Here is a 69,504-nt window from a genome sequence, read left to right as displayed (position 1 = left end):
CAACAAATGATAAATGCACAAATGAATGCATGACGAATAAGTAAAAAAAATAGGCAATGCCAGATTTTTCATCAGAGAGGAAGGAGAAGGAAGAAAGAAATCTTCTCCAGAGTTATAAAGAGGAGATTTCTGCCCCTGCTCTTCAGGCTGAGGCTTTGGCGGTGCACCTACACGGGGAGGGGGAAGGGCCTGGGCAGCTGAGGGTGTGTTTGTGCTTCAGTGCGAGATGTTCACTGGGTCAGCATGTGCATGTCTGCGCCTGCCGGGCCAGCCCCGAGCAGTGCTGGGAGAGGAGACAGACTCTGACCTAAGGAGCTAGTGGAGGGCACTAGTTCTCAGACTCAAGCATGCATCAAAATAACCTAGAGGACTTTTAACAACACGGATTGCTGTGCCCACCCCCAGAGTTTCTGATTCAGTGACTCTGGGGTTGGCTCAAGAGTTTGCACTTCCAACAGGTTGCCAAGTGATGGCGCTGCTGCTGACCCGGGGTGGCAGGGATTTTCCACCCAGGCTGCACCCGGTGCCCAGGCTGCATCCTTGACCAATTGCACCAGAATCTCTGGAGAAGAGACCAGGCAGAAGAGCTTCTCAAATTTCATCTAAGGTGAAGGACCAGTATTCTTTTTTTATTATAATTATTTTCAATCAATTGTGGACCAATACTTATGAGAAATATAATAAAAATAGATTTCTAGAAAAAATGAGATAAACCATAAAGATCTACAAAATATAGGTTCACATTTTTCTTATTAGATTCAGCAAGCATAAAGTTACTCTGTCACTTGCCATAGAAGTTTCTACACATTTACTTCCCGTTTCTGTACTTATTGCAGACATGCAACCAAAATTTTACTAACAGCATCCATGGACACCCTATTTGAGTAGCCTGAGGCTAGACCCTCTGACTGTCAAAAATGACCATAGCCTAATCCTCCCTTCCCCCAGGGAGTAATCTCTTGCCCCTTTCTGTAAATCCACAGTCCTCAAATCTGGATGGGTGTAAAATCCTCTTTCTTATGTCTATGGGGTTTGTCTTTGTAAGGGCCAGAGCGGAGGGGATTTTCTGAAACATTTTAAAAACATTACCATGAGGAAAATCACTAGAAGGAGGCTTGCTGAGAGAAGTACTGTTTCCTTGCAGTTAGATTCCTAGCTGGGAAGTCTCCAATTCTGGGTTGTGGTTTTAAATCTACCACTAATTAACAAAGAGGCAACTAGTATTTCTCTGGGTCACTTTCCCTCCCTGGAACCTGGGCAGAAAGGCGTCTCCGATTTCTGCAGTCATCACCATGGTTCTAATGATCTAGAAATGCATACTGCCCATGGGCTCAGTCAACAATGGTTGGGACAGAACTCATGGTGAGAACATCTCAGAAAGAATCCCCTGGTTAACTAATCACATGGCTCAGAGGTCTGAGTATTAAACTGATGGCTGCTGTCCCTCCCTAGCAGTGAATCCTGGTGCCTCAGTGCCAAAGTGGCCAACTTGAGTTGTGATTTCTTTCTCCAAAGGCAGTCTGTTGATTCGTTAACCTTCAAATCTGTGATTAGGTCACAGCCATGGATAGAGAATGAACCTGGAGAAGCAGTGTGGCCTCCCCACTAGTGGGACTTGAGTCCCAGCTCTGAAAGATACTGTAGAAGCCTAAACAAGCCCTTCCCCTCTCTGGGCTTTAGTTTCCACCTCTGAAATGAGGAGTATTAAACTAGATGTTCTCTAAAGTAACTTACAAAGCTCTCTATTTTGCATACAGCATTAATTTGCCAACTATTGCTTGACTTTTATCACAATGCAAACATCTGTAAAAAAAAGTCAGTATCACTTCTGGTCCTGACCATCAGGAGCAGGGTGACCGGGGTGACCTCCTCCATTCCAGCCACACTCTCCCACTCAGCCTCGTGGCAGCAACTAGTCTTTTGGTTGGGGGTGTATGATGGGCCAGGCACTGATCCAGCCACTGGGCCTCGATTAATGTATGCTGTCCCCAGAAATCCGACAAGGTCAGTACCGTGACAGGTACTGTTATCAGCTCCACTTTAAAAAGGGAATTAGGACCCAGAGAAGGGAAGTCACTTGCCCAAGGTCACACAGCTAGAATGTGGCAGACAGAATTCTCACCAGGTGATCTGGCTTTAATCAATTTCAATTTTTAATCAATTTCTATGTGCATATGATGTACTACTATGTGCCTATGTACTACTATGTACCTACTATGTGCATACGATGTAAGACACTGTGCAGAATCAATATTTGGGGGCAACTGTGATGGTATTTATGCTCTGTTCAAAACTAATTTTCCCTTCTTCCTGAGAAGCTGGGGAACTGCAGGGCAACGTCAATTTCCTTTGTCGATATTCGATACACCTGCCAAAGAGAACATTAGCAGAGCGTGCAAGGAGACACAGTTCTCCACATAAATACCTCCTATTATTGCTGAATCAATGGCTCCGGCGCTCAGTTTGAGAGAACTATATTTCCTAAAGAAAGAAAAAGCTTTTGAGTGAAATTCCAATTCCCCTTTCACAAACAGCTTCCCAATAAAAGCAGCTGGAGGGGTGGGTGGTCGATGCTCAGATGGGCTCTGAAATTTAGCAGGAGAGCTGGGGGTGGAGGGAGGGTTAATGTTCTCATTTCACAGCATGCCCTGGGGAAATAAGAGTGCTATTTCTAAGGGGCTGCAGGCCTTGGGTGGCCCTTCCCACGGCAAGGCACCAGAGCATGGAGTTAAGAGCATGAACTCGGCTGGGTGCAGTGGCTCGCACCTGTAATCCTAGCACTCTGGGAGGCCGAGGCAGGAGGATCGCTCAGGAGTTTGAGACCAGCCTGAGCAATGAGTGAGACCCCATCTCTACTAAAACTATAAAAATTAGCCAGGCATGGTGGTGCATGCCCATAGTCCCAGCTACTTGGGAGGCTGAGGCAGGAGGATCGCCTGAGCCCAGGAGTTTGAGGTTGCTGTGAGCTAGACTGATGCCACGGCACTCTACTCAGGGCAACAGAATGAGAGTCTGTCTCAAAAAAAAAAAAACATGAACTCTCGACTCAGATACACCCAGTGGAAGGAGTTGGATACCTGCCCCTACCCCTAACTGGTAGTGGTGAGCGTTTACATGTCTCCTAGGAGATTCCCAGGGAAACTCAAGCCAAGCCCATACATGCGTTCAGACACACAGGCCTATGAGATAAACAGGCATGGTGCTGTGTCATGGTTAATGTCACTTGTCAACGTGGCAAGGCTATAGTGCGCCATCGTTTAGTCAAATACCCATCGAGACGTTGCTGTGAAGGTAGTTTTAAGATGTGATTAACATTTAAATCAGTAGACTTTGAATAAAGCAGCTTGCCCTCCACAATGTGGGCGGGCCTTGTCCAATCAGTTGAAGGCCTTAGAAGCAAAGACAGGTTTTCCCATAGAAGGAATTCAGCCTCGACGCTACCGCTACCGCATGGAAGCCTGCCTGCAATTCCTGCCTGTCTGGCGTGCCCTGCAGATTTCCAGCTCAAGACGGTAACATCAACTCACCTGAATTCCTAGCCTGCTGGCTTACCTTGTACATTTTGGACTTAACAGCCCCTGCAATCCTGTGAGCCAATTCCTTAAAATAAATCTATCTACAATCTACTTATAGATGTAGATACAGAAGTAGATACATATCCTACTGGTTCTGTTTCCCTGGAGAGCCCAGACTAACACAGTCCGGCAAAAGCAACATGGCAGGGCTGCTCTGAGACCCTTGAGAGGGAGTCACAGCAGGCCACAGCTCAGAAGCAAAGCATGGCCTGAATGTGCCATGGTGGCTATTATTTGGTCTGTCTCACCCCCACCTCTCTGGTGGCCTGTGGGCACACTTATCCATTGCAAGAGCTGTCCCATCAAACACACTCCGTAGCACTCTGCACCCGAGCAACCCTGCCATGGAGCCCCTAACAGAGGAAAGCCAGCCAGAAGGAGCCTCCTGTCCCTCCCTACCTCCTAGCAGGTGGCAAGGGCTTCAGTGGCCTGTAGAGTGGCAGTGAGCTGGCCCCGCCAGTCTCCGATCCCCCAGGCGGACCGACAGAGGCAAGGCCAGAGGCGGCAGATGGGGAGCAGCCAGCGAGGAGCAGCAGGGCTTTGACCCAGGGAAGGGGAGCTTCCACGGAGCAGGAGCGGCGGCACCCCTGCTCCGTGGCTGGGGGCTTGGGGAAGTCCACGTTCGGGTCTGTGCAAGCCACAGAGAAGAGACATGCACAGGACGAAGATGCCGTCCTCTGACTGGAGAGGGCCATGAGAACACAAGCTCCCCGGAAGCTCGCACCCGGGGAGGTCACTGAACCTCCCCTGAGAGGCAGGATAGCGTGCTCGCGGCAACTGGAGTTAAATCTCAAAGGACAGCTGTCACCACACGGTAAGAGACACACATCAGGGAGGCTGAAGAGAACGAAGCCCTCACGTGGCAAGAACACGCTTCCCTCACGTCCACGGGGCGTGGAGGGGGCACCACATCCTGCTGCCGGCCTTGCTTTGAGCCTCAACCAGTTGGATGTCTCCTTGCTTCTGCCTTACTTCTAGCCTGCCGCACTGTGGACGGCTTCGTGTATCCTGGCAAGGTGGGAGGCAGTGAACCGGTGCTAGCTGCAGCTGTCATACTTCTACGTCCCCTAATTTGTGTTTTTCAGGGCCTCGTCTTATCCCAGGAGCAGCCGAGGGCCATGGGGAAGAGGAGATCAGAGCAAGGAAGTGGATCCCACCCCTCGGCACTGATGGGCTGGCTTGAGCCCAGGGAGCAGAGCCGAGCTGCCCCCACAGTGGGCCGTGGGGATGATCAGAGTAGGGCAGGGCCAGACCCCGAGAATCCAACTCCTCCAGCCTCTTCCATGACCCAGGGTGACGTGAGCAGCTCAGCCACGGACCTGATTCTTATCCCCACTTGACAGATGAGAAGCTTGAGGCCCAGAGGGTGAAGCCCTTTTTTCCAAGGGTTCCCAGCTGATAAGTCGTGCAGCAGGACTGGAATCCTCCCTCCCAGTCCAGGCTCAGGGCCAAGTGAACCAGGCAGAGGACAAACCTCACAGGCCTCTGGCCCTACTCCCATACTTCCCCAGCCGCCAAGAAAGCGCTCTGAAGTCGCTGCGGCATCTGACTCTGGTTTCCTCTGGCTCACTCCTCTGTCCTCCCAAGGCCCAAGGGGAGGGCAGCTGTTCTGGACACAGGTGACTCCATTAGAAAAGGCCACCTCCCTGCCTTGCCAGTCTGACACTGCTGGCCCATAGCCTTGTCCCCACATTCAGCCAGGTGTGGCCCAAGCTGCCTAGCTCCTGGGCCTGACCTGTGCCCAGTGAAGGGCTCAGTTGGGCCCTGCCAGCCACACTGACCACTCACTGTTTACTGACCTGCTGTCTCAGGCTCCTGCCCTCTGGGAACCCCAAGCTTGAGGTCTCACTGGTCACCCTGCAACAGAGGCAGCCTGGCCCAGAGGAGGAGGAAGGGATATGTGTCCTTGGTTCACCTCATTCTGCAGGTAGAAAGGAGCAGAGGAGAGGGCTGGCCGAGCACCTAAGGAAGAAGCCTTCCAAGGGGTGGCCTTTCTGCAAGTACCAGGTGCCAGGCCTCACTTGGCCTTGGTTTCACCATCTGTAAAATGGGAATTGAGTGACTGTTGAGGTCCCTTCCAACTCTGATGTCCCTTCCAGCATCAGGCCCAGGACTCAGACTACCACCCCTTCTTCTCTGCAGAGCCTCCTGACTGGTCTCCCTGCCTCTGGGCATGTCCCAGCCAAGCCATTCTCCATGCTGTTCTTCCCGTTTCCCAGTCTGACCTTGTCACTCCACGACTAAAACCTCCACTGGCCACCTTACCCAGCCACATAACCCGGGGCCTGAGCTCTGCCCACTGCTCTGGCTCACCTAGTAGTCCCCCGATTAAGAACTGAATGTCTGTGTCCCCCCCAAATCCCAGTGTGATGATATTAGGCACTGTGGCCTTTGTGGGGGGAGTAGTCAGGAGGGCGGGATTAGTGCCCTTCTAGGAAGAAACAGGGGAGCTTGCTCTCTCTCCACAGCGTGAGGATACTAGGAGAAAACAGCCATCTGCAAACCAAGAAGTGGGTCCTCGTCAGACACAGGATCTGCTGCCACCTTGATCTTGGACTTCCCAACCTCTAGAACTATCTGTTGTTAAAGTTGCCCAGTCTCTGGTATTCTGTTTTAGCAGCCCACCCACCCATGATAGACCTCACCCACACCAACCCCCTGCAGGTCCCAGAGCCAGCCTTGCTCTCTCTCCCTTGCCTGCACACTTCCCCCTCGCCCCGGCTTCCCTGACCCCACTGGCTGCATGGGTGGGGTTGGGGATGCCCTGCTCACTCCCCCTTATTCCCCTTGCCTGTTCACTTGTTGTCCCCCCACCACACTGGGACAACCACTGTGTCTTCTCTCCCTGCACCCTGCACTTAACAGTTGCTCAATAAATACGATAATGTTAAATTCAAACTAAAGACAGTCTTTTGCCTTCCAGCCCAGTGCACTTATAGAAAACAGTCCAGGAAAGTCAGGCTGGGTGAAAGAAGAATCCAGAGTCTTCCCACTGTGTGGTGGCAAGGGAGGGACCTCCAATCTCCCTGTCCCCAACCACAACACACCCTTTGCCCTGAGGCTCCTAAGGTCCTCCCTGTTGATCTGTTCACTAGACATTTAAGAACCTACTCTGTTCCAGGCACCCATGGTCATACCTTGCTTAGGGTCTTGCACATAGTAGGTCTTCAGTGTTTGCTGATTTTGAACTGGAAGATACAAAATAATAATGATGTTCGCTCACATTGCTTTGCAGTGATTGTCCACACACATTCTCACTTGATCCTCACAATGGCCATCCATGGTAGGTGCTATTTTTGTTTTGCAGGTAGGAGAACTGAGGGGAAAAGGGTAGAGGGAGCAAGATATTCATCATAGGGCCCACAGCAGCCACTGGGGCAGGGGTGGGGCAGGGGGGGACAGGGAGGGGTAGGGTGGGGCTGGGTAGAGGCAGAGGCAAGCCCCACAGGGCAGAGCCCAGAGGCCAGCACAGGCCACTCGTCCCCAAGGCCACTGAGGGTGGGCTTCAGTTCAACCATGGCACCTGTTCCTGGGAGGCGTCTGCACACGGGACATGGGGGACAGCTGTGAAACCACAGACATGACAACCAGAGCCAGGTCTGAGCACCACTCAGCGCGGGAGCCTGGACTATTCCAGAAAATATAATACAAGCCCCACAGCTGTTCTCAGGCACAGAGCTCAAGGCTCCTTCATGAGCAGGCAAATACTCTGCCAGAGCTGACTTAATCTCTATTAATCAAACATGACTTGCTTTTCTTTAGAGACCAGTGACAACAGAACTGATTATGGCTCATGCTCAGACCTGGCCTTCCTGAACAAGGATTTTGGAGGAAAGAGAGAGAGAGAAAGATCAAAGTAATACCCCGTGGCCACGGAGGAAAAGAAGAATAAAAAGAAATGAGCAAAATCAATGCCTATTCTTTCAACGATGCTGTAAAGTCATGTTCTAAAATTATATGGCAAAAGCAGAGTCTGCCATCTGAGGCGAAATTGGTGTGACCACTGCTAAAATAAGGAGATAGCCGCACGGACCTGGGGGACGTCACCTGGCCACAAGGTGTGTGTGTGGCAGGGGTGTTGTGAGAGAGGAGCTCACTCTGCATGACTAGAGATGCCGCAACTGCTGCGGTACTGGGTCCGAGCAGTGTCAGTCTCAGGCAGAGATAGATAGGGTCAGTGTGACAGCACTGCATAGGGGCAGGGGTCTGGCCGATGTCCCTTCTTCGTGCAGGCCTGCCTTCCCTTAGACTCCTCCCTGGACTGAGAGGACCGTCCAACCTCCTGCCTAGACTGCTGTACCAGCCCACTCTGCCTCCCTAACCGTGGACTTGCCACCTCCAACCCAAACTGCCCTGCTGCCCGAGCAAGTCTCCCAGAGACCCTCCTCTGCTCGGAGACACATGTGTCCCTAAGTCTCCACCCCTCCAAAGTCACCCTTTCCTTTCAGAGCCACATACAATGACCCAACCACCCCTGTTCCATTAGACTCCCAGAAAGTCTGGGCTCTCCCCAGCAGTGCTGGCTCCCAGACAAGGGGATGGGGTGTCTTACATTTTCCTGGGCACATTTTTACTCTGAATTCTATTCCTGTTCAATTCCTGATCCCTCTGTGTTGGTCAGAATTCCTTGCGTAGGGAGCAACAGAAACAGACTTTAAACTAGCTTGGGCATAAGAGTAGAATTACTGGAAAGCTCCCTTGCTAGAGGCAGAGGCAGGGCTGGCTTCAGGTCCACTGGAACCAGAGCCTCGAAGGCCACCAAGCTGTCTCTCCTCCTCTCTTCCTGGCACCCTTCGGCATGGAAGCTCGTGCCCTCGGTTCTGCTCTCTGTGAAGCAACAGCGGTTGGCCTCTCTGGTTCTCCACGAGAGAGAAAGACACTCTCTCTTTGGAGCAAAGTTTGAAAATGATTGAGTAATTTCAGATCAGCTGTCCATTCCTGTACCAACCCACTGTGGTCAGCAAAGCGAGGCCCTCTCATTTGTTCAGCCTGGTCAATTGTGGTGGGCTGATCCGCGGTGGGCTGATCCCCGGTGGCCAGCTGCTGACCAGAGCTGGTGGCCAGGGCAGAACACCCACTCCCAAGGGGGCGAAACCGGTTCCTGGGAGGCAAGACAATCTTACATATGACGATGGTCTGTGGCCCTCCAAAGAACCAAGTACAAAACAGATATATAATTTATCTGTGGTATTAAAATTTCCTGGTGGAAGGGAGGACAATTAGGAAAACAAGTATCAAAGAAGGCTCCTGGTGGCAGTGATGATGAATAACAAAGGTTGAGCAACACTGGAGTAGAGGACAGACCATTTCTCAGATGGACAGTACCATCCTGGGACAAAACCAAGGAATGTCCAGTCCAGCCTCCCTCCTCCTGCACACATGGGCACAGGGCCTCCTTCTCATCCCCAAACACCACTGACCCAGGCTGTTGTGTGGCGTAGACTTTTTCTTTTTCTTTTTTTTTTTTTTTTGAGACAGAGTCTCACTCTGTTGCCCTGGCTAGAGTGCTGTGGCATCTGCCTAGCTCACAGCAACCTCAAGCGATCCTCCTGCCTCAGCCTCTCGAGTAGCTGGGACTACAGGCATGCGCCACCATGCCCGGCTAATTTTTTCTATGTATTTTTAGTTGTCCAGCTAATCTCTTTCTATTTTTTTAGTAGAGACAGGGTCTCGCTCTTGCTCAGGCTGGTCTCGAACTCCTGAGCTCAAACGATCCTCCCACCTCGGCCTCCCAGAGAGCTAGGATTACAGGCGTGAGCCACTGCGCCCGGCCCTGTAGACTTTTTCTGAAGATACGGAATAGCAGAGAACGACATCCCATGGTTAACACGCATTGATCGATCGTTCACCACCGTAGGGAAGCTCTTCCAACCCGTCCCTCCTCAGACCCGGCCTATGCCCACAGTCCTTGTCCTCTCTTCTCACTCTTCCTCCTTTCTAGAGCCCAGATCCTAGCCCTCCTTCAAGCTCAATGTGGTGATTTCCAGGGCTTCACTTTACAAAGCAAGTTAGGCCCTTATCGGAACCTGAGCATGCCAGCACCCTGATCTCAGACTGCCAGCCTCCAGCAATGAGAAATAAATGTCTGCTGTTTGAGCCACGCAGTGTGTGAAGTTCTGCTATAGCAGTCCAAGCCAACTGAGACAGGCACCAAGAAGGCCCTGCCCAGGGAAGAACCTGGGCTGAGCACCACAGTGCCACTGCTATACACATCCTCCTAGAGCCGTAGAGAACCCAGCTTCCTCCCAGCCCGTCTGCACCTGGCCAGGTCCCAGCCCAGCCGTCCTGCACTTGCCCAGCTCCTTGCCTCTCCTCCACCTGGAGTAAACACACGTCTCCCTCCTCTGTCTGTTTAAATCCCTCAAGATGCTCCTGGGGCACCTTCTGCAGGAAGTTCCCCTCCTCTCCTGTGCTAGGTCTCACCTCCCAACAGTCACCAGGCCTGGCTCTCATGGGTCCCCATCCCTCCCCTCCCCAGGCCCCTACAGCCTCTGGGGCTGGCCTCAGGGCACAGCCTCTGCTTGGTGCCTACCGTGGGCCTGGCCCATGGAGATGCTCCAGCTGCAGGGGTGCTAAAGAGAACTGTCCCAGCAACACTTTCAGAGTCTGCCCACCCCTCAAAGTCCTGCTGAGCTCATTCCCCCTACAAGGAGCCCTCCGTGGCCAAGCCTATCTGGCTGGGTCCAGGAAGCCATATCTTTCCCAGGACTTGCCATCTTCAGATGAATGGGGAAATCTGGTCAGTTCTTTCTCAGCTTTCCCCATAAACATTCCCCTGCAGAGACTACACACTCTGTAGAAAAGAGGAGAGAAGGAGAAGGAAAAACAAGGAGGGGAAGACAGGGGCACATCCACACTCATCCATGCAGAGCAGTTAGAGAATGGTCCACTCGGGACTTCAGTTCAGGCTTGGGAGATTTCCCTGGAGAGGGAGGTGGGAGCTGGAGCAGCCAGGAAGGCTGCCTGGAAGAAGGAGCTGGGGGCAGGGGCCCTGAAGGTCAGAAAAGTGTCCCAGGCAGGAAGACCAGGGGGAGCACAGAGTGTCTGCGTTTCTTGAATTCAGACTGAGTCCTCCAAGGCCTCCACACACCCTGTCTGCCCCTCCAGGAAAATCTCAAGGGTGCCCCAGTTAATCACATTCCTCAAATGCTTTCCCCTCAGATCCTAACAACAACCAAGCCGCAACTGCTGCTTAAGCTTGTCAACTCTGCACCAGTCCCACCTGTCAGAACAGTTCCTGAGGCTGCTCCTGTGGCTCCCTGACCTGGCCCCAGGTTGGGCCTGTCCCCCCAAGAGCAGTGGTGCTTGGCCCTGCCTGATGTCAGGGTCTCTGGGCTGTTTACTGAAATGTACAGACACCCTGGCCCCATCCCACTCTAGGTGACCAGAATCTCGGCGGGGGCCCTGGCAGCGCTGTATTTGTTGTCAGTTTTGAGGTTTGGGTGTTTTTTTGGCATTTTATTTGATATCATTTTGAATGTACAGGAAAGTTGGAAGAATGGTCCAAAGCCCATCCATATACCCTTTTCTCCATTTCCCAGCAATTTACATTTGCCCCGTTTGCTCTATTGTTCTATGTATCTGTCCGCGTGAGTGTATTTCTGAACCCTTTGAAAGTAAGAAGCATGGTGCCCCTTTAACCCTAAATGCGTGTTTTCTAAGAACAAGAACACCCTCACCTACCCACAGTCCAGTACCAAAATTGGTGAGTTTAGCACTGATACAGTGCTATTAGCTAACCGCATCCGCGATTGCATGAGTCCTGCTGGTTAAAAGCTCCCCAGATAAGAGTTGGGCAGTGCTCCTCCAGCGGAGACCCAGTAGCCTGACTCTGTGCTCAGGCAGGGACCACAGCCTGAAGCCCCCTCCTCCCTTTCGTTACTCCCCCTCCCCCACCTGGGGAGCCACAGCCCTGCAGGCCGGCAGATAGAAGGCATTAACCCCTTCGCTGCAGGCTGGAGACAGAGCTTGGCCCCTTGACTGGGGGCAGAGGCAGCTGCCCAGCACAGCTATAAATAACCAGGAGGCGGGGCTGTGGGGCGGCGCCACTGCCCTGGGGGAGGGAGGTGGGCGGAGAATACCCCCGGGCCTGGGGCCTCACCTAGGCCTCCCCTCCTGGACAGGAGGGGAGGGACAGGCGGGGCGGGGCCACTGTGCTGGACTGGGCACAAGCTCCTGTCCCTAGCCCCTAGCCGCTGCTGCCATGGGGGGTCCTTCGGGGCCCCCAGGCCTCCTCCACGTCGCACACCTCTGCATCTGCCTGCTCTGCTTCCTCCCGCTGCTGCTCCAAGTAAGTGCAGGCAGTGGGAGTTGGCAGGGTGGGGGCCCCTGGAGCTGGGAGCTCTTGCACTCACAGCTGCTAGTGGTGGAGGGTCTCGAAGCTTGGGGGCCCAGCTGGAACTGGGGACTCCTATGTCTGATGGTGGGGTGGAGATCTCATGCCTGGATGAGGGGGCAGGTGGAGGGTAGATGAAACTCAGGCTGCTGGGATGGGACAGGGAGGCCCCTGTGTATGAGCAGAGGCTCTGGGGACGTCCTGGTGTCCAGGACTTGCCCTCCTCAGGTCCCCAAGTTCCCTGTTTCCTGTCCATTCTCCCCTCCCCCAAGACCCCCCCTCCAACTCCCCTGTGGGACCCTTAACTCCTTTCCCCACCCACCCCAGCTCTGGCCCTTCCCCACCCAGGACACGCAAGAGCTGCCTCCCACCACTGCTGCTTGTCCCCACCCCCCAGCACCTGAAATCAGGCAGCCCCAGGACCCACTCAGCCGTGGGCGCAGAGCCCGCACTGGGAGAACCAACCTCTCCAAGTTGTCTCAGGACTCCGGGCTCCCCCTCGCACCCACACCCTCTGACCAGAGTCAGGGTCTGCAGATGGGAGGTGGGGTGAAGTGGGGAGCAGCGGTAAGAGGGTGCTGGAGAAGTGGGGGAGTGATCTACCTCCAACCCTCCCTCCATTTTACAGATGGGGAAACCAAGGCTCAGAGAGGGAGGACCACCTGTCCTAGCCCTCATAATAGAAGGGACAGAGCCATGCTGGGGGTCAGGAGGCCTATCTCTGTCCTGACTATGCCACAGACCAGCCTCATGGACCATTTTCCGGACCTTAACGTCTCCATGTGTGTAAGGAGGACTAATTCATTCAACAGATTTGCCCACAGAACAGATTGAAATCCCTGCTTTGGTGCTTAATGTGTGACTTTGTACAGGTTACTCAAATCTTCTGAGCCTCAGTTTCCTCATCAGTAAAACGAGGATGACATTCGTGCTTGTTGAATAGGGTTGTCATGAGAGCAGGTGAGGTCATACAAGCAAAGCACGCAGTGTGGTGCCTGGCAAGGCATGAGCACTGGAAAAAGCCAGGCACCACGGACAGAGCATGAAGACCCCAGGGGCCCTGCCCTGCTGGGGGGCCAGGTGGAGGAGGGGGTGGGAGGTGGGTACCATGCTGAGGTGTAGTCAGCGTCCCCATGGGCAGATGGCTCCTAGACCTGCGGGTCTTTCAAATGACATTGCAGACTGCATTTGGGGTGGGTGGAGGTCGTGGGGTGGGTTCACCATCCACCCCTGCCCCCCGACATCCTGGGCTTTGAACTCTCATTCCCAGGGTGCCTCCCAAGAGAGCCAGGTGTTGGGCAAGGGCTGCCCTTCAGCCCTTCCCTCTGGGGCCCGTGCTGCCAGCCACCCAAGCTAGCTGGAGGGAGGGTCCTTCTGGTTGCCGTTCCAGATCCCAGCCAGGCGGAGGGTCTGGGGGAGGTGCCCTGTGTTCCTCGGAGGCAACACTCAGAGCTCAGCTTCCCTCAGAGTCAGCCCAGGCCCTCCGCCTGCCTCTCCCCAGAATCCCAGACTGAGATGAGACTAGTTACTGCCCAAAGTCACTCAGCAGGTCCCCAGCTGGAGAGTCACTAACCCTTGGTCTTTCTGACCCCAAAGCCCAGCCTGCCTTGCGCTAGGCCTTCCTGGTAATGGGATTTATTTCTGGATCCTTGGCCAACAATCCTGAAACTACTACTCGCTGTGAAATGAGACTATGAGACCAGGCGCAGACAGTGGGGACGGAAGGCAGCCCTGGAGGGGCCTGGCTTCCAGCCCTCTCAGTTGTTCAACCAGTGTTTACTGGGGACCTTGGTGAGGACGCAGGCTGGGAACATCACCCCACCACAGCTCCTGCCCTAATGGAGTTTATAGCCCAGGAGACCTCGCAGGAAAGAAATGTGTGTATTTAAACTCTGTTCATTGGGACTCAGAAAAAATGTGTGCAGGTGTGAGAGCCTTTGACAGGACGGGGGGAGTGGTGGGAGGGGGGCGGGACAGCAGGGGCCGAGTTGGGGTGGTCCAGCCAGCAGGGGAAAGGCCCCGGGGCCCAGCCCTGAGCAGAGAGCAGTGGGAGGCAGCAGAGCTCTGGTACATCCCCCATGGGATCTGATTTTTATCCCCAGGGCTTGGGGAGCTCTCTATGCTGGGGAGGGGCCTGATCTGATTTGCAGTTGTGAAAGTTCCAGCTGGTGGATTTGGGTGGCAGGACACCTGGGCCAGTGCACACTGTGAGAGCCTGGGGGAGGCAACCAAGCCCTGACCCTGGTGCTCCGGGTCCGCTTGGAGGCCTTTGGGAAGCTGCTCGGGAGGCAGCACTGTAATCCTACCGTTGTCCTGTGTGGCGGCAGCACCGTGCTGAGCGCCTTACTCAGATGCTGGGAAGGTGGGGACATTTATGTATAGACAGGAAGCAGAGGTTCAGGGAGGCTAAGCAGTGCTACTTGCCTCCCACTCTGTGATGACCTCAGGAGTCCACCAGCCCCTCTAGGCTGGGTCCAGCTCCTTAGAACTTTGGGCAGCAAGATACCCTCCCCCAGGGGCTCAGGGGCTCAGGACCTCCTGTCCCAGGTCCTGGTTTCTGGTGGTGCCATCTGCCCCAGAAGGCTCAGCAAAGAGAGGAGGGAACACAGAGAAGTCCCTGGCCATCCCTGCCCAGCACCCACCATAGACCGAGGCCACCCTGCCCCCAACACACACACACATACACACACACACACACACTCACACACACAAGTCTGCAGGCCGGTGGGGCCAGGGGCTCAAGGGCCATTTGCCAGAAGCTAATGCATCTAGTGACTTTTCCAAAAAATTCACTTCCCTTCTGAGTGTGTTCTAGCCTAACCAACTAATTGAGTCCCTCCCTTTTTGCCATTTTGTTGATGTTTAAGTATTTTTTTAAAAAAACCAATCTGTTTGAGGGCACTATCTACTTAATTTTGTATTCCTCGTCTCAAATTTGCAGCACTTCGTGAATTACAGGACTATTCTGTGTCCTCTTAGCTGTCATTTTCTGCTTTATTTCATTTTAACAATTTTAAGGATTCCTCGGCCAATTTATATAAAGTCACTTTACTCAAAATTCTAATTTTTTAAGATGACATTTCAAATCCACAGGGGCAGAGGATAGATTATTCAATAAGCTTATTTTGTATATCTTGCTTGAGAGCTACGCAGGGTTTATGGTGTGTACTGACACGCCTCACCTGTTGTAAGATTCGCACCCGCCTGTGAGTTAAGACCATCCTCTCTACAGATGAGGAAGCTGACGTGAGGTCCTGTGCCCACAAGGTCACACAGGGCCTGGGTTCCAACCAGGCAGCCTGACTCCAGATTCTCTTCCCTTAACAAAAAATTAATTTTAATGCTATTTAGTTTGAATGTCAAGCTATTTTTATAACATTCAGACAGATGTCAAAACAAATCAGAGGGGGTGACTTTTAGGCAAACTGGACATTAGATGAGTTGATAATTAAGGAGATAACTTTAGGCCAAGCAGCCTGTTGTAGGACCCCTGCTGGCCAGCTGCCCCCCCCTTTACTGGCCGAGAGCCCTCCCCTTTCCCCCCTCCTTCTTCTCCTCTCCTATCTGTGTTCAGGGCCCAGGGCTTGGCACAGGTAAGGGGAGAGGGACGAGGGGAGGGGAACCATAGGCTTTCAGAGATCAGAGAGAGCAAAGAATGCGGGGGAGCCTGGACATGTCCCCCATGGAGCTGGGGCTGAACTGGGACAGGAAGGAAGAGGCCTGGTGGGAGCAAAGACTCAAGGGTAGGGTCCTAGCTCCAGGTCCACCATCCCGTAAGTTAGAACTGAGCTTCTAAAGTCCCTGCTGCCAGGAAACCGGTCCAGCCACTCCAGGAAATACTACCTGCTTCCTACACGTGGCTTCCAATCCTTCACCCTCCCCCTCGCCCGCTCTTGGCCCTGTAGGGCCCAGACTCTGCCTCCTGCCCCCCTCTCTTCAGCCCACCTTCTTCCCCTTCCCCTCTTCCTTCCTCTCCTCACACCCTCCTCTCTTCCCTCCTCCCTGTTCTCTCTCTTGCTTTTCCTCCCCTCTTCTCTGTTCTCCATCTTCCCTTCCCCATTATCCCCCCTCTTTCCTCTCCCCTGTCCTCCTTACTCCCCTCCCTCTTCCTCCTCCTCTCCATTCCTCCTCTCTCTCCTCTGGCTTCTCCCCTTCTCCTCCCCTCCCCTCCCCTCTCCTCTTCCTCCTTCCCCTAAGTGCTCCCTGAGGGGCAGGGCCTGAGCTCAGCTTCCAGAGAACCACTGAATGGAAGTGCAGTGTGGGAGGCCCTCCCCTGCGCTGAGTCCTTCTCTGCCCTTGGGCAGCCGAGGGAGGGGCAGGAGGGAGCTCACCCCTATTCTCCTCAGGTCACTGGCAGCCTGGGCCCAGGACCTGTGGTCCCGTAAATCTCCCCGGCTTAGACAGAGGGCTAAATTTAGATGGAAGCTTTGTGGCCAGGCCTAGGAGGGAACACTAGGCTGGGCCAGACCCCCAGGCTCCAGGGAGGTGGCACCTTTGAGGCCTGTCTGGCCCCTGGGACACAGATCCTTCCTGGACAGGGCCCAAGCTGGAGGAAGAGCAGCTGGAGTCTTGGCTCCGACCTGCTGCCTCCTCCCCTAGCCAGGGCCTCTGCCCTGCCCTGCTTTAAGGTGAGGGCTTCCCATGCCAGGCACGCAGAGGCTGGAACCAGGGCCTGGGCCCTCACACAGGTGAAATTCAGAGAGAAAGAAAGATGACAAGCGGGAAAGGCCCACAACCTGAGCTCCCAGAATTGGGGCAGAGGGTCTAGCCCTACCTGGCTGTGGGGGCCATGGTCTCATTCATCCATGTATCCAGTCAGTCAGTCAGTCAACAAACATTCATTGAGCACCTGCTACGTGCCAGGCTCTGGACTAGGAATTGGGGACACAGATGTGGACCCTGGGTCCTCTCAGCCAGCGTTCTGTCCCTGGGACAGCCAAGAGCTCATCAGTGCAGAGGTGCAAGATGTCCCCGTCCGGAGAGAGAGTAATGACGAAAGGAAAACGGTTTCTTCTCTACACTCTCACACAGCTCTGACACCAAATTCCACACCAACCAATTCACCAGTTCTCCGGGGACACCAACTGGGTGTCCTCCAATTCAATTCAATTCTGACGCTATCTACCTGGAGTTGGCATCAGACTCCCCAGGTAAAGGCTTGGTCCCACAAGATTGCCCCACTCCGGGGCCGATCACAAGTCCTGGCCGACAGGCTATAAATCAGCGGTTCCCATGACCTGCTCTTCGGGTTTGCAAAACTCAGGAAAATGCTTTACTTAGGTTCACAGGTTTATTACAAAGGATGTGCCAAAGGATACAGATGCGCAGGCAGGTGAAGAGGTACATGGAGCACGGCATGGCGAGGGCTGTGGGGCTTCCACGCCCTCTCTGGGCGCCACCCTCCCAGCACGTCCAGGTGTTCACCAACCCGGAAGCCACCGAATCCCAAATCCCACCTTTGAGGGTGTTAATGGAGGCTCAGGCACAAGCAATTACTAACTCGGTCTCCAGCCCTCTCCCTTCCCTGCAGCTGTGGGGCGGCGCTGAGTCGCCAACTTTCTACTCCGGGCTTGGTCTGGCTGGTGCCCAGCCCCATCCCGGAGCCCACTAAGAGTCACCTCATTAGAACAAACTGTGCTCCTGTCACCCAGGAAATTACAAGGGTTTCAGCAGCTCTGTGTCGGGAACTGGGGACCAAGACCAAATATCTGTTACTGCATCACAGTAGGGACTGCAGGGGGCTCAGAGGCTGGAGAATCCAAGTTTCTCATCCCCGTGTTGCAAGGCCCTGTGCGGCCGGCTGGGTCTGCCTTCCACGACCAGCTCCCTGCCCCCTGGGGCAAGAGAGGGGCTTCCCGCTAGAGCGGCCCCCGAGCTCCACAGCCACCCTGTCCAGGGCCGGGGTCCACTCAGCACCATGGCCCACAGGCCTCCACTCCCTCACCAGGCCAGCTCTTCCTTTGTGCACCTGGCCAAGCCATCGCCTACCACACTGTCTGCATCATCAGCTGCCCCTGCCCCTTACCTGCTGTGTGGCCTCGGCAGGTGACTTCACTTCTCTGGGCCTCACTTGCCTCATCTATAAAATGGGGTTATTCGCAGCTCCCTCAGAAGCTCATGTGAGGATTAAATCAGCTGTTTTGTCTAAGGCACTTAGAGCCATGTCTAGCACATAGTAAGTGCTGTCTTCACATAAAGAGATGTCCCCTTCCCGCCTGTCTCCCTCCCCCCGTCTATTGGCACCCCCAAACCAGATGCTGCTGTTTCCCGCACAGGCCCTGGGCTCTCCTGCCTCTGAGGCTTTGCACACTCAGCCGCTGCCCCTGGGGCTGCTTTCTCCCCTTCCTGGCACCCACCCTGCTTACGGCCCAAGGCCTTCTGCACGTTTGGACTCAGCTCCAACGCCCGGTCCTGCAGGGAGCCTTCAGTCTCCTCAGCAGGCATGCCCCGAGCACTGCTGAGGGCTGAGCTCGGTGAGGGAGGTAGAGGCTGCGTCTTCAGGGGCCCTGTGTCCATGGCAGGGGTGCTGAGAGCCCAGGGAGGTCCGTACTGGAGAGATGGGGAGGGAGGGGCACAGGCCTTCCAGGAGCTTCTCTGGAGGGGAAGGGCTTGCGCTGGGCCTTAAGAGGCCCTGCAATGGGCCTTGAGCCCTCCCCCGTCTCTGAACTCTAATCAGTCCTCTCCTAAAGTCCTTGCCAAGAGCCACCATTTAGCATGTCTCGACATACAGCAATTTGTTTAATACACACAAAAAGCCTATAGGTTTGTACTACCTGCATTTTAAAGATGAGGAGACTAAGGCTCAGAAAAGGGAAGTAGCTGTGCCAAGGCCACGGCCAAGGGGCACCCACAGTGCTGAGCACAGGGACGCCGCACCGTGTGCTTTCTGAGAACAGCGACCTTTCCCCCTCCTCCCTGCCCACCCATCACCAGGGGCTCTGCCCAAAATAGGCACCTGCAGGGCATTTTGTGGGTTTGAACTGAATCAAATCCACCCAACAAACCCCTTGAAGAGAACAAATATCATTGGCTGTGCCAGCTTTTCAGGCCAGCACAGAAGTTATAGAAGGAGCGAAAATCTGATAGTTACTCCAGAAATCACATCGGAACTGCCCATCCCGAATTCTGCCCAGGCCGGAACAGCACGCTTGGGTGCTGAGCATGGCAGCCCTGTGTCCGGCCCCCCGCAACGTGCTTTGCTCAGCGTGAAGGCTCAGCCACAGCCTGAGACCACAGCCTCGGAGGCAAGGGTAGCCCCTTATTGCCTGAGCCCTGGCCCCGACCCTGCTCACTGTGGACTCAGAGCCAGATGTCAGACCCCCCACTGAGGTCAACCAGGAGATCACCTGAGTGATGAGGCTATGAATGTCACAGCCTGGGGGCTTTGAGAGAAGGAGCTGGCATCTGAGATGCAAAGTCTGTGTCTGCCTGAGGGTTCACCATGGACACCGCGTGCTTCTGGGTTGAGCATTGCCGCTACCCAGACCTCCAGAGCCTGGGATTCACTGGGGACTTGTCCCTTCCAGGGAGGGCATCATCAGCTGCTTCTCAAACAAGGGGTTGGGGGCTGTGAAGGGAATGGCAGGTCAGGCCTTAGAGCCCTCCTTCTCCCGAGACCCCAGAATGTTCCCTCCTCTCCCCAGCCCTCCTAACCCCGATACATGGCTCTCTGGGCCAGCAAGGCCTTCCTGATCCCGAAGAAGCCAGTGCTCAGAACACATGAACAGCAAGACCATGGTCCCCAGGGTTTGCCCTGCAGGCCAAGAGGCCAGGGCTCCCAGTGACAGCTCTGGAGGCCCTCACAGTCCCAAGACACACACACACACACATACAGCATGCACACACACACACACACACACAGCATGCACACACACAGCATGCACACACAGTACAATACACACCCTTGCTCCCATCTGTTTCCCTCTGCACCCAGCACTGTGGGCGAGAAGCTGGCAGAATGCAGGTGCGGTAAGTGCCTGTCAGTGATGTCGGTGCCCTGCCCTAGGCCCCTATCTGACCAAGTGGGGTCATTAATCAGAAGCTCCAGGCCAGCGTGGTGAGGCTGAGCGTGCAGCCTCCGGTCCCAGCACAGGAAATGGACTGAGGCTGATGTGGGGAACGTGATGTTTGAGGGCTGTTGGGCTCTGGCCCTCGGGGACATCCTGGGGCAAACATTGACCCAGCTGTCAGGGAGAGAACGTCTGACAGGCAGGAGAAAGAGGAGGGGCTGCCCATTAGTGCCTTCTGGAATCCCAGAATCAGGGACGTCAGGGTCGGGGGTGGAAGTTGCAAAAGTCACACACACATGTGTGTGCACTCACACGCACACTGGCCACAGAGCAGGAAAAGCTGTGGTCGTGGGAGGAATGGGGACAAGGGTTAGAATTTTAGAGCGCGTTGCTGTCGTGCAGCCTTGCACCCTGCGTCTTCCTGCCTCTCTGCCCTTGCTCACACTGTGCCCGCTACCTCCAGCGCCCTTCCTGGAGCCACCCTTGCCTGCTGGGCAAACTCCTACTCACCCTTCACAGCCCACATCAGCATGACCTCTTCCGCGATGCCACCCCAGCCCTCCTCAGTAGATCGTCCATGCTGTAAAGCTGGTCCCCCGTTCATTTCTCCTACCAGAAGATGGTCCCCTCAAGGGGGGACATGACCACATCTGCTTGATCCCTGCACACTGAGCGCCCATTCTGATGATTCTTCAGGAGATGTGGCCCTGGGTGGTTTTTACCTTTTAGATGGAACTGTCATTGTTGCAACAATCATGTCTGTCCCCTGGTGGGTGCCCAAACTGGCAGTGTAGTCCCTTCTCTTTTCCCTACTCATTCTCTGGTCGCCCCAAAGTGCCACCTCTTCCAGGAAGCCTTCCCTGTCCAGGTTAGGTGTCTTTCCCCTGTATCAATGTAGTGTCCTTGGTTTTAAGTGCCTGTTTACCTGTACGGCAGGGAAACAAAGTTAAATCATGCACTCTCCTCCCCTCCCTCTGCACTTTCTAAGTCTAGGGGGTCCCTGCCTGGCCTGGGACTAACCTGAGGACACCCATTGGGTCCCCTGCCAGGGCCTGACACACAGTAGGTGTCCTACACATATTTGTCAGGTGAATGAACAGCTGCTGGACCCGCACCCCCACCCCTTTGCTGACAGAAGCACACAGGCCCCATCACGGCGGCACATCCCCTCCTGAGGAGGAGCCGGCCAAGGCTCCTTGAGGGCCAAGAGGTGGACAGAGCAGGCTCCGGCCTCGGAGGCGATGCTGCACCGGCCCACTGCTGAGGCCTCTCCTGGGTCTAGGCCAGGCTGCTGTTGCTCCATCTGGCCGTGAGCATGACACTCCTTGCTCCCCCCCTCTGTACAAAGAGGAGTAAGGAATGAATGGCAGGTGGGCAGACAGGTGCTGTCAATGGCTACCCTGGGCCTGACCTCTGACCCTCATCCCCTGCTGTCCCCTAGGCTGCCGGGCCGAGCCAGGCGCCCAAAGACCAGCCCCTGTGGGCACTGCTGGAGCAGTACTGCCACGCAGTCACGACCCTCGCCAACCTCTCAGGTAGGAACACACCCACCACCACCCTGCGGCAGACGCAGGAGAGGACAGTGGGCCCCAGGGCCAGGGTCAGGCGAAGGAAGAGGCTCCCCTGGGCCAGCCCAAGCTCAGTGGGGTGGTGGATGGAGCACTGGCTTCCCGTCCTGCCTTGGTTTCTGCCTTGCTGGGGGTCCTTGGGCAGTCCCCCTCTCCATTCAAGGCTCAGGCTGGCCCCTGATGATGAAGGGCTTGGCTGGGAGTCCGCCTCCCACTCCCAGCTCCCTGCATCGCTACTCTAAGGAAGTCAGGAGTCCAAGGCGGGGGCAACCCCTCTGCTTTCAAACTTGGGGAGACCAGCAGAAGCTGTAAATCGGTCTCCTGTTGCCGTGGCTACAGGTGTCACCTCCTGAGAAGGACCTGCAAAGCAGTAGCCCAGCCCTGACCGTCAGTTTCCCAGCAGCTGATTCACGGGGTCAGAGGCAGCCGTGCAGAGCTGGCCAGAGCTCTGGACTCTCAGGGACTCCAGAGAGAGGTCTCCAGGGCCCCACCCAGTGGCCTGGCCTCCCCAGGTCCGCATCCACCTGGGGCGTGGCAGGTGAGGAGTGGGGAGAGGAACCCTCGCTGGGGCCTGGGGCCGCTGCCAGGGTACCAGGAGGTAAGGCGCTAGCATCCAGCGGCCCCTGAGCCAGGCACTGGAGAGAAAGCCTCTGCCACCCCTTGTGGAGGGGCGGGCCAAAGCTCAGGTGCTGGGGTCACAGAGACCCAGTCTGGATCCCAGCTCCTCCACCTAGCAGCGGTGTGACCCTGGACGAGTCACCTAACCCATCGGTGTTAGTTTCCTGGGGCTGCTATAACTGAGTACCATAGACTGTGTGGCTTAAACCACAGAAATTCATTTTCTCACCATCCTGGAGGCTTTAAGTCCAAGATCCAGGTGTCGGCAGGATTGGTTCCTTCTGAGGCCCTTCTCCTGGGCTGGCAGATGGCCGTCTTCTCTCTGGGTGTGTCCTAATCTCCTCTTCTTAGAAAGACACTTATTGGCTCAGGACCCACTAATCCAATTACCTTAATTTTGCTTTCATCGCCTCTTCAGAGACCCCAAACCCAAACGAGGCCACACTCTGAGATATTGGGGGTTAGGACTTCAATGCATGAATTGTAGGGGGACACAATTCAGCCCATAACACCATCCGACACAGTTTCCTCATCTGTTAAAAATGAGTCTACGTCTACCTGGAAGGCAACTGTGAAGCTTTGAATAAGAGACCGCAGGGACCCCCAGCACAGACCTGCCCCCCCCTAGACTGTCTGCCCTCAGCAGCAACCCTGGCTCATCAGCAGACCCCCTGCCTCCTCCCTGCCCTCCTCTCCCCTGCCCTCTAGCAGCCGGCACAGACCCTTCCTGTTTCTTGGCAGATGGCACTCCCTCCCCCGCCTCTGGGTCTAGTGGACAGGTCTCACCTTCTCCCAACGCAACTTCTAATAGCATGCATCTGTTTACAAAAGGGATCCGTATGATTTATATAAAATTTTGGATAAAAATTTTTTAAAGCAAAGAAGACAATAGTGCTTATTCTCCTACAACCCAGGAATTTTTACAATATCTTATATCATCCAGGATTTTATGGATCCATTGAGCCTCATGGTTGGTTGGTTTTTTATTTTGTCATTTTTATTTTTTTACCAAACTGGGATGATACTGTGTCCACAGTTTTGTAACCTGCTTTCTTCTGTTAAGACCCAATGTGAACATTTCCTCGTGTCATTAAATACTCATCCGCTGCTTAGCAGCCACATGGGGACGCATCATCCTTCATTAACCAGGCCCCCGAGGTGGACGCAGAGGCTGTTAGGAAGCCCCTTGGCCTTCAGAAATTGTTTCTCAAGTCCCCACGTGGCAGTGTCCCCTTTTCAGTGTCCCCTGATTGAGAAAGTGCATAATGACTAACATAAAATTCAAAACCAAGTAAAACTAAACACTAATTGTTTAGATATTTATACCTGTGGAAAAACTGAAAAAAAATAAGAGCAAGATAATGACAAATGCAATATTCAAGGGAATATTGTCTCTGGGGAAGGAGTATAGAAATAAATACGTAAGTGATTGGTAACGATCTAGTTTCCGATTGAGTAGTAAATTACATGTACTACTACATACAAACTTCTGTAAAAGAAAAGACTAAAATGCAACAAAGTTAGGCCGTGCATGAGCTAATGATGACAAAGGGTTATGAATCAAAGACGATGATCAATTCAGTTGTGGGCTCCTGAGGTCCAAATAAAGGAAAAACACACGCAATCGTGAGAGCGATTATGACTTCAGGCAGGCTTTAAATAGATTATTTCTATCTTATTGATCACAGAGCCTCTACATATATTTGAGAAATAACAGGGCGTACATTGTGAGGCATACCATTTATTCTGTCCTTAGACAATATGAGGATCTGAATGGGAGATCCCCTTGAAATAACTCTGCAGTCCAACACACACACACACACACACACACACACACACACACACACACACCAGGGCTGGGCAAGTGGCTAGAGAGCCTTGGCCCAGGAGACAGGGACCTGGCTTTCCCCAGCCCTGCTGCCAGGGCATTTGTTCTCTCAGAGTGACTTGCTGAGTCCAAGCCTGGAGCATTCCAATGGGTGCTGGGGACAGGTTAGTGAACAGGACTGGCCCTGTCCCCGGGGAGTCACAGGCTGGTAGAGAAGACAAGGGAAAATCCAGCAACCTTGGTGTGACGTAGGCCAGCCCCCAGCAGGTGGGGCACCAAGGAGGAGCAGCGCAGCTGCGGGTATGAAGGGCGAGTGTGGCGCTGCTCAGGCAGTCCCTGCAGCGGGAACAGCACGTGCAGGTGGCAGATGTGGAGGTGGAGCATGGGGCCAGGAGTGACGAGCTGTTCTGGAGGGCCTCTCAAATGAAGCAGGAGAGGGAGGACAGGGCATGGATGATCATGAAGAGCCTTCTTCGCAATGCAAAAGAGCTGGGCTCCTTTCTGAGGCCAATGGGGGGGCCACTCTTATAAGGAAGAGTGATATGATCATAATTGTAAAATGTCGTTGTCCCCACCATGAGGAGGAGACCAGAACCCCAGTTGGGCTGCTACGGAGATGAGGATGGCCTGGGAGAGGTGCGAGAGGGAAGTTGCTTTTCCTTCCCTGGCATCCTACTGCCCATCTGCAACGTGAGGGTGTGGAATTGCATGGCCACTGAAGGCCCTTTCCAGCCCTACCGCCTAGTCCCATGGTTCGACATGAGGACACCAGGCCACCTCTTGTGTCCTGAGTTGGAGTAGGGTAGGCTGGGGAGGGGATGTCTGGCCGGGGGCCCTGTCTCTGGTGCCACAGGGTAAGTGTGGGTCACCTTCGGGCCCCTCCTGAGCCCACATGCCCTCAGCAGCCCCACTGTAACTCCCCGGAAACCCCACCACTATCCCAGTTCTGCCTGAATAGACCTCTTGACTACGTAGTCTAACCAAGGGCAGCCCCTTAGAGATGCAAAGACACACTCTGTCCCCTTAAGTCCTGTTTTCCAGCTGACACTTGAGTGGTAGGGGACGAATGAGAGAGAGAATGCGTGTGATATGGTGAAGATGCGGGACTGGGGCTCTGTGTGATTCTGTTGTGCCCGCGTGCCCATTTGATGCCACGTGCAAGAGCTTGTCTGAGCTGGCCTGGAACCATCCACTGCCACCACAGCCAAAATTGGAGGTGGGCATGGGGTGGGATTCTGGGCACTAGAGGCCCCTGCCTCGCCCCGTGCTGCTCATGACACACAGGGGTCTTCTGCAGCACCTGTCACACTTCCCTGAACTTATTTCCCACCCTGTCCCCACCAGCCTAGGGATGCACTGACTGTCCCAAATACTTCTCCCCTAATTCCTGGCCTCAGTCCGGGACAGGGCTGGCCTGCAGCCCCGGGGACCCCCCTCCCTCCCAGGGGTCTCCCATCTACCTCTGTCTCTTTAGTTAGCAAAAAGGCCCATCTTGTTTATTTGTAGTTGGATTTAACTTAATTGAGGAAAGTTTTGGTGCTTCTCAATTTCTTCCTCATTTACCTTTTTGCAAACATTAAAGTGAGCGATAAAATCAATTTGTTCCAAAACTGCTACCTTTTCCAGTTTTCCCTCCATCATGTCTAGAATAACAGACAACTGTGCCTATAAGAAGACCCATGAAGAAATGGCCACGCATCCTAGAAACCAGGGGACCTTGGGTCTGTGCATCTGTACTCAGGCCCCAGCTGACCACTCAGGATACAGAATGGCCTTTGGGCTCTGCCACCAAAATGGTCACTTCCCAGAGAAACCTCTGTTACATGTTCTCCCAGCTAAAAGCAATCCAGGCCTCCCAGGTCAGCCCTCTGCTCTGCAGAGCTCTGGATGTGAGATGAGAAGTCCTTGGCATCCGGTCACTAGGCGCTCACCATCTTCTGTGAGAGCTGCGTCCCCTAGGCCTCCAGTCCCCAACCTCCAGGCCATGGACTGGAACCCGTGGGTGGCCTGTTAGGAAAGCAAGGCCGTGCATCACTGCCTGAGCTCCACTCCCCCACCCACCTCCCATTCCCCCTGCTTCCCCCCTCCACCTCCCATCTCCCCTTCCCACCCCTGCCCCCTCATCCATAGAAAAACTGTCTTCCGTGAAATCGGTCCTTGATGCCAAAAATGTTGGGGACCACTGCCCTAGGCAGTGACTCTGGCAATGAGAAAGGTCAATAACTTGGCTTGATTTCTCCCTTGCTCTATACTGTGATGAGGTGTGTGCAGGGCCCTCCTTGGTACGTGAAGGAGCCCCTTTCCCGGTGAAGACATGGGCTGACCCAGCCAGCCACAGTCTGGCCTGTGTGGGACCCTGCTGGGCAGCACTCTGCCTAGGGCTGGGGTTGGGACTCAAGCTATCCTCCCCTGCTCTGGCACTGGGTATTATAAAGACCAAGGGACCTCTGCCTCTGCAGCTGCCCAGAGCAGAGCCAGGGGCTCTCACTGCCCATTGAGGAGGCAGAGGGCAGACCTGGCTGGCTGCTCTGCACCGTGTACCTGCCAGTCAGCAGGCCCTGGAGAGATTCCAGAGCTCAGCCCTGGTCTTACTGCTCTCTCACTCTTGCGCTCGCTGTCTCACTCGCTTTGCCTGGGCAGTGACAGCAGCATTAATATGGAGGCTGTTGAGATTGGAGCACACAAAGGCAGCCTGGCCTGCCTCTTCGCTTCTCCCTGCTCAGGGCACGGTGTTAGTTCAGGGTGGTTTCAGCCTTCCCCGGCAGCTTTGGTTTCAGTGGAGGCTGGCAGGAGGGCGGGACTGGTTCCTGGGACTAGGTCCCAGCTCCCCCTGCCCTCTAAGGATAGAAATTCACAACATACACACAGGCATACGTCCTCCCCAGGCTTTGCATCCACAACTCAGAACCAGAGACTCTCGGAGCTGGGAGGGGCCTTGGAGGACATTCCATTGACAGAGAAAGCCCCAGAAGAGAGGGGTCACATGGCAGGGAGAGTACAGACAGAGGCAGGACCAGAACCCAGCCTGAGCTGGAGCATACTGTGCCCTGACCCCGAGTCCCCCACTCAGCAGGCACGGGCAGCAGCCCACCCTGGGCATTCTGAGGGTGCAGCCGCAACAAATGACCAAGTAGGCAGTCCTGAGGGGGCCTGAGCAAACTCCCCACAAAGGTTTTCAGCTCCTCCACACCTACTGTGGGGCCTGATTTTTTCCCCCTCTAATGGAGTGGAAACCAGCATCAGGTGGCCCTGCCCAAGCCTGGCAGAAGAGCGACACATTCTCATTTCTTACTTTATTCGTTCTGGTGCCCAGGGCACTAAGACCTGGGTGTTTAAAGCCTTGTAGATAATTTCAACCAGTTGCTCCCCAAAACTTCCCCCATTTCATTAAACGGCAATGCCATTCCCCCAGTCACCCAAGTGGGAGACCTGGTGTTAGCCCTACCTCCTGGCTCCGGCTCAAAGCCACCCACCACTCCCTCTCCAGCCCCCTCTCACCGGTCTGGTTTTCCCTCTGAAATCTCTCTTCATTCCAGCTCCCGGCCTGGTGCAGGTCTTCAGCCCATTCAGGCCACTTGATCTCCTTAGACTCCGCTGTGGCCTCCCCAATCCATTTCTTCCCAGAGGCTACAGGGGCTTTTCTAAGTGCGCACGTCTGCCGGTGAACTCTCGGTGCCCTGCCTCCCTCCAGTGTCCTCGCTCAGGGAGACCCAACTTTCGCTAGCAGCTGTCCCTCGGTTAGGGAGGCCGAAGTGGGTTCCTGGGGTCGGCCGGAGGGTGGGCGCGCTGTGCTGCCCCCTGCAGCCCGGGCGCCTGCGATCCTCGGATGGGGCAGGCACTCCGTCACCCCAGGCCCCCGCTCTCCAGCCCCGCCGCCCTCCTCTGGACCTCACGGTGGAAGAGAGTCGAGACCTGAGCAGGCGGGCTCTGGGCAGGGCTGGGGGTCGGGAGGATGGAGCCCGAGCCCCGCGCGGAGGGGCCGCCGGCCCCGCCCCCTGGCGGCGCCATTGGCGGCGGCGGAGCGGGTGGACCCGCAGCTCCGTGCGCTCCGCAGCTTGTCTCCGGGAAGGTCCCGACTTGGCAGCTCTGGGATCGGGCGCGGCGCCCGGAGGCTGCTCGGCAGGTCGGGGCTGGGCCGGCAGGAGCTAGAACCTCGCGCTGTCCCGGTCGCTCACTCTCGCAGCCACTCCCTCGCAGCCACGCCAGGCGCGCACTCCCCCTGCCTCTCCGCGCACGGCTCCGGGGCGCGATGGACGCGGCACTGCTCCACAGCCTGCTGGAGGCCAACTGCAGCCTGGCTCTGGCTGAAGAGCTGCTCCTGGACGGCTGGGGGCCGCCCCCGGACCCCGAGGGTAGGCGGCAGGCGAGCGGACGGAGCTGGCCCGGGCTCCTTCCCTTGCGCGCTCTGTGCGCCCGGATCCCGCGCTCCGAGCGTCCTGCGCACCTCGTCCCGCGGCGCCACACGCCCCCGGCGACCCCTCTGAGCCCCTCTCTGCTCTCTCCCGTCGCCAGGTCCCTATTCCTACTGCAACACGACCTTGGACCAGATCGGGACGTGCTGGCCCCAGAGCGCGGCCGGAGCCCTCGTGGAGAGGCCGTGCCCGGAGTACTTCAACGGCATCAAATACAACACGACCCGTGAGTGCCCCCCCTACCCCCCGCCCTCGTCAGCGGCTCTACGCCAGCCTCCCAGGAAGGCGGTTTAGAGAGCCGGGTGGGTTCCGGACCCAGCGTCAGAGACCTGCTGAGGGCCCGCGGCACCATCTTGCACTGCAGCTAAGGACCCCTTATAATGCTGGAGAAGTGCCTTCTGCCCCTACCCCCAATATAGCCTATAACCTCAGTAAGGCAGTGATTTGCCCACGATCCCCCTGCTCCTTGCTGTTCGAGCAAATACTGCCTCCTCTGAGGGTAAACCTCTCTCCCATAGTGTATGCTCTGGGTGCCTGAAGTTCCGTTAGGGCTTCTTCTCTTTGTTTAGACAATGCTTCCCCCACCCCAGCTCAGACAGATATGCTAAGTCCCCAACACACCCCCCCCCCCCGGGAGATCAGGCTCTTTACTGCTGCAGAGGAGAGGAGAGCAGGAAAGATGGGGTGAGCGCATATGTTGGGGCAGGGGCACGCAGAGCATAGACGCTGGGGAATCAGAGGGTATGAGGTGTTGTCTCTTCCCTAACCGGATGTCCTGGGGCTGGCCCGCTGGGCGGTGAGTCAGGGGCCCAGGTAATGAATGGAGTCTGACGCAGGACCACCTCCCACCTCCCAGGGAGAGCAGCCTGCACCTTCCTCCCTCCTGGCAAATCACAGACTGGCTTGGCACTCTCTAGGGAAAAGGGCAGTCTCCAGGGTAGGTTGTTCAGTATGGGTTCTCTGTGTGTGTGTGTGTGTGTGTGTGTGTGTGTGTAGGTGCCTATGTCTATGCCTTGTGGAAGGTCTTGCCTTCCTGTCTGTGCCTTGTGGGAGCCAGGTGTTTGGTCTGTGGGAGGCTGTGGGTGCAGCAATCGCTGGCCCACCCTGAACCCCCCTCACATCTCCAGCCCTAGCCCACCAGCAGGGCACCTTAAGAGAACCTGTATCTGAAGCCCCTCATCCTGGAAACATCCTAACAAGCCTTCTCTGTGTGTCTGTGTCTGAATGGTAGCCCCGCTACACCATCCCCACCCATACACACGCGCACGAGCGTGCCTGTCCAAGCTCTCAGAAACTGAGGCCTTGACGCTGGGAGATGGCTAGAAGGCAAGGCAGCGGTGCCTGCGTCTGATGTGAGTGGCGCTCCCCTGGCTGCACCAGCGGAGGGCTCTGGTGGGCCCAGGGAGCAGCCGTGCTCCACGGAGTCCAGCAGCAGAGGTGCCTCTAACGGAAGGGCTGGTGGAGATAGGACTGAGGAAGGTTTCTGCGTAGTCTGAGGGCACGCTTCCTCTCCACAATTAAAACGGCTCACAGGTGTCCCTGGAAGGGAGCGAAGTCCCCAGCCACAAGGTACGCAAGCAGAAGGAATGACTTCCCTATGCCTTCCTAGTCCTGACATTTTACAACTGTATTTTTAGGATTCTGTGAGCTGTGTAGGGTGGAGGCAATGGAGATCAGCGTGCCTGATTCAGATGGGACAGAGAATTAAGGGCCATCCAGAGTGAAGTGGGGTGATGGAGCACCCCAGCCCATGGCCCATGAGCCAGCCTGGACACCCCACCCCTGCCTGGGGCAGGGCCTGGGTCTCTTCTTCATAGTCCAGCTAAGCACAGTATTACTCAATTTATTGAACACCTACTGTGTGCCAGCCACTGCACTAGCACTGTCTCACAATTGCCACAGACAGAAAGAATAGTGATAAATGCCCTGCTGGGGGGAGCAAGAGGACTGTGGGAACAGGGGCACAGGGAAGACTTCCCAAAGGCAGCGGGGCCACACATGCCAGACCGCTCATATTCAGCAAGCAAATGAGAAGCTGAAAAAAGGTCAGGGCACCACTAAGGCTGGTAAATGTGATGCCAGTTAGCCCCTGGTATCTGATGAACACTTTTCTTCATTTGGACGGAAGTGCTGCTGCCTGCTCTGTAACTGCTGGGGACAGGGGAGCGTGTGGGGGCGGGGAGCACTGCCGTTAACCGGTACCTGGGGCTGAGGCCAGCCCAGGTGGGAAGAGCAGAGGCTGCTAATGGCCATGGAAATGTGAGATTTGAGCTTCATTTCCCTCCTCCCCTTTTTACCCAGTGCTGCTTCCGCCTTCTCTGTTTGCCTTTTCAAAGGGATCCTTCCTTCAGAGAGAAGGACATGGGGAAACCGACTACGTGAGAAGCCCAGGGGAAGAGGAGGAAGAGGAGGAAGAGTCTGGCTCCTCCTCCTGCCCCAATTTTGTTATGCTACAGAAAAATCCCCATTGAAACCGCATTCTTTAGAGGGCAGGAATTGCCCGGGTGGAAGTAGCAACTTGGGCATTAGTCTCTGTGATCTTTCAACTTAGGCAGTCACAGAGAATCTGCCACGAAACTGTCAAGTGTTGATCACTTTCCAGGTGCCAGCTACCACCGAGAGAGCTTTGCAGCCATGATGCCATGCAGCCACAATCTCGGTCGTCCCCACCCCCACACCCCCTGAGATACTGCTTTTATGTCCATATTGCAGACGAGAACACTGAGGCCCACACACATGGATATTGTTCAAGGTTCTGATCAGTTCTCATGCCCCAGTGCAGACAGGAGATTCCACAGCCCTCGCTCAAGCGTGGGGCAGTGCTGCCTCCACGAAAGACAGGGTTGGTGAGGAGAGCTTAGAGGGACAGAGAGAAGACTCGTGCCTCCAGCCTGGAGGATCAGGGAGGATGTAGCCTTCTGAGCTGGACTTCTGGGGACAGGCTGGATTTTAGCAGCTGAGTGTGTAATGAGTGGGGGGGGGGCGTTCCAGGCGGAGGGGAAAGAGAGCAGATGTGTGCAGACGGGCAGGGCTGTGTGCCTCGGGACAAGTGAGTGTTGTTTGGGGCACAGGGAGTGGGAAAAAGAAACAATGAAGCTGGGGGGGGAGGTCAGATGATGCAGGGTGTTAAGGAGGGGGCTTCACTGTGCTTCACCGCGGTGTGAGACTGTGAGCAGAGGAGCTCCGCTTTGGGGCACCCAGTCCCCTGGAGGGAGAGCAGCAGTGAGGAGGCTGCTGCACAGCCCGGGTGGAGGGAGGCTGGGAGCAAAGGAAGGCAGGGATGCAAGTGTCCTGTGCACCTTTGAACTTGACCCGACCTGACCCGGTGGAAGAGGAGCCAGGGAGGATATCAGGTGAACGGGACCCTGTGGAGCACAGTCGGGGAGGGGTTGGCTTTGAGGAACGGAAGGACACCTGCGTGCAGATGTCCAGGCGGGGTGTGGAGAAGCCCAGAAGAGCACTGTGGGTGGAGATGAGGCATTTAGGGGTCTCAGAATGTGGGTTAGCGAACAGCTACAGGGAGTGAGTTTGGGAGGCTGGGTCTGAGCTTTGATTCGTCTCACCCGGAGCTATTTCCAGATGCAGCAATGGCCAGGGGAAGGGAAGGAACTTGTGCACAGTCACACGTGCTAGTCCGTGGCAGAACCCAGTTAAGCACCCATGTGTCCCAGTATCCTTTAGTGTTCTCTACGCAACCCGTGCTGGCACCTCAGCGGCCAGGCTTCCGCGTGTTTGCACTGTTGTTTAAACTCGTTTAATCCTTACACCCACCCGACGACAGCGACACAGTATTATCCTCGTGTTACACATGGGGGATCTGAGGCACAAAGCAGTTAAGTGACTTGACTTGTAACAGAACAAGGACTCGACCTCAGGCTCTGCTGCCTCTCAGATGGCAACTCCGCTGGGTTCGGCAGAGAACAGCTCTGTTAGAAGGATATTCGGGAGCTTATGGGATCACCGAGTGGACTGGAGAGCCAGAATAGGGACCCCACCAAGAACGTGGGGCAGAGCTGGCCCAGTGAGGGAACCCCCACTCTTCCTGAGTGGCCCTGCCAATGCCACCAGCCCTGGCCACCAGATAGATGGGCCACAGCCTCGCTGCCACCACTGCCCTGGGGTCTTAAGTTCCCTGCAGTTGACCCTGGAGAGGCCTTCTCCCCATCCCCATTTTGTGGGCCCCCAGTTCACTACTTCCCTCGGGTAGGTGCATCAGGTGGGTGGGAAGCGTGGGGGGCACCAGGTCCATGCTCAGCTCTGGCTGCAAGGCAGCCTGGGAAGGCGAGGATCTGGCGTTTTGGTTCTAAGCGGGGAGGTGGCCTCTCCCTCCCCACAGGGTTCCCGAGCGCAAGTTCAAGTCCTGGGTGACCAGAAACAATCCTAAATGTCCATGCACAGTTTAATCTGGGGCAAATCTCATCCCTGCTGGTGGGGAGAAGGGAAGCGGATCAGCCTGCCAGCAGTTTGGCCAGAGGTGGGCACTTGTATTCCGCTTTTCTCCCACCACCCCCCATTCCACACACACTCCTCTGAGCCATCTCTGTGCGTGTCTTTCTCTGGCTCTCTCTTTGTCTCCCTGTGTCTTTTTCCTCTGTGTGTGGTTCTGTCTGTGGCTGGGGTATTTTCTCTCTGTCTTTCTGTGTGTATGTCTCTGTGTCTTTCTCATTTTCTCTCTCTGCTCCCCCACATCTTTCCTCTTGAACTCTCTCCCTCTGTCTCTCCCTCCTCCCTTCTCCATGGCCCCCTCTTCCTCCCTCCCTCTGTCCCCAAATCCTCTGTCTCCCTGCCCCTGTCCCTCCTTCTATCTTCCCTACTCTTGCACCTCTTCTTGCCTGTCCCTGTGGTCCTTTTGGCCACAAAGGAGGGTCCTGCTGCCTCCGTCCTCAACATGGTCCATTTCCCTCCTGCAGGGCTACTAAGCACCACGTGGCTCAGCCCCAGCCTCCACTAGCTGAGGCGCCCACCGTGTCCTGCTGGGGACAGCCAGCCCGTCTGCAGTGAGGCATCTGCCAGCACAGGGGAAGAAGGGATACCCCACGTAACCTGACTGTGAGGGGAGGAGTAGGGGTTCCCACCTCCCAGAACCCCATTCCAGAGACATGCTGAAGCATTGGTTGTGTTAAAATGGAAACACATAAGCTGGGTGGTCTCCAGCCAGAGGGGTCTCCCATGGGGTCTGCCTGCTTATGCAGGAATCCCCTCTTCAGCCCTAAATGGGCAGGGGTGAGAAGAAAGTTTGAGCCCTGCCCTCAGGGAGCCCTGGCTGCTTAGAGATCAGGCTCGCACAGTCAACAGTTAGAGATGGGGAAGGGGGCTTGGAGGGCACTGGGGCATTCCTGGCAGGCTTTCTGGAGGGGCGGGGGAGGACCTTGAAGGTCTTGGAGCAGTGCAGGTGTCACGCTTGTTGAGGACACGCTCAGTGCAGGGGTTCGAGCCTCAGGGAGGAGCCCGGGTAGGCCCGGGTAGGCCCTGTCCTCTGGGTTGAGGACGTGGAAGCTGCGTATCTGGAAACTCAGGTCTGTATTCTCAGTCCGTGGTGGGACCTGATCCCACCCTGACTGTGTTCCGTTTTCCAAGGGCCAGAAGTTACCCTGGTGTGAGCTACTTCCCTGCCGGGAGAGAGGGAAGGTGGGATAGGTGCGGCCAATGCAGAAGGTTTGGCTAGAAGAAGGAAGGAAGAGAGAGCAGAAGCGGATGCCCTTCTGGCCACCCACACACCCGAGCTGCCCGGCTGCCGGCCCTCTGAGTCCAGCCCTCCACTCCCCTCCCCTGCTAAGTAAGGGTAGGAAGTGACTGGCCCAGAAAGAGAAAGACACCTGCCCAGGGGCCCACAGCGAGTGTGAGCCCTGACAGGCCTGCTGGCTCTGGGAGCTCCTGGCCCAGGCTCTAGCTTTCATCCACCTCTGCATGATGGGCCCTGGCGCCGGAGGACTGCAAAGTCGAGTCTGGCCTCCTGATCTCCCCTCCCTCCCTGCTGGTCTTGCTCAGGCTCCCCTCTTATTGGCATTGTGGCTGTGTCGCCCCTTCCCCCAGAAAGCATTGCGTAGCTTAGAGACAAGCTCCTCGGAGATGTGTAAGACCTGAGCCTGCCTTGCAGGGGCTGCTGCTCTAGAGGGGGATTGATTTCTAGAGCAGGGGAGACTTCGTAGAGAAAGTGATGTTGAACAGCACCTTGAAGAATTGGGCCAGCGATGTGTCCGTGGCAGGGAGGTGGGAGCAGAGTGGGGAGGAGGGCAGATGAAGGGCAGCAGAAGGCAGCCCACAGAGGCCCCGCACCCCAGCGCAGGGCGCTGGCCTCAGTTCTGCTGACTTTGGAGACATCGGCTGCTTGTCCATAGCCCGGTAGTGCGGGCAGAATACCCCGGAAGGATACCGCTTGCCTTTGAGGATGTACCATCTAAGTCTAGCCCAGGGCTGGCTGAGGACCTCCGCCTTGTCCTTCCCTCTCCTCCCTCCCGCTCGTTAAGTCAGAGGCCGCAGCGTCCTTCCATCCACTCCCCACCCACCAGCAACGGCTGCAGAGTCTGGAACCCTAAAGATCTACTGAAGGAGGAGCCCCAGCCCCAGTGACTTTCAGGGAGCTCCCCAAAGGGCTTCTTCTTGGCTGGGCCCCAAGTGCAATCACCTGGGCCCTGCTGCCCCCCACCTCCAACCAGGTGCTCCAGCACTGGGCAGGCGGCCCCCTTCACAGCCCTGCAGGGTGGGTGGGTGGCGGAAGGGAGGGTGGGAGGAGCCTGGCCCCCGATTCCGGTTCCGCAGGGCTGGATCCAAGTCCCAGCTTTGCCATGATTCGCTGAGTGACTGGCGGGCCCTCCTCACTCAAGTCATAGTTTTCTTATCCCTGTGAAGGGGACAGAGAATATACTGACCTTGTGGGGCCATGGCAGGCTGCTTGGGGCTCGCTGTGGGCAGCCAGGGTACTATCAGCAAGGGGGCAGGAGGGAAGGGGAGTAGGAGGGGGCCTGGAAGGAGGAGCAGGGATGTCCTTGGGTGGGGAGAGCCCTGCCCGCACCAGGATGGGGATGACTGTCCTCATTCTGGGGCGGTGTGGCCTTCTGTTGTCTCTGAGAGTCCCCCCCAGTGCTGTGGCCTTTGGATATTGTCTTGGAAGGGGGTAGTCTATCTATCTAGACTGAGAAAGTCCTGCCCCCAATGGCTTCTAGAGAGAGGCAGTCCCTTGGCCCCGCCAAGGGATGCTGCTGGTGTTGGCAGGAGGACACAGGATTCTGCCAGCCAGAGATGTCTTCGGCCATAGTTCACAGCAACTTTGGGTTGAGAGCCAGTTCCAATTCTGGCCATGCCACTGACTGCTTTTCTCATTTTGAGCAGGTTTCACCTATCTGTGCCTCAGTTTATCAGCACTAGGTGGGAGGGGTGACTTGATGAGTTCTGGTGGCCCCCTTCCCCTGACATGCCTCAGTTCCATGGCAGCCTCTGTTTCAGGGGTCCCCTGTCCACCTCATGCCCATCTCCCACCGCAAGCCGATGTCATGGTGACAGGCCCATTGAGCGCTGCTAAGGGATGGCTGGAAGGAGCGAGCCCCACACAACAGAGGCTGGGGCATGGGGCCGGTGCCTCCTCCCACTGCACCTCTCCCGGGGCGAGCAGTGATCCCACACAGTGAGCTGGGTTCCACCACACCCACGTGTGCTCTCCATTAAACTGCTCGTTGCCTCTATGACTCAGTTTCCCCACTGTCTCCTGCCACACCTACTCACAGATGGCAGAGCTTGATGAGTAAAAAGTCCCACTGAAGTGGGGAGCTGAAGGTTTCTGGAGGTCCAGCAGGACATCTGAGGCCCAGACAGCAGTGTCCACACAACACTGAAGAAAGGAAGAAAGGGAATATAAAATCCCTGGCCTGCATCCCAGATGTCACAGGCAGATGGCCCCAAGGAGGCCTTCTGCACCTGATGCCTGGGTTTGGCAATGGTAGATTCCCAATCTCTCAACCCAGCAGCCCTCCTAGGTCAGGCCGGGTCTGAGCTCGGGCGAACATCACCTGCTCCCCCTGCATCAGTGTTCTGGGATCAGACCAGGACGGAAATGTGCAAGGTGGGCCTGAGAGTCGGTCAGTCCTAATCAGCCTGCAGTAGCATCCCAGCAACGCAGGGGTGTTAACTCAGGGAGGTGCACCTCGTTTGGGAAATCCTGGGGGACTGTGCTGTTGGCACCACGCCTACACCCCTGATGCCCCCAGCACTGGCCTCACTTCCCCAGTGCTCTCCTAACTGGGGTTCGGAGGCAGTCTAGTCCAGGCAGTGGAGGCCAGACTGGGAGGTGAGATTAACTGGAGATTTTTCCCACAAGAGGTAAGAAGGTTGACTCAAAGTCAAGGTCAAAGATTTCCCAACAAAGCCCCAAGCCAGACAGGAAGAGGGTGGCTGGATCTGGGGCAGCTCAACTCCAGGCAGTAGGGGTGGGATGTCTGGCCCCTAAGGCATTTTCTTCTGGGTATCTGGACACTATGTGGCTAAGACACCGCAGATGTGACACAGCTGGCTACATCTGCTGAAACACAGGGTAGCAGAGAGAGCCTCTCCCTTCTAAGAACATTGACTCCACGATCTCCCATGAGGAAGCATGCCCCTGGGGAGAGCAACGTTGTTCTGCCTCTTCATTGTTGGGTGACCCTGGACATGTCACTCTCCCTCTTTGGGTTCCACCAGACAAAATACAAGAGAAGTTGCCTCCCCTCTCTGGAGATACCTGCTGACTCAGTGTCCTAAGGAGATGCTTGCTGACTCAGTGTCCAACTTGGAAACCATCAAGGCTTGCATGCCTGGAATCTGGAGGATGCCACCCACAGGTTTGCTGTTTGAGACTGACACATCGCTCCTCCATGTGGGGTTGGACTTCAGTGTTAGCAGCTCTGGCAGCAGGGTCAGGCTTCCTACAGGGTTTGCGTGTGGCCTAGATGGTCCCTGCATAGATGTGCAGCTGTTTTGTGTTTGCCATGCAGCTTGGTGGAGCATGGGCATCTGAGTGGCAGACTGTCCTTCTGGCCTGCTCTGAACCTCTCATCCTCAGTGAGTTCCCCAGTAACCTGTCCATCTTGAGGCCCCTGTGTGCTCTGCTCTGTGCAGTGCTTAAGAAAGGACCAGAGATGAGGGAGACCCAGCCTTTGCCCTAAAAGGCTCTCAGCCTTGTGCAGAAGAAGGTAAACTCTTGCTCCAGGGAGCCCCTGAGCTGGTTGGGAAAGCGTGACCCCTTTACAGGGGTCGGTGAGAAAACTATCCCAGCCCAGGATGAGCCAGGCAGACGTGAACAGCTGAACCCTTGGGGAGCTGGAGCAGTCATGGAAGCCACCTGGAGGACGTGGGGCTGAGGCTGGGCCTTGAGAGGAGCATGAATTAGCTCAGCCTCCTTGGGCTGGGCCCAGGGCTGTGGTCTGAATGCCCGGGACAGAAGGCTGGTTCTTAGGAGCTCTCCAAGGTCCCCCACCTGCAGAGACGGGGAGGGACGAGGAATGGTGGTGTTCTGCTGTCCACGGTGCTGAAAGTTCTGGTCCTGCGCAGTGACCTCATTCCTTCGGTAAATACTACTTCAGGCCCTCCCACCGCTCTGCCATCAGCTTCTCTCCATCGCCTCTTGTCATTTTCTGTCCAGATAGCCAACAACCACATTGCTGTGCCTCCAGCACATCCCACTCACTCTCTCCTCCATGCCCGACCTGCCTCTTGCACTCTTTCCCCCTAACTGCCACTGACAAAGGCCCCTCGTGGTCCCCGTCTCCCATGGTCCAGGTCTTCCCAGTTAGAATACCAGAGATGGAATTGCCAACCTAGGAAGTATTTGAAAGTGATATAGGGATGTTTGGGGTTGTCACAATGGCCTGGGTGTGCTAATGGCAGTTAGTAGATTGGGAATTCCCATGCAGCAAAGAATCGATCCACCTGAAATGCCAATAGTGTCACTGAGAACCAATTTACTTTTTCTGAGAGGTGAAACTGAGACCAAGAGGGAAGAGACTTAGCCATGGTCGCCTGGCCATCCAGAGACATAACTGCATCGAGAATTTAGGCTCCCATTTCCCAGCCAGGCTTCTGGACCACCCCAGGTCACGGCCTGAACCAGTCTGAAAGACAAAGAGCCCATTATAATGGGGGCTTTCAACAGGCCCGGGCCAGGCTGGACATCGGCGCTGGGCTTCCCGGACCACAGAGCTCTGCAAGAGAAGGCCCTGCTGCGCTGTTCAGATCCTAATGCCCCTGGAAGGCCACACCACACACCATCAGCATTGATCCTCGGCAAGGACTCCTATGTTGCTGTGGTAACAGGCACCCACCTCTCTGCGTCCAGCCCCGCAATTCCAGCCTGACCACCTGCCCTCAGACTTTCTGTGCCCGTCCTTCCAGGGCTCCCGGAGTGGGGGGCGGGATTCTTTCTTACTCTTTCCTATAAAAGGCTGTGCCTGAGGGCTCGGCACCCTCATTGGCGACAGCAGACGGCTCCCCTAAAGAGCAGGTTATGTCTGTCTTCCAGTCCTTTGGTGCTTGGTGTCTGTAGTCAGAACCTCATCCCCAGGCAGGGCTGCGTCCCCAGAAGGAAGCCCCCTCCCACCCCTACCTCGCATACCTCAGACCCTGCTCTCCAGGGTTCCGCAGACCTGAGTCAGCTCTGTTCAGCCCACGTGCACTGGATGGCTCGATCCTGAGGGGACGTCCGGTGACTGTAGTATGGTCTGTGCCTACTTGTCTGTCCCCTGGGAGCTCAAGTCCAGTAGCAATGAAAAGAAGGATTAGGTCCAAAGAGATGAATTTCATAGTGGATTGTGGCAAATGCTCTAAAATAGACTTTAGTTTTTCAAACTATGGATTGTGGCACAATAGTGGGTTATGAAGTCAATTCGGTGAGTCATGATTACCAGCATTTGTCTATGACATGAATCAAAGACATTAGAATAGAAAGAAAAATATTAAAGCTGTCGTCAAGATAAATTTTGCTTTTTGAAACTGGATGCGGTGGTGTGCGTATGCGTGTGTCCTGGATTATAATATAAAATGTATGTGTTTTGTAGTTCAAGGGCAATAAAGTGTGAAAGCTATGTTTGGAGAGATGGGAAGATATAGAGGAGGGAGGAAAAGAGAAGGTACTTTTTTTAGAGGTAAAAACCAAGGGATTGCTTCAGACCTAGGGTGCTGGAGAAGGCTTCGGGTAGAAGGAAGCGTTGAGTGGGGGCATAAAAGGCAGGTAGGAGTTTGTCTGTGAGCAGCGGGTGAGAATGAGGAGGGTGCTTCAGGGACGGATTTGCACGAAGGGGGCGTGTGCCAGGCCTGTTAGTGCAAAGGCAGCTGCCACACACGGTGCTGGAGACGGGTGAGGAAGGTCAGGCTGGGGCCTGGGTGTCGAGGGCCTTAGCTATCATGCCAAGAATGTTGGACTTTATTCTAGAGAGCACTAACAAGCCATTGATGGCTTCTGAGCAGGAATCAACATGGTCCAGGGGGCAAGAGAAGACACAGGGGGGCGAGAGAGGAGGCCGTCGTGCCAGGCAAGATGCCTAGAGAGGGTGGAGGGACGACGGGTGGGAGAGCAGTGGATTCCAGGAAAAGAAAAGAGGAGAGAGAATTCACAGAACTTTGGCCCTGAGGGGTGTCAATGTGAGGGACAGCAAAGGTTTCTAATAGGCAGGATGTCTATCCTGATCCCACTACCCTTCACAAGCCCACCTCACGACCAGTGCCACCGTGAAATGCCATGCTTGGGAAACGAGTATTCTGAGGCCCTGACCTCAGGGAGCCCCCACGCTGATCAGAGAGACCAGACACCTGCACCTCGACAACTCAGGGTTGGAGTGTGGGGGTCAGGACATCGGGCCTAGGGGTGCTCAGGAGAGAGAGCGAGCCATGGGATCAGAGCAATCAAGGAGGCCTTCCTGGAGGAAGGAGCCTAGCAATGAACTTCACCTATAAACACATGGCAGATGAACGACACCTGGCATCAGGGGCTGTGTCACCTCCCTCCCACAGACCTGTTTGGAGGGCCCTTAAACCCCCTTCAGGAAGGGATTGTTCATATTACAATAGGACTTCACCTTCCAAAATACCTTTACTCCTTTAGTTCAGTGACATCACCAACCCTCCTCACCTGTTGAGGGAGCCTGTCCCTTCCAGGAGTGGGAATGTTGGTAAGGAAAGATGATCCCATGCGTCAAATTCTCAGAGCCCACCGGGGGAGCAGGACGCCTGGGCAGGGGTAAGGAGGAGGCCTCCTCACACTGGGTGGGAGTCAGTGCCGGGCCAGGGTGGTCCCCTGTCTGACTCACATGGGGGAAGGAGGGTGCATGGGGGGAGGGCAGGGCCCTGCCAGAGGTGGGCCTCCAGGGACTGAGCTTGAAAAATCTACGAGCTCCAAGCACCAAATTAAAACCCGATTAAGCTAATAGAATCTCCCCCTTGTTTTCATTCTTCAGCAAGTGCTCGTTAATAATTCCGTTGCTTTTAACTCACTAGCTCCATGGAAGTAGATTTTTAAGTAACTTAATTATTTCTGAACTCACTGCTTCCAAAAACAAGCTAAGGTTTCCCCTCCAGAGCTGCGACTCTTTGCTCTGGTGAGCTATTTATTATAATTAGCCTTATGTTTTATATCTAACATAAGCCAAAAAGAAAAGTCCACAAACAACTGCCCGTTAGCCAGAGAACAGAACCCCGGTATGCATCCCCCCCAAACAGTGGGCCATTCGGAGTTCGTAATCCAGTAGGGGGAGGTCAGATCCTCACTAAGGACTAAGGCAGAGCAGAGGCAGCCGAGAGCTTTGGGTCTTCTCGGGGGGCCAGGGCTTCCTCCTGGCCGGAGGCTAAGCGGGGGGTCTGGAGGGGGTGGCTCGGGAGCTAGACCTCGACGGTCAGCGCTAAGATGAGAGAACGGCAGGTGTGAGCATTTTTCAACCTTTCACGCGTTCCCCTTTGAGAAAACCTGCATTTTTGTGCTTCCAACATTGATGCTCTGCAATGTGTTTTCACACATCACATTCCAACTCTAATACGGAGGGTGGTTCTTGAACACTGAGAGACATCACCTGGTGGGCTCCCAGGCAGCGGCACCTCCAGGGCAGCAGCACAGCCCTTGAGTCCAATTTCCCTCGTTGCTGTTTACCACGACCTGAGGCCTAAAGGTTAAGACCTTCTGGGTTTGAATCGTCCACTTGTCATCTTTGCATTTTTGGCAAGTAGCTTAATCGCTGTGTGCCTCAGTTTCCTCCTCTGTGAAATGGGTTGATGTTAGCACCTACTTCACAGGGTTGTTACGTGGATTGAATGGGCGAGCGTATTTAAAGCAGTTAGCAGAGGACCTGGTATGTAGTAAACACATGCTATATAAATGGTAGCTATTATTGAAGCGGAAGTGTGATATTGGTGAAAAGAAGTATGGATCTCATAAATAGAAAATGATTGAGATAAGGACGGGAATTATTTGGCATGCTGAAAGCAGTGAATATTCAGCCACGACCTAGTGCTCGTCGTTCGATTCAGTTTTGAAACAAAGGAACAAAATAAAAGAAAGTGTACGAAATGTTGTTAGTCGAAGATTGTATCTAAAATGGGTTTTAGTATGCCTTTTAGCTATGGCGTGAGATAAACCTTCTGTCCTATTTTCACATAAATGACTTTCACATAAACTTTCAGACACACATTGTGTTTCCTGGCCCAGGGTAGCTGAGGAATATGGACCTTCATTCCATGAGCACCAGGGAGCCAAGGAGGGTTCTTGAGGAGGGGAGTGACTTGACTCTTGGCGATTGGCGTCTTTTGTAGGGACCGCCTACCGAGAATGCTTGGAGAATGGGACGTGGGCCTCAAGGATCAACTACTCACAGTGTGAGCCCATTCTGGATGACAAGGTAAGTGGCCCCCTCCCACCTGACCCCAGTCCTCATACAGGTGTTAGGACTCACATTGAACACAGAGGATCCCAAGGTGGCAGAAACAGTCTTTGTGTCACCCAACCACTCCTTTTTGTATCTCCTGCCCTTGCCCTCAGTATCGTGCCCTGTGCTCAGTGACACAGTGGTGGGGCTGGAGAAGGCTGTGTGACCGCACGCCTTCCTCCTCTCCTGGGCCTCAGTTTCCCCATCTGGCATTCTGATTCTGTGACTCCATGTGAAAACCCATGCAGCCCACAAGGGCAGTGCCCCCGGGGAGCTGGGTCCTGCTCAGACCTCCCATCCCTACCCGGGCTCTTGCTCTGAACTGGATTCTGTGCCGCCAACGTGCCAGCCTCTTCTCTTTAAAGCTACGCCTCATTCCTGACCCAAAATGATGCATCCCAGCCCCCTCCCCCTCATCATTTACCCAACACAGTCCTCAGTGGGGCTGGAACTTTTCCCCAAATGAAGTTCAAATCCAGAGGGAAAAACATTTGGTTGTTCTGAGAAAGTGATTCTGTCAAACGTGCGCCAAAGGGGTTGTGCAGTGAGGCCCCGAGAGGGCAGGCAGGACGGGGCAGAAGGTTTGGAGAGAAAGAGGCTCCCTCCAGCCCTCTGTCCTCACACCTCCCTTCTTACAGCACCCCAGCAGCAGAGAACCAAAGTGGGGGGTGAGGGGGACGGCCCTCCCTGGCAGGAAGGAATATTTTATCACTGACTTTGTTTAGAGTCACCAGCTCGTGGTGATAATAAATAGTAGACTGACTTTGGTTTGAATAGTATCCTAAATCCTCTACAGAACGCACCCCTCACTACTGTACCCAGGCAGACCGATCTCCATGCATCCCTCAGGCCTCCCATAGCTTGCTGCTTCTGAGGCAGGAGGACAAGTTGTCCCCATTGCACAGACCTCAAAACTGAGGCCCAGAAATATAAATCAGCTCACCCTCAGTCGCTTAGCCAGCTGGGGTCTGAGCTGAACTCTGTGGCCTTGTAGAGCCTAGAATTTTTAAGAGTTTGCACCCATACCTCTCCAAAAGCCTCCCCCCAAATGCATGTTGGTGCGGGTGTGGTGGTACGCACCTGTAATTCCAGCTACTTGGGAGGCTGAGGCAGGAGGATCGCTTGAGGCCATGCAGTGAGCTATGATCGCGCCTGTGAGTGGCCACTGCACTCCAGCCTGGGCAACAGAGTGAGGCCTCACCTCTTAAAATAAAATAAAAAGCATGTTGGGAGGCCTGACCACAGCCATTTACAATAACAAGAGCTGCCCAAGGTAATAGGAGCGAGCTCTAAGAGCCACTTCTGTCCCCGAGGCCAGGACACACAGGGTGGCCATGGGTGGAGTGCCCAGGCCCACCCCACGTGCCCATGCTCCACCCGCCGTCTGTGCGTCTTTCCCACAGAGGAAGTACGGCCTGCACTACCGCATCGCCCTCGTCATCAACTACCTGGGCCACTGTGTTTCCATGGCAGCCCTGGTGGCCGCCTTCCTGCTTTTCCTGGCCCTGCGGTGAGTCCACCCTCCCGCCCTGCTTTCCACTTGTCCCTCCTACCACGACGCCCCCCGCCCCCCACCCGACCTCTCGCAGACAGTCTCGCCTCCTCCCCAGGGCCCAGACTGCCGGCAGGCATGTGGGGTGCACAGCGGCACTGGACTCCGAGAGGCCAAGCGTGGCCACTCGGGTGGGGACTGGTGCAGCCCTGCCCTCACTCAAGCGGAGTCTCCCTGGCCTCAGGGGGAACCTAGCCCAGTTGGTCCCCAGCCCTGGCTGACCCCTGACCTGCGCCTCCCACAGGAGCATCCGCTGTCTCCGGAACGTGATTCACTGGAACCTCATCACCACCTTTATCCTGCGAAATGTCATGTGGTTCCTGCTGCAGCTCATCGACCACGAAGTGCACGAGAGCAATGAGGTCATCGCTGGGGAGACTCGGGGCGGGGCCTGGGGGGCTCTGGGGGCACCCACCTCTCTGCCCCACACTCAGGTGCAAAGCCAGGCCTGAGCTCACCTCCCCCCCAGGCACCGTCCCACCAGCGCAGGGGGCTGCCAAGCCAGGGGTTTGGGGGCTTCACAAACCTGCTCTAGACTTGAGCTTATCCTATTCCACTCGTCTGTGAATCCAGGCCCCCCAAAGACCCCTGTGAGAAAGGAGGCTGGAACTAACCTCTGTTGAGCTTCACCTCACTTAATCCCCGCAAGCGACCAGTGGATTATCTTCCCCGTAACATAGACAAGGACTCAGGCTCAGGAAGGCTGAGGGACCTGCCAAGGTCACATGCTGTGATGATGGCTCTACATCGTGGGCCATCCCACCGCCTGGTTTGACCCTTAACCTGGCCCCACACTGAGCCCTGCCGTGGCACCAAACACATTCAATCAAATTGGGGTGCCTTCCAGCCCCAATGGGCTTGTACTAATGAGACATCATTAAACGTGGAGAAAAAGCAGGGTGGGTAGGGAAGGGACCTTTAGCTTCCCCTCCGCAGGACTTTCTCAGAACAAAAAGATAGCATCGTGGGGCCGAGATGGGGCTGGGCCCTGGGACAATGCTGGGGAGCCACCAGCAGCTCAGCACGGAGGCTGATCGGATAGGCAGCGCTGTCGAAGCCAGCCGGAGAGGGGCTGGGCTGTCTGCAGAGGCAGAGAGCCCCGTCACAGAGCTCCCCTGACCCCTAGCTGGCTTGGATCTCAGCCCCTCTCTTCCCACATCCCAGCCTTGGCTCTGAGGGTGTCCTGGGGCTGAACCCTGGGAGAGATGACCAGGTGGGTCTGTTGAGAAGGGCAGTGGCCCACGGGGTGGCTCTGGGCAGGCTCTGCCCTACTTGCACCTCAGCCTTGCTCAGAGGGACAGGGACACATTCCCCTCTCCTGGGAAGGCAGCAGCAGCAGCAGCCACACCAGGGCACCCACACACATTCCCTGGGACCCGCCTTTGCCGTCCTTCATATCCTTAAAACACCCGTGAGGCTGCGTTAGTTACAATGAGGTTCCAAGCAGTTAGCGAGTCTCACTCCAGAGCCGGCAGTGGTCACGCCACGTCCCGAATTTCCCAAAGCCAGGGTCTGGAGGTACCTTCACGTACCTACCCTTGACTCGCTTCTCTCATTTCATTTCTTCTAAATGAAATTTCGTATTCCATCCCTAAATGGCAACCAGTCTGACTTGCTGTGGATTGAGAGTGACGAAAAAAAAATGACAATGAAAGCACGACGAGGTTATTCAATTCCAGCCTCTGCCTGCAGAAAGCTCAGAGCCAGACTCCCTCTTCCTTTTTTAAAAAGAGAAATTAGAAAGAGCTGGAAAGAAGTTAAAAGTGGATTGAGTGCCTCCTTCACTCAATCTGAAAGGGTGAAAGAGCATCTTGAATCTCAGGGTGAGATTCGATGGCATTTGGTGCCACATCCGGGCACCCCTTTGGGAAGCCCTGTTCTCAGGCCCTGCCCAGGGTGGGAACACCCTGCCCGGGCCCGCCCCTGACACCCCTGCCCCGCACAGGTGTGGTGCCGCTGCATCACCACCGTCTTCAACTACTTCATGGTGACCAACTTCTTTTGGATGTTCGTCGAGGGCTGCTACCTGCACACGGCCATCGTCATGACCTACTCCACCGAGCGCCTGCCCAGCTGGCTCTTCCTCCTCATCGGATGGTGTGAGGGTCCCAGGGGCAGCAGGGCCTAGTGTGGGGGGTGACAAGGTCATTTCCCTTCATCTTGGGTCTGAGGCCCAGAGCCCAGCCCTGCCCGTCACCCGCAGCACAGTCCCAAGGAGGCAGCCGCTTCCCTCCATGCTGGTGGGGAAGAAGCGGAGAATCCCTCCCCAAAACAGCCCCCTCTCCTGCCCGGACGACCAACCCAGAGACTTTTGTCTCTGGCTTCAAAAGAGAAACTAGCTGGCTCTACTTCCTAACACAGCACCTCAGGCACTTGCGCTGTCCCTGCTTAGAGAGAGGGCTGCAAGGGGAGGGGCTTGGAGGGCAGGGTCTAGGGACAGGGCACCTCTGGGGTCACGGGTGGCCTAGGGGGCCCCACCATGTGTTCTGCGAGAGGCCTGCCCATCTGTCCACCGCAGCCCACGTATGTCCTTGCAGGCATCCCCTGCCCCATCATCGTCGCCTGGGCCATCGGCAAACTCTACTATGAGAATGAACAGTAAGTGGGACAGGCCAGCCGCGGGGGCTCATGCGGGGGTGGGTAGGACAGGTCAGCCTGGGGCTCCAGCCAAGCGTGGGGCAGGAATAGTGGCCACGCCTGGGCAGGTTCACTTTCCTCTTGTCCTTAAATTGGGAAAAATTCCCCTGCACCCAGAGGTACTCGCGGGGTAGATCTCAAGGTGACTTCGCTTGTCGAATTCAGTTAGGAACATGGTCCCTTGAAGTGCGCAGTGCATGACCCCTGTGGTCTCTGGGAAGGCCTCCTCCTTGGAGTTGGATGTGGCAGGTCTGGCCTGGGGAACATGGAAGAGGCCAAGGTCTTGGGGCTCTCAGTCCGCACGGCATCCAAGTCCGTGTCCGTGAGCGTGCAACAGAGCCCGACGACGCAGAGCTTGTTTGTTCTGCATCCCAGTCTCTGCCCGGTGCAGCGTCCCCTGCTGGGGTCTTCCCTGCACCAGAGACTGTGGTATGCTGAGCCGTGGCCCCAAGGGCAGCAACTCTGGCTACGGGCCAGCCAAGGAGTGGCCAGAAGGTCAGGTGCCACCAGCTGAGAGAAGCGGGGACTGGGGAACACGGGTCTCTGTGTGCAGATCTCCAGGAGTCTCAGAAGCTGAGGGAGCAGGTGGGATTTGGGGAGTGGGGGCAAGAACTGGGGGAGTTCTGGGAACTCGGCATTAGGAAGAGGTCGTAAAGGGTAAAAGCTGCCCAAGAATAAGAGGGCTGTATCGGTAAGGTAGATAGTGAGCCTCCTGTCAGGAGTGGTGTTCAAGCAGAGACCAGAAAGCCTGGTGCTGAGAGGCAGCTGAGGAGACTCCCGTGTGAGGCAGGTGTGCACTGGACGACCTCTGCAGTCCCAGAAGACACTACGCTCCTTGAAGGTGACGGTGCCTCCTGATGTCCAGTGGTCCCTGGCCAGGCAGACTGGGTGCTGGCCCAGGCCTTCCCCTGACCCCAGAGCTGCTCCCCCAGCCCCTGGCAGCCAGCGAGGCCAGCTAGCCAGGTGGTGGCTGCTTGAGGCTGAGCTCAAAGACCTGGAAACCGGGCTGGGCGGGAGAAGGCTCCACCTCCACATCTGCTGCTCGAGCAGCTGTGAGCCTGGCACACAGAGCGGTGGGTTCCCAGCAATGTGGGAACAGGTGGCCCAGGGTGAGGGGGAGCCCAGCTCTCCCTTCGTTCCTTGCCTCCTGTTCACCCAGCCCTGTGCCCAGCAGCCTGTGACGGGGCAGGAGAGCGAGAAGGAAGAGGAGACCCAGGGCCTGCCCTCAGTCTGGCTGGGGCGATCAGACTCATCATGTAGAACAAAGGACAGCCCAGGGGTGGGCCAGGGTGGTGGCCGGGGCTGGGGCTGTCCACCGAGGCTTTCGGTCCTGGAGGTCGGGTCTCAGGAAGGGTCAAGCTGGAGGACCCTGGGCCCGAGTCTGGAGTGGTCCCCCGCTCCAGCTCAGCAGGCTCCCTACAGCCACCCCATCTTTGCAGGTGCTGGTTTGGCAAGGAGCCGGGCGACCTGATGGACTACATCTACCAGGTCCCCATCATCCTCGTGCTCCTGGTAGGTTCCCAGTGGGGACTGGGACGAGGCTGGGTGCCAGGAGACAGCAGAGGACCCACCTAGACAGAGAGGCTGGGAAAGATGTGGCGGGGGCAGCCCTCCTGACCCACTCTGTGTGCCAACCCCATACCCTGCACATGCTGCCCCGCTTGCCGGCAGCACCCAACTCTCCCTTGCTCATGCTCAGTTCCCTGGTGTAGCCCTGGCCACTCTGGACCTCGGGCTCTTCCTCTGGGTGGATCTGTAGTGCTGTCCCAGGTCTGGCATCCCCTTGCTAGGTACAGCACTTAGACAGCGGGGTGAGCAGGCAGCTGGTGGCAAGAGCAGAGTGTACGGGCTTCTGTTCCATCCAGACCTACATTCCCCTCTGCCCCGCGACCCTCCCTGGGGCAGCCCACCGCCCCCAGCCTGGAGCACCAACACCAGAATGAAGCGTGATGAGCAATTGTTCCTTGCCCAGCTCCCCGCCCTTTGCCAAATGTATTCGCGTCTAAGGTATAATTGCTGCCACGTCTTTAATCCACAACGAGCTTTAATTAAGACAGAGTTTAAGTAGAGGCTGCGTTCTGCAAAAAGAACCCATTATATATCATACGTTTTAAAAAAAACAACATACAAAAAAGCCCCATAAGAAATTGGCATTTACGTAAGACTTATTTCAGGCTCGGTAATTTCAGGCTTCTGTACGTACCAGTTTCCTTAAAGGGCCAAGGCTCCCTCTGGGAAGCTGGGAGAACTGTCCTCCTCTTGCACCCAGCAGGTGCCTAATGGGGTGCTCTTTTGTCTGCCTTGGAGACAATTGCTGTTTATTTTTTATTTCCTTACTCTCTCCTCTTTGGACTTCTGGCTTCATTCCGCCTGTCTTTGGAGCGGCCTTGCTGTGTGTGAACTGACGATGAGGAGGGTTTTCACTGGCTGCCTGAAACTGCCCCCTCAGGGCTTCCTTCCTTCAGAGGCAGGAGCCAGGCCTGGGCAGCAGTTAGTGGGGGGAAGGATTGTCCTTGGACTCGCAGCTACAGTGAGTCACTGACCCCTCAGAGTGAACGGGAGCCCTGTGAGATCCGTCCTCTCCCAGCCAGCTGCCATAGCCCGGCCACCCTGGAGGGATGGGCCCTTGGTGAGCCTAGGACACCCCCCAAGAAGGCTGGCCCACCCAGTGGTGGCTGGGAGTGCGCCCCGACTGTACGGATGGCGACAGGTGGTGAGGAAACGAGGAGGGGAGACAAGGCACGCGAGGGAGGGTCCGGTGCCAAGACCTGTCCCCTGCCCCACCGCCATCCCTTCCACACCCGCCTCTGCTCAAGAGCCCTGTGCTTGCCCTTCCTTTGGGCCCAGCTCTTTGCACCGACAAGGCTTCTAAACTCTCCAGAAGCTCCCTGTACGTGACTTCCAATCCTCACATCCCCAATGCCTGAAAGAAGGAGGGAGTTGCTCCCCATTTTCCAGACGAAGGGGCGGAGAGACATGAAATGGCTTGCCCAAGGTCACCGCTGCTAGCTGATGGAGCCAAGGCTCAGGGGCAGGTCTCCTTCCTGGTCCCCGCCACCAGCTGCGTTGGATACACGTCCCTGCCGCCCCTGCCCTCCCAGCCGTTCACAGTTACGTTTCTGCTGCTAAGAGACACTCACTTATTTCTGGTTCTGAGAAGTGGCTGAGTTTGCAGGAAGCCTGGCTTCTTGCTGGTTGTAGTCACTGTTGTTGTCATGGGAGAGGATGTGGCAGTCATTAGGCCAGACATGAGGCTCAGTGCTCTCCGGGAGTGTTTCAGCCTGTGCTGATCTTCCAAGGCAAGCCCTGTGGTTATCCCCCTTGGAGCGGGTGAGAAAGCAGAAGCTCACAGAGGTTAAGCAGCTTCCCTAAGACCACACAGATTCAAACTGAACAGCCAGAATCTGAGCCACAAGACCAGGACTCGGTGCCCATGATCCATTCGGGAGGTGGTCCTCATCTTCGGTTCTCAGCTCTTGCGCCATTTCCCCAGGTCTTTCTGACCCCTTAGGAGAGATGCAGTGTCACCCCCAACTAGGCTGTAAGCCCTCTGCAAGCAGAGGCTTGTGTCTGCCTGTCCACGTCCCCATCTCTGGTGCCTGGCTCAGAGCCGGGTGCACTGAATTGATTCACTGAATGAGAGAATGATTAAATGAAACCAGAGACCGGGCTGCACAAGGTTAGGGGCTCACTGAAGAGCTGGGGTGTTTTCTTGGGTTGGGGGAGGTGGAGCCCAAGAAAGGAGAGCTGGACAGCTCGGTGTGGGCAGGGTGGCCAGAAGGCTCCCTGGAGAGAGAGGAAGGTGTCTGTGGTGTTGAGAAGCAGGAGGGCTGGGACACAAGCTCAGGGGAAAGAATGACTTTCAGGGTGCGTAGAGCCAGGCTGAGACGGGTGGGGCAGCATCACTAAATGCTTGCCTAGTGTGAGGAGGGGGAAAGGCCTTGTCTCCCAGGTGCTCCACACTTGACCCTGTTCCTGCCCTTACCTCAGCAAGAGGAATAGGGCCCTATAGCCAAGAGGTGTTCAGCAACCACTTGTTGACTGGATGGCTAGATGGATGGTTGGATAGATAGTGAAAAGAGTGGGTGGACAATTGAATGAATTGGTTGGTGGGTAGGTGGGTTGATGGATAGTTGGATGGATGGATGGATGGATGGATGGATAGTGAAAAGAGTGGGTGGACAATTGAATGAATTGGTTGGTGGGTGGATGGATTGATGGATAGGTGGTTGGATGGATGAATAAAAGTGGGTGGATAATTGCATGAATTGGTTAGGGGGTTGACAGGTGCTGGGTAAATAATATTTAATGCAAGGAAATGTGGCAGAAATGAGAATATATTTTTATTCTAACAGTCTCTACTCTCAGAGAAGTCAGAAAGAAGGAGAAAAGGTCAAGTTCTATGTATTATTTATATGAAAAACTTAGGATTGACCTATGTGTTAAGGTGAACTGTGCCCCATGATCCAAGGGAATATGCCAGAAACGCGGGAGCTAGAAATGAGGTGAGCCTTAAGAGAGGGCAGTGGGTGGCAGGTCGTGGCAGCCCCACCGAAGGCTGCCCACCTCCAGCCCTTCCCTGGGCCCCAGGCCACACCACCGTGCGGTGAGAGCAGGCCATGGCTCAGGAGGGTCTGAGCCCTCCGTGAAAATCCTGTGATGTCTGCCTGTGTCCCCCCGACTCCCAGCCTAGGATTTAGAACTTAGGAGGGCCCAGCTCAAGCCTAAGAAGCAATGGATTTTCTAGATAGAGACTCGGAGGGGTGTGTGTGTATGTGCACACACATGTGAGCCCGCGGACACCCCTGGGCTAATGTGTGTCTCCGCCGGGCCCGTGAGCCCTTTCTTAGGAAGTAGTCCCGGTGTGCGAGGCCAGCACACTCCATTCCTGCCCGCTCACGCTGGAGGCGGTGGAGGAGAAACACAGGCGTGCCATGTCCCCAGATGCACACTCACTCGCACAAGTGCACAGAGGCACAGCACCCAGCCGCGGGCCCACGGGGACCCACACGCAGCAGGAAGCTGCTCAGGAGCCCACACAGGCGGGTTCCAGGGCCAGGCCTGGGAGGGGCGGCTCTGACGCTGGGGGAAGACCCCAAATGAAGATAAATGAGGCCCTTCCCCAGCTCAGAGCCAGTGCGGCAGCCCCATTTGTCTTCCCTGCCTCGGGGGTGTCTGCCACGGCTCTGGAGTTCCTGGGCACGGGCAGGGCCGTGGGAGATTAATCAGTAGTCGGGAACTGAGTTTATCAATCGCTCCGTCTGGCCTAGTCTGCCCCCTGCACAGGGCTGTCCTCGGGCAGAAGGACCTCAGGCTGACCTAGAGCCGGTGACAGTGCGAGGGCCTCAGAGAGACCCTCAGTCAACAAGTGGGCACCCTGCAGCAGACAGAGGAAGGGGCTCCCGTAGGGTCCCTGAGACAGGAAGAGGGCTGAGGACCTTCTGAGGACTGTGCCTCAGGAAGAGCAGCCCTTGTGCTCTCACCGTCTTTGGAGGCTGCTTTTCCCTCTGGCCTGGGTGGGAAGCAGGCCCTGGAGAAGTGAGGGTGTCTCCCCGTCCTGGCGAGGAGGAGCGGGGGCGGGAGGACAGTGGGAGGGGCGTGGGCATGGGGCGGGCTTTCAGGGCTCCAGGGCAGGCGGCTGCCTCGGCTCATCCCCACTCACAGCCGCTCCTTCTCCATCCTCCTCCTTCCCGCCAGATCAACTTTGTGTTTCTGTTCAACATCGTCAGGATACTAATGACAAAATTACGAGCATCCAGCACATCCGAGACGATCCAGTACAGGTGTGTGGATGGGTGCCTTGACCCCCGGCCAGGGAGAACTGAGCAGGCCATTTGGGCCATCCCCCTGCCTCTGCGCAGAGCTCTCTGCCCCAGTCCTCACCTTGCTGGCTCAAGTCCCCAGAAGAAACCCTGCCAAAGCACCTGCTGACGGTCCCACCCGAGTGAGGCTGCCTGCAGCGCGGGCTCAGACCTGTGTGGTCACCTCTTCCCCCAGGAAGGCGGTGAAGGCCACCCTGGTCCTCCTGCCCCTCCTGGGTGTCACCTACATGCTGTTCTTCGTCAATCCCGGGGAGGACGACCTGTCGCAGATCGTGTTCATCTACTTCAACTCCTTCCTGCAGTCATTCCAGGTGGGGCCCCCGCCTTCGTGAGCTGTCCCGACTTCACTAAGACGGCCGCGCGGGCATGGTGCACCCATGGCTCAGTGTCGTGCGCACGAGATGGAACCTGAGCCCGGCCCAGACACCGCTGAGCCGCCCTGGGCTTTGCCTGGCCCTGTCGCCCCCACCCCGATTGGGCCTGGGTCCCTCTGGCCTGCACCTACTGCTATCTTGGCCCCTGTTCTGAGGATTCAAGCAGCCCCGGCCCTGAGTGCCCTGGGCCAGGCCACACAGCGTTGAGGAGGCTGGGGTCCCAGTCCTAGGCCTGAGACCCCTTCCCCCTTGTGCGGACCTTGGAATATCTGGACCATGAGGGCTGGGGCCCCACCAGCTCTGAGTCAGAGCGTCCCCGCCATCCTGTCCCCAGCTCCAGCCCTCCAGGCACAGCAGCGCCCCAGGCAGGTCCCTGACGGCTCCCCCTTCCTTTCCAGGGTTTCTTTGTGTCTGTCTTCTACTGCTTCTTCAATGGAGAGGTATGAGCCGGGCCCTCAGACCCCACTCCAGGGTGGTTCCGGTCAAGCTCCCAGCCTTTCAGGAGTGCCAGGGTCCCTGGCTCTGCCCAGCTCTGCCCTGGAGGAGGGAGGGGGAAGGCCTGAGAAACACACCAGCTTAGGGGACCAGGAATCCTCCCTGCAGGGGCTGGAGCCAGTTTGGAAGGCCAATGGTGCAGGCCCGAGATAACATGCCAGCGCCCCACATGCACTTGGAGAGCTGGGTGAGCAGGGGAGCCCAGGCTGTAGGTCCTCATGGAAGGGAGAAGCCAAAACAGAGGTGGTGACAGGAGGAAGCTTCCAGAAAGACGTGAGGTGTGTGCCATGCAATCAGGTCTTTATAGACTCAGGGAACAGAAATGAGACCAGCATGTTCCCCCACCCACCACAGAAAAGACCACACGCCCAGGGTGGGCTCTGGGGAATGAGGCAGCCGGTGAAGCCTGGTTAGCTCGCAGCGCCCAGGATCCCTGCGCGGCCGTCTCAGGGGAGATGTGCACGCCAGCGAGGACATGGGGCAAGGAGCAGACACAGCCCCCAGGGCCTGGGAGCTCCCAAACACTCCAGAGGAGTGCGGATGCCCCCCGGGCCACCCTGCCTGCCTCTGCGCAGGGCAGTGTCGAGGCGTCTACACAAGCCTGGGTCCCTGTCAATGGAACCCCGCCCCAGATGCTAAGCCCATCAGTGGAGACTGACTCTGTGGCTGGAGATAGGAAGAGGAGGAGCCGCTAAAGCAAACCCACAACCTATGTTTATGGCATGTTTATTCTGTTCAAACCATGTGCTAGGCTAGGATGCAGGGGACAGCATCCATTTTCCAGAAAAATCTTTCGGTTACAGTACAAATGAGAATAAGGTGGCACCAGGCAGGATCAGGTTTAGAAGTGACGGAACTGTTAGCTTTCCCTCTCGGGCAGCGAGTGCTGAGGGGGGCAGGTGCACCTCTCAGAGGGCACAGAGGGGACAGGACGGTCTGTGGGGTGGGGGAGAGGGAAGCCGCCAGCCGTGTGAGTCGAAGGTGCCGATTCTGGTCCCAAGGTGCTAAATGTGAGGTGGCAGAGTGAGTGAGGGAAGGGACAATAACGTGTCCAAAGGACACTGGATAATTCAGGGGACAGTGGGAGCAAAGGAAGCCCAGGGCCAGCCTCCTCCAGGAGAGGGGTGAGGAAGGGGAGCCCCAGAGAGAGGCAGCAGGCCAGGGGAAAGGACCTCGGTTTTGGAGCCCGTCAGCTCCTTGGTGCAAGGGTAGAGGGCAGAGAACAGGAGAGGGGACGGTCCCAGAAGCCCAGGATTGGCCCCCACGGCCACTGAGCCTCTCCCTCCCGCAGGTCCGCTCAGCCATTAGGAAGAGGTGGCACCGCTGGCAGGACCATCACTCCCTCCGAGTCCCCGTGGCGCGGGCCATGTCCATCCCCACGTCGCCCACGCGCATCAGCTTCCATAGCATCAAGCAGACGGCCGCCATGTGACTCCTGGGCTGCCCGCCCCATCACTGCTTCCCATCCTCCCCCGCCCTCTGGGCTGTCCTTGCTGTGCAGGCTCTGGTGGCGCAGGGGCAGGGAGGGCAGCCGCCAGGGTTCCAGCCTGGCAGGGAAGAGGTGACATAGCAGCAAAAGGGGACTCTGTGGGACCAGGGCCAGCCAGGGCCACAGGCTCTGTGCGACAGGAGCAGGGGAGTCACAGGAGCCCCCGAGGAGAGCGAGTCGGATGTTTTCAGGCGTTGCCTATCCCAGCCCCTCTCACCAGAGCCTCCCATAGCCCATCCACAGATGAGGAAGCCGAGGCCCAGAGCTGGGAAGGGCAGACTGCCGGCAGCCGGGCGGGGCTTGGCCCTGCTCCCTGCCCTCTGCAGTGGGGTGGAGGCGCACCCACAGGCGCAAAGCCTGGCCTCCTCCCAGGACTCTCACCTAAGGAAGCCCCATGTGTACCCCAGCCCAACCAGGCTGTCCCTCCATCCCCTCCCCAGCCATCCTCCTGCCCCTGGGGGGCTCCGTGAAGGATGCTGGTTTCTGGGCCTGGCTGCCTCTCCTGGGAGACCTCTCTGCCTGGTCCTCTGATTGAGGCATGGGGAGGGGCGGGTAAGGAGGAAGACATGGTAGGTCAGGGCAGCCACATGCTTAGGCCCCAGAACTCATAGGGCAGGACAAAATGAACAGAAGCTTGGGGGGCCAGTGGGAGAAAGGAGTGAGGTAGGCACAGTAGAACCCACAGTACGTCTTTGGTGATTGGAACCAATGCCCCAGCGCCCCCTCCCCCTGACTGGCTTCAGCCTCCCCTCCAGAAACATCTCTGCTCTCTGTGAAATAAACCATACCTCTTGGAAGTGGCCTCCCCTCAGGTCAAGTCAGCTAGGCATTGGAAGGGTGGTGTGGGCCCAGGACCGTGGCTGGGTCTGCGGGCCACATCCTTCCTGCTTAGCAGAGACTCTGCCCTGGCCTGGGGCCTGTCCTCCCTCTCTGACCTGGTAGGGTTGGGTCTTTATGGTCAAAGTGCCTGCAGGCAGGTCTGTCCTTATCACTCCCCCCAGGCTAACATGTGACCCCAGCCGCCAGCCAAGGGCAGTTTAATTCCTCATAGAGGAGGTCACCCAGCGCCAGCGCCTGTCCCAAAGGCCAAGGTGCTGGAATCTGGTGGGAAGGGCAAACAAGCCCCTCAGTCTCCACGAGCAGCAACCAACAGGGCAGCTTCCGGGCGTGGGCTCCCTCCCTGTCCCCCAGGAGAGCAGCAGGAGGTGAGCTGGGGAGAAGCCAGCAAGATTCCAAGGGGGCTTTTGCTCTAGGTAACCCTCCAAAAATAAATTTTGAAAAATGATGTACCACATTTTTAAGTTGACATCTAATGTTTTTTTACTTAAGTTTTAAAAGATGCAAAGGATGTGATTTCTGGCATTTGGTAGATATTTACATTTTAAAACAAAACTGCCACAACACTTTAAACTATAACATGGAATCTAAACACAGCGATTTAACACCCACCCTCGCCTGTTTTAAAAACGTGACCCAGCTCTTCTTTGACAATTGGAAATTTTACATTGTTCCCTTTCTCTTCATTGTATCTTTATCCCATTGCCCCTGTATAATTTTATACTAATGCAGTATTTTTATGGTTGAAAATCTTTTATTGCTTGCCTATCATACTTCTCTGCCACAAAATATATTTACAAATTGAAATTAAAATATTTCATTTCCTGTGACTAGAAGTTCTAAGGATTTTTTTAAAGAGTCTTCTGGATTGAGTTATTACACCTATTTTTTATATAAAAATGTAATGAACAATTGATTAAAACATAGATACGGAACCTTTTTATAAGTAATTAACCGTTAAACCTGAAAAGGAAAATTTCTTGAAAACACATCTTAATGAAGTGGATAGGCATTTAATTGTTCATGAATCTGTGGATGAATATTTATTGCTAGAATGAATCAGGACTCAGCATCGATTCTTTTCCTTTTTTCATTGTTTATAGCTGCACGTGCTGAGAAGCCTTTTCGAATAAGTAAGTGGATGGTCCAGCAATGTCACTCAATTCTCTATACTCCTTCTGAGATGAATGACCCAAATTGCAGTGATCTGTCCTCAAAAATGATCTATCAGCTGGCCGTTTGATTAAGTCCTCTTTAAATCTGGCTGAAAAAAAAAATGAATTGAAAATTATCAGACTTGCAGTAGGCTTCGCTGCCCACGTCTTCAGCCCATCCCGTCTCTCCCCAGTGGCCGCAGCCAGAGCGCTGCGGGCTGCGTGCTTGCGCTGCTTCTCTTGTCAGGAGGGCGAGTGGGGGCCCCTGACTTTGTTTTCTCGAGAGGCAGGACGCAGGCGTGTCTTAGAAAGTCTTCCTGTGCATGGCAGTGGCGCAGTAATGGCCGCATCCACGAGCATCATGGGGGCTCGAACCGAGCAAGGAGCTGCAAATGGCTTGGCCCTGAGAGGCCCCTTGGAGAGCTGTCAGGAGAGACTGGTTGGGCGCTCATCAGAGCAGACACCACAGAGCCTTGGTGCCACCTCCCAGCCACTCATCGCTGCTTCTCAGATGCAGCCCTTGGTTCATTATCCCGCCTGTCCTCTGCTCCCTGGAGGGGCCCAGGGCCCGCCCAGGAGTGTTCGCTCAGTGGGCGGTATGACCTGCTCCAGCTCCGTTCCCAGGAGGCTCCTCCTTGGTCCCACCCTGGATCCCCTCACTCCCCTGCCGAGCTCTGGCCTTGAAATGCCACTGGAGCCATTAGGCCATCTCTCTGGGTCCCTACCCATTAACCTCATCAGGCACTTGTTCTTTGCCACCAAGCCAGTCCTCATTAGTGTCGGCCTCAGCGTTGACAGCCCTTCCCTGAGCTGGCCTTCCTGGAAAGTGGCCTCATTAGCAGACTGTCCTTCTCCGCAGCAGGCAAGTTCCAGCACCCAGACCCCATGGGCGCTCAGGCCCTCGTGTTGAACCCTGTCACCCGTCCTGATTTACAAAACTGAAGACGTGGGCCCACTGGAGGATCCCGCACACCGGCCTCCCGGGCCCACTCCCAAGGAGAGACCACGGCAGGGCCCTGCCCCCAGCACACCCCGAGCCCTGGGCCATCATCAGAGCGGGGCAAGAAAGTGCCTGCTGGGCTGCAGGCTGGTACACGACACACATGGCAGCAGGAGTGGCAGGTGATGGAGCGTCTGTGGGGCAGGAAGCGAAAGGTGAGGACGGCATTTCCCTCCCAGGGGCCACGTGCAGGTGCTGCCCGAGGGCCTGAAGCCCTGGCCCCGTGCAGGGTGGCTAGCCAGCAGTGGACCTGCGGTGCAGCTGAGGCAGTCGTAGAAGCCGCCAGAACACAGACTTCTGCAGAGATGGAGGCACACCCTGGGGCCACAGGGAGGAAGGCCCAGATGGACACGACAAGTGCGTGAACACAGAGAGACCCCTAGGAACACACAAGTAGACCCAGAGACGGAAACGCACACACATCCCTCCGTCATTCACTCCCCATTTACAGAACACCACGCTGCGCCAGGTGCGGAAATAACAGGAATATGACGGCGTTCTTGCTCCAAGAAACTCAAAATCTAGTTGAGAAATAAGGACCCTGAGACCAGCACGAGGTACACGCAGCACAGGATCTGCTGGGCCTGTCTCCGTTCATCTCTGCACGTCACGGAGGGGAGGAGCAGGTGGGCCCCGCTGCCTGCACCTGTCCTCAGGCCCCTGCTCTGTCCATCTCCAGCCCATGCCCATGGCGGCCCCAAGCCAGGCAAGGCTCTGGGCACAAGGACCTCAGCTGCCCTCCCCACTTCTTTCCTCCATCCCATCATCCAGGCCTGGGCCTCCTGCATGGCGGCAGAGGGAGAAGTGGGGAGAAGCCCGGCTGTGCGGCTCTTGCTTCCCTGGGCATCTTCCCAGGCCCATGGTGGGGGGGGGCACATGCAGGGAGGCAGCCAGGTGGGAAGGGGGCCAGGCTGTCCCAGGAGGGAAAAGGGCACACTCAGGAGAACAAGGCGTCCCCTGCACATGTCGTGGGGCCCGGGGACCAGGCCTGGTCTGTGAGACCTTTCCTGGAGTGACATTTCAGCCTCCGGGGCTGTGGGGAGTTTGGTGGTTAAGAGCTGTCCCTCAGTGGAACTGGAGGCCGGGGTGGCAGAGCGCATAGGAGCAGGGGTTCGTTCCCTCTAGCAGGGAGTCTGGCCAGGGGCCACTGTGAGAGCACACCTGGGCCCCTCATCAGGACCAACTGGGTGGTGCTGGAAGGTGCTGGAAGGCAGGTTTTGGGCGTCAGGCTAGGTGGGGTCCAGGAGTCTGCACCTCTAACAAGCCCCCGTGCCCAGGGACTCGGACTGCTGTGGCGAGGGAGCCGGCGAGCAAGCAGACACCCCTCGTCTCTTCTTCCCACACACACAGTGTGGAAAGTGTGCTGCGGGCAGTAACGGTGAGTGACTTGCCTTTCTGGAAACCTCTAAGGGAAGGCAGCTACAGCAGGAGAGGAGGAGACGCATTTAACACTTGTCAATTTACTCATCAGTGTGCCCAGTATGGTTTTGGGTGCTGCCCTGAAGCCACCACGAATTTTCCTGAGGGGGCTGCGCCACCCAGGCCCGAGAGGGAGAATCCATTCTCCGCCTCTGTACCCCGCCCCACCCCAGCCGAGCCCAGAGGCCAGCCCAGACTGAGCCCCCCACTCCACTTCAGACATACGACAGCAGATGGGCAGAGGAGAGCCCTCGCCACTTCCTGCGGCCCCCCCTGCAGGTGTCCCCAGATTACCCCACTCCAAGGGGCCCCAGGCTTCGATGGATCTCGACTTCCCGCTGGCAGGCGACGCAGCCTGTCCTTCACCAGTCCCTTAGCGTGGGACGACACGGTTTGGCCCAGCTAGTCCAGGCTTACCCCTGCTGTCCTGGTGTCATTAGTAGCATGCCTTTCGCTCTCAGAAGAGCCCTGGTTTGGATAATAAATTGTATGATCACCCTACTTAAACCCCGCATTTGTCTGACTACACAGTAGGGGCCACAAATGCCGCTTGAACAAAGGATGAAAGCCAGACCCGCAGAACATTCTCAGCATTAGCTACTGCACTTGGGAAAGAGAACCTGAAGGGACCTTCCGAGGCTAAGTCCCAAGTTCCATCTCAATATCTGCTTGCTGGACAAAGGAGTGAGCAGGGGCAGGTAGGAGCTCAAGATTATAGCTCTGGAAGAAAACTGTCCCTCGGCCTCTGCTGCGAATATAACAAAGTAATTAATTGTGCCTCTTAACTAGCTCTGCAGGGCACCGAGTAAGGCCCCGTCTGGCTCTCTGAGGTCCGACCATGATAAACAATACAGCATCGTGGATCCCCACAGAGGCCCAAAGACATCATTTCTCCTTCCAACCCCAGTTCCGGTCCCAGTGTTCCCTGCGGAAGGCCAGTGAGGGGCCCAGGAGCAATTACAGCTGCCTCCGTTCCCTACTCTTCCCAGCCTGCGCAGATACTGTGGCTTCAACTCGCAAGGAGAAGCCATATCCCACCTGCCGGTTCAGGGGTTTCCAAAGTGTGCTCTGTGGCGGCCGTGGCCCAGTTCCCAAGCAAATCACCACCCTCAGCCGTGATGTCTCCATCTCATCCCTCAGCTTGGAACAAATTCTGGGCCATCCCCCAGGCCCCCTTCATGGCAGACTTGAATGTGAAGGTCTTCCCATCTGAAGGAATGAGGTGTCGGCGCTGCGGGGTTCCCCATAAGGGAGCTCCATCGGGAGGAAGAGGCCCTCCCATGGCCTGCAGCCAGATCTGGATTCATTTGGGTAGCTGACCCCTCAGAAATGTCATAGATCTATTTCCCTAGAAAAATGCAAATTTGTATAAAATAACGCATGACATTTCTACAGAGATCCTTGAAGAAACCAGGGACCCAAGCTTACAAGCCCCTGACCCCAAGGGAAAATTACAACGCTTGAATTCAGCTAATTGCCTAATCTGGTGGTGCTCGGGCTTGGCTGTGTATTAGAAGCACCAGAGAACTTCAGACCTCACAGGCTTCTGAGCCCCAGCCCAGACCTGCTGAGACACGTCTCAGGAGGTGCGGACCCGCACTCTGAACAGGCTATAGGAGCGGTTCTCGAGGCCCTTCACTCGCCGTGTGCCCACCTCCCCTCTGCATGGGCGACTCCACCTTTCTGGCCCGGGCCAAGCCCTCCTCGGTGGCCACGCTCACTGTATGCAAGCTTAGGCCTCCACCGTCAGGTCCTGAGGGGCTCTCGGGCAGGGCCGTGCGTGGTCCTGGTCGGAATTATACACACCAGGAAGCTGGTGTCACTGTTCCCTTCAGGGGCCTCACCCAGCCCCAGAACTCTTGTCCCTAAAAGACTGTGAAGCCTTACAGTTTCTCTGCCTGGAACCTCTTCTCAGAGTCTACAGGTTTTATAAAGATTTTTAAATTCACTACTTTTATTTTAGCGATAATCTTAAAAAAGCTCACTAGTTACAAAACACCTTTTTCATAGTGTCAACTGAAAGATGATTATACAGTAAGTACACAACATTAGTTAAAGTTCCTCAGAAGGGGCGTTCCTGGTGCATTTCAGGGGCTTTGAGGTTGCTTCCTTCAAAAAGGGCACCACTGTACCAAGTGTGGAACCTGCTCGGTACCCAAGCGCTCAGTGGCTGCAGGCCTTCTGCTGAGTGGAGACCTGGGTTTCGAGCCAAGGGTCGAGTTGCACGTTAGTACGTATATCTGTTACAGGGTAGTCATTTAGAAACACGCCAATTTTCACATCAAAATACAGAATGTGGGAGCTGCCCTGCAGGAGAAGATTCATGCATTGAGTCATTCAATTATTTACTGAGCATCTACTAAGTGCGAGGCACTTCTCTAGGCAATGAGAACAAAACAGATTCAAATCTTTGTCCTGTGGAACTTACATTCTAATGAAGAGACTGAAAATGAAACAAAAATAAAATAGGTTACAAAGTGTTTAGTGCTAAAGAGGAAAAGAAAACAACGGAGACATGAGGTGTATGTGTCTGAAGGGGATGCAGCACCATGTTGAAAGTTTAGGTGACATGGCCAAGGAAGGCCTCATTGAGGTGACTTAGAACAAAGTCCTGAGAAGGTGACAGGTTGTGAAGAGCGGCCACACAGGTGGTGAGCAGTGGCCCAGTACTGGGCACAGAGTGCAGACGGCGCTGCTGGCCTGGACGTGGCATGAGAGAGGAAGAGGAGCAAACTGGCACCCAGGAGCTGTCACTGAGGGAACAGGTCAGTGGAGCGCATCAGTTTGCATGCTTGCTTCAGAGTTCCTTTCCAAAAAATGGAAAGTCTGGGCTCTATTTTTTTTAAATGTTGATAAAGATTTTTAAAAGTTTGTCAGTGGGTTTTTTCTTCCCTACAATTTCATTGTACTTAATCGCACTGTCAATTAATTTACACTCAGATGCAGAACAGTGAGTTTTGATGAGCCAAGAAAGGTTTTAATTAGCCCAAATTGTTTTAGTTAGCATAACTGCTAACTGCTAAGCGCTAATTGTTGGTGATTTGAGTTTCAAGACCTAACAAAAGCAGGCACAGACTGGCAAAAATTCTATGCCGGCTCGCTTCTACACTACGTCTTGCAGATTAAAAAAAGGAGGGCAGAGAGCTTTGGCTCCCAAAGAGAGAAGGGCTCTCTCTCTCTTCCCAGCCTCACAATCCTGAAACTACCATTAGGTTCACGCGCAGGCTGTGGCCTGGGACGGAGGCTTGGAGGGTTAGCGTAGCTAGCACGGCTAGATGTTAGAAGCCACAGGACGAGAAGCTGGCTTGCTTTGTCGCCAGCCCAGAGCTCACAGCACCTCTCCGCTCTTCAGCCCCACCACGCATCCGGCAAGAATGTGGCTCTGCAAGATTCCCCGGGGGAAATGGAAATCCCACCGCTCACTTCCCCACCCCACATCTGCTTCTCTAATGGTCTCGCTGGACAAGGTCTTACAAATTCATATTCTCAGAGGAAACCGCTTTTGGGAGAGGGCAGTGAGTCCAGTCTTTCACATGGCTATAAAGTTCACGAGGTGCAAAAGCAGTAGCAGTGGTTCTCCTAAGGGACTTAAAATCCTGACACCCAGGCCCTACCCTAGAGAAACTCCTTCCATTGGTTTGAGGTGGGGCCCACACACGAATATTTTCCGAAGTTCAAATGATTCTAATGTGCAGCCAGGGCTGAGAACCGCTGCACCAACATCTTTCACTGAGGCAACAGGTTTAAAAAGGTGTGTCCTTTAACATGCAAGGATAACCTGGCCAGCTGAGAGGGGAGCGTGTCACCAGCGCAAAGGGCTCTTAGGCTGGAGCGCAGGGCTGCAGGCTGCTCTTCTCAGGCAACCCTTGGTGACTCTCCCAAATCATATCCCAATTTCTGGAGGAGACACTGATTCTATCCACATGGTCTTAACACAATTATTACTTAGAGGCAGCCCAATAACCAGAAGTGAATTTTGAGGCACGACATAATTTTATTCACCCATTCACGTACTGAATCTTTTTTTTTTTTTTTTGAGACAGGGTCTTGGTATGTTACCCAGGCTGGTCTCAAACTTCTGGCCTCAAGCGATCCTCCTGCCTAGGCCTCCCAAAGTGCTGGAATTACAGGTGTCGGCCACCGTGCCCAGGCCACTTACTGAATGTTCAGCTAACTTTCACTTTGAGGTTGACCAAATGCCAAAACCTAAACACAGACTATCAGCAAAAATGCTAGTGCAAGGCTCTGTATATAAGCTATGCTCTCAAAGCCTCTATATCCTAGCCCCAGCACAAGAGACACAGATGACAGTTTTCCCTTGTGAAAGAAGGTTCAGTTAAGTGCCGCTATTCCCAGAGATAATTGGGATTTCTCTCTAGGGCATCCAGTCCTTTCAGGAATAGACTCCACTGACTAAGACAGTCACTGCCATTACCCTGAGATTACACTGATTAAGGGAACAGTAAATAAGGGTCTAGAATGAATCTATTTTAAGTGACTTATTGTTGAAGAAAATAATTTTGCCAAGCTCTTATCACAAAGAACTTGGGACATCTGACATCTCTAGTACCACTTCATGAAAATAGTAAGATCATTTCTATATTTATAGGACTTGGTGATGAATTCCTTTTCTGGAACATCTGTCTACATTCAGTATTTTCCTATTATGAGCTGTTAAGCAATATTAAGGTGCTGAAATCCTGCAGAACCAGGCACAGACTGCTCTCTCTAGATATAAGTCCACATTATATTTGACTGAATGCCCTGAATTCCAACCTAAGTTTTAAAGAATCTAACTACTGTGTTCTTACCTACATTCCGTGGAAATCAGTTAGAATCTGACCCTCCCATCACTATTTTTTGGGGAAGTAATGCTATTTATCTAGCTCTTGTTTGGCTAGTCCCCAGTTCCATGAACACAAATACATAAATAACAAAAAAGGCCTCACAGAGCATCAAGCCAGAAAGATCCAGGCTTTAAATAGACATTGGGCTTGCACAGAAGAAGCGTGTGTATACGCACATGTAAACCCTCGTGTCTAAAGAGCCTCTTCATTTAAAAAACAGCTCTTGGCCTGCTTGTGCTTACAATCAGGCAAACGTAATATAAACAGACCCAGGCTACTGGCCTGTGTTCCTCACTCAGGTGATCGATCACTTTAGAAACCTACTTTAGAGCAGGTGTTCTCTGGGAAGAAATCATGTATTGCCACCTAGAAAGAAGAACAGAGAAAGGGAGGGCTTCCGGGTTCAATATCCAGCCTCTACCTCATAACAAAGATGTTTGCCAATGAAAACCGAAGAGAGCTTTGGTTTCAATCCCTTTATGATCCAAAGTAGGTAAATTCCACTATGTATTTAATATCTCTTCCCCTAATAAGCATAACAGTGTCTGAGGTGGTGGTGACCATTTGCCTACGGAGGCAGTCATGCTGTAAAAGGAAGTAAATAAATGGGAAGAAGTAAAGACACCGCCCCCCCAGGTGACACTGCTAGAACATATGCCCAGTTATGAGCTATATCATAAGGAATTAGAAGTGAGAGGAATCCCTAGAAAATGAAAATTCAGTTTATTTAATATCTAATTCTTTCTAATTTAATAACAAATGCTTCCAAAAGTACCAGTCAGAAGAGAAATGAGCTTTAGTATAAGACTTTCTTCCCAAAGAGGTTTGTTCGAAAATCTAAGACTTATCTAAAGACTATTTATTGAAAATCTTCTATGTCCAGGACTGCGGCAGTCACCATTGGAGATAAGATACAAATGGGAGAATCCCTGGGGATTCTTATTTTGCTTTTAAGAAATGACAACTTCAACTGTTCTTCATACCCTAGACAAAGGGAAATATTTTGGAGATCACGACTCTTCCACCCAATACTGTATCAGACTAGGTCCAGATATCAGACAAGGTCCTAACTCTGCAAGTAAGTAGCTGTTCAAATTCACACATCCTTGAATTTTTTCCTTACAAATAAGCATACATCTTCTGAGTGTTGTAACAAAACCATAACAGAAGTACCTTAAAAGCTGAGCCAAAAAATACTAGGCTAGAATCAAGACATTGGGATGGTAGAAAATTGCTAAGTGAGACCAGACAGACGGAGTTCCTTTAGCAGCCGGAGCTCAGTGATTTTCAGGGCTACCAGTGAAGCCAAGTACAAGCACGACTTAAATTAAAGGGTGCTTCTGTTGACGCAGGCCCTCCTGGAGACTACGCCGACGGTGGGGTCGGCAGCCTTGTATCCCCATGCCAGTGCATCACCTCCTCCCTCTTCACCACGCCTGCCACCCCATCCTCGCCTTGGCCTTCTCAGAAGCGATTCCACCTACTCAGTGACTGCTGACTCTTTAGCACGATGCATCATTTTCCCAGAAAAAGAGAAAGAACAGGAAAGGTAAATCTATAGACAGAAAGCAGATGAGTGGTTGCGTGGGGCTGAGGTTGGAATGGGGATTGAAGGCAAGGCTGTAAAACCGGATTGTGGCGGTGGTTGCGCAACTCTGTAAATATACTAAACATCAAGGAATTGTAACATCATTGAATTGTACACTTAAAACAGGCTAATTTTATGGTACGTAAATTATATCCCAATAGAGCTGTTAATTAAAAAAAAGTATTGTGTTTAACATTAAGCTGTGAGCGTGTCTACCCAAAGGTGAGAGAAACAGCTTTGCTGAGAACCCGAAAACACGAGCCAATGGATTACGAGTTTGTCCGGAATTCCTTCAACTTTAATTGTTTGGGTAAAATCAGGCAGCCACTGAGGAGAAAATGCAGTCCCTGGGAAAAATCACAATGCTGTTTTCTTTTGCAAAGTGGACATGATAAGAGTTATTTTTTTTATTACTGCAAGTGGTCAAAAGTTGCCAAAATTGTCCTCATTCCTCGATTGTCTCTTTTTTTCCAGTCTCTTGCCCTTCAAAGAGAGGATACCTGGCCTCCACATCAGCCCACGTGATGCTGCCACTGGCCAGATCTCGGACCACACTGGGAAGTTCAGAAACCTGGAGTAAAAGAGAAGACTAAGTATCAACGAACTTGTTCAGATTTTCAAAAAGAGGATTCACCCTGAACTCAGGAAACCTTACACAGAACCAAACAATGTCATCCCAGCCTGTGTTCATGCTCTTCTTCCAACCCAGAATGCCCACCAGCTCCGCTGGATAACTCAATTCTGCCACAAGGCTTTTCCTAACTTTCCTAAATCTCTGGGTCACTTGAAGTTACTTCACATGTGTTAAATTTAACTCTTAGAACAGGAGTCAGTCAAGTCACACGTATGAAGGGGATCAGGAGAGATCAGCAAACCAGAAAGCTCCTGCTACAAGGGCCAGCTGTTCCTCAGCCACAGCCAATGCTGGCTGCACACGGCAGTGGTTCTCAAACTTGCGTGTGCATCAGAATCATCTGGAGGTCTGCCTGCCCCCTCTCCCTCTCCAACCCCCAGTTTCTGACTTAGTAGGTCTGGGGTGGTTCTGCCCATCTAACAGGTTTCCAGGTGATGCTGATGCTGCTGGTCTGGGGCCCGCACTTTGAGAACAACACCACATAGGCACATAGGTCCAGAGTGGCCAGATCTGGTTGTAGAAAGACAAGCCAGAAATCCATGACTTCTGGATTAGACTACGAACTCCTTCGGAAAAAAGCAGCCTTTGACTTCTGTTTTCCCTATTACTACCCGTATCAAGCTGAGCACAAAACAGGCACTCTAAAGAAATATAATACTTGTTCAAAGTTAATACACGGGTCAGGCAGTTGTAAACTGAAGTGGCCACTCTCTCCTTTCCCATCCACTCCTCCCCCTGCTGTGCTAGTCCCGTCCCCATCATTCCCTTCCTGTGGAGTAAAATCACCGAAATATTACTCACTGTTTTGAATAGGTTAACACAGAGAAGTTTATACATACACACATACACGTTTCTATAGAAATATAAAGATAATAATGTCTAAGCCCCCAAAAGCCTGCCAATAAAACTATGTCAACAACGTCTTGGGATCCTATTTCTCTTGCCCAATAAACAAACAACCATTAAAAGCAGCTGCTGGAGAATGGGCCCAGAGCAGTCCAAATGGCTAGAAAATATTAGAGAAGTGCTAATGGGTATTTCCATAATTAAACCAAGAGGACTCGGGAATCTGGACTCTGTTGGATACAAGCCTATCAGACAATCAAAATTAAAAAGAAAAAAAAGGGAGGAAAGAGAGCATAAATCTATCAAAATCTAACTCAAATCAGTAAGAAGCAGTAAACATTTCTAAGACTAAAAACACCAAAGAGAATGCCGGATACCTCTGCTCTTATCTGCCGCATCGAGTCTCTGTCCCTCAGTGTTGCAGTGTGAGGGGTCCTGTTCACTGTATCGAAGTCAATGGTGATGCCAAAAGCCACACCGATCTCATCGGTCCTGGCATAGCGTCTTCCAATCGACCCAGAGGAATCGTCTACTTTGTGAGACACACCGTTCCTGGTCAGAGCTTCCGCTATCCAAAATAAATGAAGTAAATTAAAAATAAAGTAATGGAGTAAGTCTAATGTTATCTAAATGCTGTCTTACAAGCTCAGGAAACTTATAAAAGGGACCAGCACAAGAGAGCAGCAGAGGTTGCACTTGCAGGAGAAAGAAAAAGCCCCCGAATTTTTAATAAATCCCTTGCTGAAGCCCAAACCTTCCCTCAAACCCACATCTGATACAGCTTCAGGGGAATGAATGCTGGACTAAGAGCCAAGGCCAAGAGGCCAGTTCTGACTCCACCACTTCTATTTGTACGGCCCTGGCAGCTCAGTGGACTCTTCCCATTTCCCGACTCTGAAATAAGTGGGTCGCGCCAGATGACCAAGAGGCTCCCTTTTGGCACTGCAGATCCAGTGGCTGTGGATCCACCAGAGTTGTTACACTCCACTCGGGTTCCCTTGATGAAATAAGCACCGAGTTCAAAATAAGAGGCCAGTAATTTTTAAAACTGACTCTTGGGTCCTACCTTGACTCATTCAAATGCTAGGATAAAAAATCCTGAGCAAGCTTAATCTCTCTCTCTCTCTCTCTCTCAGAAACAAGAGCACAGGCTAAAATCACTCAGATTTATTCTTTATTCAATCTATATTTTATTGAAATCAATGATACATTTCCTAAAATTCAGTCTACTTGATGGTGTTCCCATGGAGATTACCCAATTGGATTTGCTTACATAATTCCTTGACAAATGGCACGAACTCCTGGTTCTGGCTCAGTGGGAGGACGGAACATTTGAATGGAGCGACTACCGCAGGGAAACTGAAGAACTAGATGGTTTAAAAAGAAAGAAATCCAAATATATTAATTTATAAATATTGAAATGCTAATGTCCCAAACTAAGAGGTTAATGTTCGGTGGATGTCCAAGCATAACTTCACTATCAAAATGCCAGAAAACATGGTATGAAAAGCAGTATGACAAAAGAGAAACAGGAGAACCAGAATCAGAAATACCCAGTTTCAGCTATAAATTTGGACCAACTCAGAGAATTCTCTCCAAACCTTAGTTTCTTCACCTAAAAAGTAGGTCTCCACCACCTGCTCTGCTTACTCCTTAAGTCTGTTATAAAAAAGCCCAATAATGTGAAAGCATTCTGAAAGCTACACATATAAGATGGTAATGTTTTGGTCCACATAAAAGCCTTACTTCTTTCTGCGGAGACCACCTGAAGAACCTCCCCACAAATCATCAAATAACAAGTTGTAGTGCCAAAACACAAAATCCCATTCTGTCTTTTAAAAGAAGAATCTAGGAGTCTTAGTGACCAAGTGAAACAAAAAAGTTTAATTAGCTCATAAACATATGTTCAAAAGAAACAATACAAAACCAAGAAAGATGTTCTGTATACCTATGCTAAAAAAGTATAGCCTTCCTAAATTGCTCCTGAAATAGGTTTCTGAGTAACTCAGGATCAAAGAAAGCAAAGATATTCTGTGAAAGGCAAACTAACCTACCATTTAGGGTTGGAAATGAGAGCTGAAGGCAATTCTTAAATAATACTTGTATAAAAGGTTCACTTGAAGGCAAAAATACGGGAAAAATTTATCCCATAAATATAAAGAATGACACAGGTTCCAATTTAGCCCCCCACTCAAAGCTTAATTAACCTTTAATGCCAAGCAATGAAAAATATCCCATTATAAGTAAACCCCATACTCCATCAATATAGCTGCCTATATCACAGAAAGTTCAGAATTCTACTCCCTTCCTCCATGTTGTGATAATTTTATTTAACATGAGAGAGGGAGTAGGGACTTGCCTTTACAGGAAAATACTTTTTTCAAATTTCACTGGCAACGTTTTTATACCAAATTTATAGGCAAATGGATTGAAGGACTAGGTGCTAATAATTTAGAAACATTTTTGGCTTCCCACAGCCTAATCAAATTTCTCTTCATGATGGGAATTCATAAAACACTGTGACTAATTCATTCTTGTTTAGCCCTTACAGAATTTCTATTAAAGCTCTAGTTATATCAATATTGTTAGAT

The 69,504-nt window shown here is 54.4% G+C and overlaps 2 protein-coding genes across 4 annotated transcripts in view; one reads left to right on the top strand and one right to left on the bottom strand.

Annotated features, from left to right (window-relative positions):
* Positions 1 to 11,778: 11,778 nt before the first annotated feature.
* CRHR2 (corticotropin releasing hormone receptor 2) lies at positions 11,779 to 54,813 on the top strand. Of its 3 annotated transcripts, XM_012640690.1 has the most exons (13): positions 11,779 to 11,865; positions 21,361 to 21,454; positions 28,446 to 28,571; positions 42,107 to 42,192; positions 43,623 to 43,729; positions 44,016 to 44,133; positions 45,717 to 45,870; positions 46,309 to 46,369; positions 47,848 to 47,920; positions 52,106 to 52,191; positions 52,406 to 52,541; positions 53,003 to 53,044; positions 54,391 to 54,531. In XM_012640690.1, exons 1-13 carry the CDS (start codon positions 11,779 to 11,781, stop codon positions 54,529 to 54,531), a joined length of 1,311 nt encoding a protein of 436 aa, XP_012496144.1. The 3 variants fall into 3 exon arrangements, with proteins under 3 accessions (XP_012496144.1, XP_012496145.1, XP_012496146.1); XM_012640691.1 differs by lacking the exons at positions 11,779 to 11,865; positions 21,361 to 21,454 and adding an exon at positions 27,946 to 28,285 and having other exon boundaries at positions 54,391 to 54,813; XM_012640692.1 differs by lacking the exons at positions 11,779 to 11,865; positions 21,361 to 21,454; positions 54,391 to 54,531 and adding exons at positions 28,183 to 28,285; positions 53,281 to 53,349.
* A 10,896-nt stretch (positions 54,814 to 65,709) lies between these two features.
* GARS (glycyl-tRNA synthetase) overlaps positions 65,710 to 69,504 on the bottom strand; it is a 68,099-nt gene continuing 64,304 nt past the window's right edge. Inside the window, exons 14-16 of the mRNA XM_012640679.1 lie at positions 68,187 to 68,280; positions 67,291 to 67,481; positions 65,710 to 66,004 (exon numbers count right to left, since the gene is read on the bottom strand). Coding sequence (XP_012496133.1) covers positions 65,879 to 66,004; positions 67,291 to 67,481; positions 68,187 to 68,280 — 411 coding nt within the window. The 3' untranslated portion in view covers positions 65,710 to 65,878. The remainder of the gene's footprint in view (positions 66,005 to 67,290; positions 67,482 to 68,186; positions 68,281 to 69,504) is intronic.

This window comes from Propithecus coquereli, unplaced genomic scaffold (assembly GCF_000956105.1).
Source record: "Propithecus coquereli isolate 6110/MARCELLA unplaced genomic scaffold, Pcoq_1.0 Scaffold156, whole genome shotgun sequence".
Classification (NCBI taxonomy): Eukaryota; Metazoa; Chordata; class Mammalia; order Primates; family Indriidae; genus Propithecus; species Propithecus coquereli.
Note: the sequence above shows the minus strand (reverse complement) of the source record. Positions and strands in the feature narration are given on the sequence as shown.

Bases quoted from the DNA above. Each gene is read 5' to 3' on its own strand.
- CRHR2 (XM_012640690.1), top strand. From the start codon at position 11,779: ATGGGGGGTCCTTCGGGGCCCCCAGGCCTCCTCCACGTCGCACACCTC. The intron at 43,730-44,015 runs GTGAGTCCACCC...CGCCTCCCACAG, and splicing joins CTGCTTTTCCTGGCCCTGCG to GAGCATCCGCTGTCTCCGGA. The intron at 44,134-45,716 runs GTCATCGCTGGG...TGCCCCGCACAG, and splicing joins AAGTGCACGAGAGCAATGAG to GTGTGGTGCCGCTGCATCAC.